This window comes from Zea mays, chromosome 1 (genome assembly GCF_902167145.1).
Source record: "Zea mays cultivar B73 chromosome 1, Zm-B73-REFERENCE-NAM-5.0, whole genome shotgun sequence".
NCBI lineage: Eukaryota > Viridiplantae > Streptophyta > Magnoliopsida > Poales > Poaceae > Zea > Zea mays.
The window spans coordinates 68856150-68927389 of NC_050096.1; the positions used below are offsets into that span (position 1 = coordinate 68856150).

Below are 71240 nucleotides of genomic sequence, written 5' to 3' on the forward strand. Positions count from 1 at the left end.
GATAGCAGCAAGATTGCTGCCATTCGGGAGTGGCCTACACCGACGACGGTCACACAAATTCGGAGCTTTCTTGGACTTGCCGGTTTCTACCGCAGATTTGTTCGTGATTTTAGCTCCATTGCAGCGCCTCTACATGAGCTTACAAAGAAAGATGTGCCATTTGCTTGGAGTGATTCACAGGAGGAAGCGTTCAGCACTTTGAAAGATAAGTTAACCCAAGCTCCCCTATTGCAATTGCCTGATTTTAATAAGGTGTTTGAGCTTGAATGCGATGCTAGCGGTATTGGGCTAGGTGCTGTTTTGTTACAAGAAGGAAAACCAGTTGTTTATTTTAGTGAAAAATTAAGCGGTGCTAGTCTGAAATATTCTACTTATGATAAGGAGTCGGATTATAAAACTAATTTGTCAGCCGAAGATTAAAAGACGAGACGAATCTAGTCCAGTTGGTTGGGTCTATATTTCATACTTCTATTTAAAAGTCAAACGCTTGATGTGACCCGGGCTAAACTTTAGCAGGAGCAACCAAACACCCCCTTAATTTGCTAATTCCGCATACACCTAGACGGGACTAGCTTGCATTTGTTTGCCATATATATATTATTTGTTTTTTTTTCTAGTCCGATGATTGCATATACTAATTCTTAAAGAAAGTACAGAGTTGAATGCCTGCGCCCAATATGAAGGGATCCCTATATGAATTAGTAAGCAGAGATAGAGGGAAAGCAGCTTTCTTTCCTTTAAAAAAACGAACTAATTAAGGATCCACTAGATAATAGCAACAGTCCAAGGCTCCAACAAGTAGAAAACTGAATACTGACTGAATGCGAGGCACATGCGTGCGTACTGCGAGGTGTTGTCGCCATATCGAGCGTGTATTCCTCCTCCCTTTGTCTTGGGAACTAGCTCTCCCTACAAAAGTACGTGATAGCTAGGTACATTCCTTTTAGGGGGTGTTTGGTTACCCCAAACTAAACTTTAGCCCCTATCACATCGAATGTTTGAACCTCCGTTCCGGGTATTAAATATAGTCGGATTATAAAACTAATTTGTCAGCCGAAGATTAAAAGACGAGACGAATCTAGTCCAGTTGGTTAGGTCTATATTGCATACTCCTATTTGAAAGTCAAACGCTTGATGTGACCCGGGCTAAACTTTAGCAGGGGCAACCAAACACCCCCTATTAGGTAAAGATGTTTCCTGCTGGGTGTACCCTCGCGTATAATGTTGTATTGCATTTCCACTTACGGTTGTGTCTTGTGAACGAACTGAAACCTATCGTCGATGTTTCCAGCTGTACAAGGCGAAGAGCTACCCTCTCTATGTTTTGTCCAAATCATGTAATCCTTCACAAATCCTCGACATACCAGATGAGATATTATTTGTTCTCTATCATCAAATACAACAACCTTTTTGCAGTCCATACATGGACAATATATATACTTTGTCTTTGTTCTCTAAGCATAGTTCGTAGCGACATTAATAAACCTATGAACCTCGGATATGTATGATCGATCTAGCCTTGATAAGTTATACATCTAGGGTGCCCTCGCCATCATCACCTGTAAAAAAGTAACATAAACACACAAGGAACACAAATTGCACTAGTACAGAGAAGTTCTATAGTGGCGGTTGTAAACCAATTTATAGTGGCGTTTTTCGTAACCGCCAGTGCTAGGGGCCAGTAGAAATCATCATTTTTACAGGCGGGTAACTGAGGACCGCCAGTGAAAATCGATTTTCACTGGCGGTCGGCGTAATAAAACCGCCAGTGAAAATCGATTTTCACTGGCGGTCGACGTAATAAAACCGCCAGTGCAAATCGTTTCCAGGAAACATAAAACATATTTTAAAAATAGTTAAAAAATTTATTTTTATTAGGGGGGCCTCAGCCCACCCCACCCGCCCGTCTCCGTCGAAGTCGCAAGTCGCGGCATTTTTCGCGCAAAATTCGCGCGCTACGCGGTTGTTAGTATTCGAACCGTCGACCTCACCCTCGCGCGTACCCTAGTTTATCTTGTGTCTAGTTTGTAGTTGTTTTCTCCACATATTACAACCATTTGAGTGTAAATTGCTTATTTGAGACCCTAAACGAATTCAAATAAAAAAGTTGTCAACTACAAAGATAAATAACTTTTGAAGTTCTACAACTTTTATTTTGACACTTTTTTCATCCGAGGTAGTTTGCAAAATTTGAATTTTAAATTTGACATACTTAGATTCAATTTTTGAGAACCGAAATGAGTTCAAATAAAAAAGTTGTCAACTACAAAGTTTCATAACTTTTAGAGATCAACAACTTTTATTTTGGTGGTTTTGTCATACGAGGCCGTTTGAAAAACTCGAAAAATTAAGGATAAAAATGATTTCTAGTGGCGGTTCCTTAAGAAAACCGCCACTACAAATCATGGATTTCTACTGGCGGTTTTCTTAAGGAACCGCCAGTAGAAATACGATTTCTAGTGGCGGTTTTCTTAAGGAACCGCCACTAGAAATAACACAGTCGGTGGATAACCGAATCCGCCTGTAAAAATATATTGTCCCCGCAGGCTTTGAGCCTTTTTGTACTAGTGTTGGCAAGAGAAATATGAGCTTAAAAGTTTGCCAAAAACTACAACTGCTTAGGCGAAGGGTTTTTGACTTTCTCACGGTCTCTTTCTATAGAAGCGTTTTCAATACCCACCACAGCTTTTTCAAAAGACATAGCTTAACCAAACATAATCTACTTATAGATCATGCATGCATGCGTGTGTTTGGTACGGCTCCATGTTACCAATAAAGTCATTTTGTTCTTAAGCTTCGTTCATGAAAACTCAATCGATATAGATAAAGTTGTTTATCATAATATAGTTTCTCATAATAAGAAGAAATAAATAATATAACCGTAATGCCGTTCGTTTTTTTCTCTCCATTCAATTCTTTCACAGGGCAAGGGCATGGGCAGCACCGTGCATCCATGTTACTCAAGTACTACAAGTCGCCAGTTTGCTTACTTTTTAGGTCCCTTTTTAATTTCCTATTCGACCGATCTGTGTGATAAACAATTTACCGGTTAATTTTACCACTTTGGCCCTCAAACAAACTGGCTAATAAATTGACTAATTGTTAGCCGGGGGCTAGCAAACTGTTTGCCCATTAGTCAATTGACCTTGTTAATATATAGGTGCTAATAGAACGTATAAAGAGAAAAGACATATATATTAGCAAAGACTCCAAACATACCCTGGCTAATTGTTGCTAGCGAACTATTTACCGGGTAATTGTTAGCCACTGGCAAATAATTAGCCGCGAGGATCAAACATGGTCTTAGTCGTCGTTATTATTCCTTTAATTAATTTTACTAGAGGCACACACACAAATGTGAGGGTCATATCCTAATTTAATTACCATTAACTTCTTATCCATCTTATACAACCTACCACCCTGCCTTAGGTTATCAACCGTAGCTTTGCACCTGTTTAAATTACATATGAGTGGAACATCCTCAGTCCACATCATGTCAGAAACCCTTATATAAAAAAGTTTGGAAATAGTAGATAACACAACCATGAAGGGACGCCTAAACGCAAGATCATCATCAAGCTATTTTGCTGCAATCTTTTTTAATGTGAATAATAAGTGTCTTGGGCTTACAAAACCCATAGAACCTCTTTGATAGCGCCTTAATTTCTATGATCAGCTTCTTCCTTCTTATCAACATGTGGAGGACCAACCCCAACATTGGGTAAACCAAAGACACAATAAAAAAGAGGAATGGTCCATTTGTACACAAGGTTGACATTTCTCTTTGATATCCTAATTTAAAGTCATTCTAATAAGATTTTGTCGCGCGACACTGTCGCTCGTTCTAAAGTGTACATAAATTTGACACTAGATTGAATTGTTTATGTTGAGGTGTTTTTGGTGTCCCTTGGGGTCTGTATTGAGTTTTGAGAGTCAAGCCATGTGTGTTCTAGGTTGAGAATTTTTTGTGCCTCACATTCGTCGGATCCTTCGGTCACAAATAAATGATGTCACTAAATACCTTGATCTCTAGCTTTACTTTGATTTGAGAAATTACTTAGCAGTGTTCTTTTCTCTAACTATTAAAGCATGTCCATCGTGGATTCTTATAAAAAAGAGTCATATATCTATATGTTATTATCATGCATAAATATATAACTGATGAGTGATGCATGGCAACTTTGTCGGCAATTAATGTAGCTGTTAACAGCATTAAGGTGGTGGGTCTCCGGGAATACTTTTGAGTTCGGGGTATACTAGCCAAAAGATACAAAATTAACCGGTAACATACACATAAATACTAAGGACAAGCACCGTGTTAACGCTAACGACAAACACAAATGGAGGATCAAGGCTAGGATTCCATATGTCGTACTATAACTGATAAATGGCAGCGAGCTGTCGTCCAACAACTCTGGTCAGGCTGGAACGTTCCGGTGACCTTGTTCGGTTAGTTCTCAATCCATATGAATTGAGTGAGATTAGATGGATTTAAATCGAAAGCAAGTTAAATCTCTTCTTAATTTTTTCCAATCTCATTCAATCCATGTGTAATGTGAATAATCGAACAAAGCCATAGTAAAATTCATTATGTATTTTCAACATATATACTAATTAAAGTTCATCCTTAGGGACATATATGATCTCATGCATGTTCCCACATCTCTAGCTAGCTAGGTTTATATGTCCTACATGCACATAATTAAGATGTAGTCCGTAATTTTTAACATACGTGTTAGAAAGCTAGTGCACGAGTATATATGGCATCTGGTCCTTCACCTCCTCGGCTCCTCCATGCATGTCCTTGTATATAGCTTGCAAAAGAGAGGAGTTTAGTGTTGCTATCTGATTAATCCATGTAATCAAATATGACACTTTGTGCCCACCATGCACATGTGCCAGCAGGCTAAAGGTAGTTATAGTTATATATATGGAGTATATTGCAGCTCTAGTCGGCACACGCAGCTTCAGTGTACCTAGTACGATGCTATAAATAGCAACAAAATGAGCTCACACACATCAGCCCAGCCCAGCCACACCAGAGTTCACCCACCCTCATTCCGCCGCCGGCCGCTAGGTATCACCGGCGCCATTGTAGGCCGGCCCTGCTTCCTCTAGCTAGGTAGCTAAGCTTTGTACCATGGTCTTCTGTAAGGCTAGCAAAGCAGCCTTCATCCTGGTTCTCGTAATCCTCGTCTCCTCTAACCATATCATGATGTACTCTCGAGGCAAACAACCCCTCCGGGTGATGCATAGGAGGTTTAACCCTGTTGTCACATCATTCCGCTGGGGACACCATGGGGACAGCAATGACGACCCGAGGCGGCACAGTCTCGCCGGACGACGGCACCGGGAGCGGCGGCGTCCTCGGAGAGGACACCCGAGCGACGGATCCTGGACACAGCCCTGGTGCGGGCCATGCAGCCACCAACAGTGGGGTTGGGAGGAAGTTGCTTGGTTTTGTTGGTGTGTAACCTAGCTAGCTAGAAACTTGTCTATCTTCGTTTTTCTTATTCCTTCCACTGCCGGAATCCGGGCCTTTGCCGAGTGCTTTTTATCGGGCACTCGGTAAAGAAGACTTTGTCGAACGCCGCACTCGGCAAAGTCTTACGCTCGGTAAAGAGCTTATTTACCGAGTGCACGACACTCGGCACAGCCAAGCACTCGGCAAAGACTGCTTTGCCGAGCGTCCAACACTCGGCAAAGATGACTCTCGGCAAAGGGCCGTTAGCGGCCGTCTACAGCTGACGGTCGTCAGTCTTTGCCGAGCGTCAAATATCTGGCACTCGGCAAAGAAAGTCTTTGCCGAGTGTCTTCTGTAGACACTCGGCAAAGCATATTTTTATTTTTTTAATTTTGGTTACCAAACTTTTTGTGGTATGTTCCTACACTATGTAGACCTACATGTACCATTTTGGGACAATTATAACAGTGTTTTCTATAGCTAGTAGATTTAGTTTGTTTATTTGAATTTCTTCGAAAAATTCAGATTTGAACTGCAGGTCACTCGAAACTTGGAAAACCGTGCATGCAAAAATGATATCCATGCTACTTAGCACAAGTTACGACCGATTTCAGGAGCGGGCTGGAAACTTCGAGCACCATGCTCACTCAACATGACCGTGAACTTGCCATCCAGGTGTTTAAAAATTGTATAAAACACAAACAGAGTCAGAAAATCATGAAACCTGTCCACGTGTCATGATATCATAGTAGAGGTTGTGATAAAAATTTGAAAAAGTTTCGAAAAAGCTGTAACGCACTATGTGTACAAACCTAAGAGATCCACATTGAAACTCTATGATTTCATGTGTAGTTCTCTCAGGTTTCTACACATAATGTCTCACAAATTTCTCCAAACATTCTAATTTTTTTATCACAGACTCTACATATGATATCATGACACGTGGACAAGTTTCATGATTTTCTAAGTTTGTTTGTGTTTTATAAAATTTTGAAACAGCTGTATGGCAAGTTCACGACCATGTTGAGTGAGCATGGTGCTCGAAGTTTCCGGTCCGCTCCTGAAATCGGTCGTAACTTGTGCTAACTAGCATGGATATCATTTTTGCATGCACGATATTCCAAGTTTCGAGTGACCTGCAGTTCAAATGTGATTTTTTCGAAGAAATTTAAATAAACGAACTAAATCTACTAGCTATAGAAAACAATTTTCTAATTGTCTCGAAATGGTACATGTAGGTCTATATAGTGTAGGAACATACCACAAAAATTTTGGTTGGAAAAATTAAAAAAATAAAAATGTACTTTGCCGAGTGTCAAGAAATAACACTCGGCAAAGAATTGTAAAAGTTTATTTGCCGAGTGCCGCCCAGTGGACACTCGGCAAAGGCTTCTTTGCCGAGTGTCAGCGATCTGGCACTCGGCAAAGAATATTTTAAAATTTTTAAAAAATCTTTGTCGAGTGCCAGATCGCGGGCACTCGGCAAAGTCAGGAAATAAACTACCGGTCGTTCTTCTTTCTCCTTTCTCTTTTCTCACGCTCTCTTCTTTCTCTTTTTTCCCCGCCGCCGCGCCGTCTCCCGCCGCCGCGCCGTCTGCCCCTCCCCATGCCGGCACGCCGCGCCCCCCCCCCACTCAGGCGCCCGCCCGCCTGCTCGCCGCGGCGGCCACTCGCCGCGCCGGGCCCCCTCCCCACGGTCGTGCCCGCCACGCCCGCCGCACCCGCCTCGCCGCACCGTCGCGAGCTGTGTCCTCGCCGCACCGTCGCGAGCACCGTCGTTAGCATTTTTGTTAGGTATGTTAGTTTTGTTGCTAGTTGTTTGTTAGTTTTGTTAGCATTTTTGTTAGGTGTGAATATCGTGAATATGAATGTGATAAATGCGAATTTGATCGGATGTGATGAATGTGAGTTGAATATGCAGGTTTTAGTATCCTCCCCGTGCAGGGGAGGTGCTGTCAAAATTTATACTTAGTTATTTAGTAGTTAGTGGGTAGTATTAGGTGGTTAGTATTTAGTCGGTTGTGGTTATACTTATAGTTATCTATCTAGTTATTAGTGGGTTGTGGTTAAGCAATAACCATCCATAGTGGACATTGAATATTTAATTCGTGTTTCAAATACTTGTGTTAACATACTTGTGATTCTTTTTTACAGAGAAGATACTTGTCTTCCTAGCCGCTGCGGGTCTGCTTGCACCGCGTCGCGTCGCCACTGCACCGACCCGCCACAGCCCCACTAGCCTGACTCCACCGCCACCCTAGGTATAACCTCTATTTCCGCATCATGGTCGTAGATCACGTAACCCAGTTAGGCGTCTCCCATTCGAAAGTGATACGGTGTAGATATGCAGATCTTTGCATATCTACAAATGTATCAGTTTCGAATTGTCCACGTTTTTTGGACAGCCCGCGATTTGAGATAGACTTAACCGAAGCGATCGGAATGGAAGTAGATATTGAAATGGTTGTTGATGAGGAGGATGATGAGGTGCAAAATGAGAATGACTTAGAAATGCTTGAAGGCAATGCCAATGACGAAATTGCGCCTTCAGATGGTGTTGACTATGAAATGGTTGATAGTGATGATGACACTTATGATCCGGCTAACCCAGACACATATGAAGATTATTTTTAATCGATGTAATGCTATATTTCATTTATTTTGCATATGTTTCTAAATACATATTACATGTGCTTAATTGCTTACTCTTAATTGCAGGTTGTTGGACAAAGATGGTGGGCGGTGGGACGAGGACGAGGAGGGGGAGGGGGAGGAGGAGCACCCGTAGGACGGAGGAGGAGGCGCAGCAGGACGACGCCGTACAACAGCAGGTGGAGCAGCAAGTCGCTGTCGATGCGGCGCAGCAGGACGACGACGATGCGGCGCAGTAGGACGGCGACGATGCGGCGCAGCAGGACGACGACGACGACGCCGCTCAGCAGGACGTCTCAGGTTCTGGCTCCTCAGGTTCGAGGAGCATCTACCTGCGAGGTCCCGCGAGTCTCCCTCAGCGACCCATACTTCGTGACAGACGTCCGCTGATACGACCCGATGGAGAGAGGTAGGTAACTTTAGATGTTGTTGCTGCTTTTTCATATTATATGTTCAAATTAACAATAGAAACTAATACTTTATCTTAATCACTTGGAAAGGTCTTGGAAGGTTTTGGAGAGTGCAGGGGGTCACGGCCGCAACCCCAATGGCATCCTCGACCTTCTATGCAGGGAACACTTCCCTGGACTTGTCGAATACGCCGGAGTGACGAGCCCAGCCTACACCTTTGACCACTATGTCGTCGCCCCCGATGCAGTAGATCGGGACGGCAGAGAATTCAACAACAAGGTGGAGCGGGTGAAGCAAGAGTTGTGGGTAAGTCTTCCTCGCACTATATTGTTTAATAAGTCGCATTTGTTGCATATTCTTGAAATAATGTACGGATACATCGTCTTTGTATGTAGGATTTCTTCAGATGCGAGGCTGGATACGAGGCCAGGGCGGATGTGGTGGCTACCACGAGCTGTAAGAAGCTCATCGTGGACATGCACTACGAGGCACGCATCCAGGCCATCGTCACTTACCACGGCTCCGTCCTTGGGGAGAAGGTGAGCAAGAAGGACGCCCGAACCATGTCGTTGACTCCGGACCAGTACTTGCAGGTAAATACAAAACTTTATTATTGGTACTAAATATGCTTAATTTTATCTTCTGATATGTCGTGTACTTGTATTTTTTTAGATGATTCCTCATTGGTGCGCCGCGCATCCTGAGTGTTGTGAGCAGATGGTGCAGAGGTGGTGCTCGGCTGAGTGGGACGAGGCACACAACGCTAGCCGGGAACGGCGTTTGATGATGCAAGGTCCCTCCCACCATCAAGGCAGCCGCAGCCTGGGCAAATACGCGGAAGCATGGGTACGCGCTCTTTTTTATTTAGGTATATAACTTTCGATTAGACATGATTTCTAACCATCTCGTTGGTTATCTCGCAGTCGGCGGCACATGGTGGCGCGCCTTGATCCACGTTCTCGGCATATGCTATGGCCCACAAGGGGAAGGCGACGTCCGACGTCACCTACAACCCAGATGACGGGCCTGAGGCGTACACCAACCCCGCCGTCCACAGCCGCCTCAGTGAGTACACCGCCATGGCCAAGGAGGTCCACGGGCCAGATTACGATCCGAGGACTGAGGACATCGACGGAGATGTCCTCATGAGGGTCGGAGGAGGCAAGAGGCATGGGCGGTACTGGATTGCCGACGGGGCAATCGACTCGTCCTCCACTCCCACTCTATCTCAGGTGCGAGCTAGGAGCACGAGCGCGAGCCCAGCCATACGACCTCGGCAGGACAGCTCACAGCATCGTATCCAGCAACTCCAGGTTATTCCTTATCTATTCATCGTTCATTGATTATTATATATCTTCTCTTTGCATTATCGTAACATTAGGGCGAAATATTACAGACTCAGCTAGATGATGAGAGGAGGCAACGTGAGGAGCTGGAGAAGAGGATGGCGGAGATGTTCGTGTACATGCAGAGCCTTGGCGCTGCACAGGGTCATGCTCCACCACCTCCGTTGTTCCCTGCAGCTGACCCTGCTGAGTTCACTACTCCTGTGAGTATCAAAATTTTAGTACTGCATGATATATATTCATATGTTCTCACACATGCAATCTCTTCTCTGTGCAGGGTCAATCGGCGGCGTCGAACAACCCTCATGCTTCGTCCAGCCCTTCGCCGAACCAGTCCAGATGCCCACCTCGTTGATGACCTGTTTTGTGATGATCCAGACTTATATTTGTGAGTGTTGGTGATGTTAGTTATACTTGGTCTTGTGAGATACTTATTGAGACTTATGTGCTCTAAAACCTGATTTATGTGGTGATATTTGTGATATATATGGTGTTGATGATAAATGTGTTGATTCTGTGATGCGAATGATATATAATGTGATGTGAATGATATATATCTTTTGTTTGTTTGGATGGAACAGCAAAAACAAATAAAAAAGGGACTTCCTGGTCACTTTGTCGAGTGTAACACTCGGCAAAGGGTATCTTTGCCGAGTGTTATGACCTTGGCACTCGGCAAAGAAGGAAACCTGGGAACCGGTAAAGCCTTCTTTGCCGAGTGTTGTGGTCAAGACACTCGGCAAAGAAGCCACCTTTGCCGAGTGCCGCCCAGCGCACTCGGCAAAGGGACTGGCAAAGGGGCCCACTGGAGGACTCTTTGCCGAGAGCCAGTCCACTAGACACTCGGCAAAGAAGCCTCCTTTGCCGAGTGCCTACGAAAGCTCTCGGCACAGGGACTGGCGGTGGGGCCCACTGGAGCCGTCTTTGCTGAGCGCCATGATAGCAGGCACTCGGCAAAATTGGCCTCTTTGCCGAGTGCCGAAGAAGACACTCGACAAAGGATCTGTCACCGTCACTTGGCGCTGTGACGACGACTTTTCTTTGCCGAGTACCAAATGGCACTCGGCAAAGTCTTTGCCGAGTGCCCGACAAAAAGTACTCGGCAAAGAGGTCGTTGCCGATGTACAGTTCGCCGAGCGTTCTTTGCCGAGTGTTACACTCGGCAAAGTGTTTGCCGAGTGTTTTATATGTTTTGCCGAGTGCCTAAGGCACTCGGCAAAGGAGCTGTGTCCGGTAGTGTTCCTTGTTTTTCTTCTCTCCCCCTCTTTTTTCTTGAGCGACAAAAATCCAGTGTGTGTTTTCTTCTGTTCGCACAACGAATTTATTGCCTCATATATTTTACTGATCTCTACAATGGTTTATCCATTCCTTGTGTGTCTGTCAATCAGAATAGCCTACCGTACGTGTCTCCTTGGACCGGCCAGTGACGATCTCTTTATATATACAAGTACTAGTATAGTGCCCATGCGTTGCGACGGTATACAAATATAATGTCCAAACTTGGCGAAGACAATGCCCATGTCATTTGGGCCAGCCCAAGTCCATGCGTCCTACCAGATGTGATGCTGGAGATACTGTGTTTCCGATTCACTGCTAGAAGCAATCAGCATATGCAACAATCTTAAGAGCACTTAAGAGCTTTCTGTGTTGTGACAAACCACCTCTCATGGGACGACAAACATATACCAAAGTTACAAGGCTAGAGTTTTTGATGTTTGTCGTTCATATCTTTTAATTCCCGTGGAAACCCACATACACATACCTAGTAAACATATAAGAGCCATTGTAATGTTGTTCAGTTTATGACCTATGCAATAAACATAAAAGAGCAACCACACCGTTGTTCAAAAGCCAAACAGTACACCGTGAAAACCGTCCATTGAACAATCCAACCACTTGGTCCTTCGTAACAGGATAACATGAACTCAAATGCAAAATCAAATTTTAACGGAGTCTAGTATAGCTTCCTATATTAGCAAAATCATTCAAATTTCAGGCATTCCGCACTGCAAATACATGTAAAACAAGAAAATTGGGAGTCTATTTTTGGGAATTGTCAGTTGAGAAGTGGATTTCTTCGAGCGATTTACAGTATCTCTGTTTGTACATAAGCAACTCTTCTGTTCACGGATACAATCTCTCCAGTTACAAAAAGATCATCAGAACAAAACGTCTTCTGCTACATCATCTAAGAGCTATTGTCAAAAGTGTTGGTAGGAGGAAAAAAGGACCTAATCCTTTGGCCCATCAAGAACATATAAGAAGACAACCCAGAGCCTGCATAGTACTCTAGTAGCTTCTGAAAATTTTACTGCTACTATTACTTTATCATCAAGGTTGCTTTAGCAGTACAATGCCAGGACAAGTACAAAGAAATGAAACATGAAACAAAGTAGAAAAGAAGCCAAACGTGATGGTGAGAACAGAGGATCCTCCAGCTGAACACAAACCAGATCAAAATTTTCGAGAGGATTGCAGCACCCTAAGACCCCATGAGCCCTTGGATCGTGTATTGAAGAGACTTCGCCTAGTATTCCTTAAAAAGTAAAGCTTGTAGAGTCTTCATAACATTATAATTTGGATCCAACTTATGTTGCTAGCCCTGTAATAAAAATGAAAAGAAATGAAGAATCACAAACGGAAAAAGGAATGCCTGCAAAACATATTCTTGCAATTAAAGAGACAATGGTGTGATACACAAATAGACAATTACATAAAGCAGTTTATATAGCCACAGTGGAATCCCAACTGTTTACAAATGGACGCATCATCTTTAGCTGGAAATTAGACAAACAAAAGAACTATATGAGGAGCAACATGTAAAAGCAAGCCTAATTCTGATATACACACATACACAAACATACATACATATACATATACATATAAGGATCATAAATGGCACAAGGGTAATGGAAATAGTAGGGCCATGTCTCAGTTGACATTCGTGAAGCTTCATGATGCCCTTTTGACAAGTTCTTAAATAGAAGTTTAGCTTGCTGCTTATAGAAATCAGCATCCTTCTAATCTCGCCCATCATCCAACCCTTCTGCTAGTGGACATCCATTAGTGACACGAGCTATCATTGTTAGCTTCACCATGGTGTCAAGAAGGCCAGAACCACTATAAAGTACTCCCTCCGTCCAAAATTAAAATTTGTTTTACCTTTTTAGTGTATGTGTCCTATATATGTGTCAAGATTCGTTATCATACATATGAATATAAACATAAAAATCTAGAGCTAAAACAACTACTATTTTGAAACAGAGGGAGTATTGTACAAAAACCTACATAGCTGTAATGAAAAACATAAAATGGGTGCTCAAAAAATAAAAAACAATCCACTTCAATCGTATAACCATGAGCCTATCACAATATAAACCAAGACATCAAATTAGGAATAGAGTGTCATATAAACCCACCTTTAACTTCATTCGAAGGGAATGAATTGGATGGCTAGTGTTGTCTAGTGTTCTCGCAGTGCATCTTTTCATTGATCTCTCTTTATCAAGACGAATGCAACAACTACTCTAACAAGAAAAGAGTCTGATACAAGAGGGTGCAGGGTGATGGGTTGATAAAAATATTATTGATACATTCACAAGCTTTTGCAACGCACCAATTTGGCACAGTACAAATGTTCCCATGAAAGAGTAAACACAAAGACACTCAAAAAATCATGCCTAAATCTGAATAGTAAAAGCACACATGTACACACATTACTAATCATGAACACCCTTTTATTCTTTGGATCAATTATGATATTGTATACTGCCTCTGGTGGTAATCCTCCCTTAAATCTCAAATTGAGGTTGCAAAAGGAACCTTCTAGTACAGTCAGCTGTAAACATTTGATCATGTAAGAATAAGTTACTACATTGTATGAACATTCTTGAAGTAAACACAATCACATCTACTTCTAAAGCAACACGATAGATAGGTAAAATCACACAACCCCATCCTCAAGAACCTAGAAACAATTAGCATTGGTGCCTGACTGGTCGTTAAAGACTTAATCTGCTCAAAGGCTGCTATGATATGCTTTTCACAACTGAAACTAACTACAACCACATCAAGGACATACATTATGCTGTGACCAGAAGTCATTTTTATTGAGCAGCTCTCTCAGCTTCATATATCCGTCCAAGCTCAAGCAAATGGAAGGCAAGCATTGCCATATATGAAATTCTGATCAGGATTCTTTAGCAAAACATCATAAGCAATGAGTACCACAAATCCAGTGAACAAAAGAGCCTGATAAAAGCGGGTGGCAGGGTGCTGGGTTGATAAAAAAAATATTATTGGTACATTCGCAAGCTTTTGCAATGCACCAATTTGGCACAATAAAAATGTTCACAGGAAACGATGAAAAGGAACACAAATAGACATTATTTCTTTAACAAGAGACAATCGTGCAGTTATGGAACAATTGACATATAATACTCTCAGCAATTTGGATCTTACCTTTGATACAAAGATGACATTATTGATATTCCTTGGGAAGAATCAACACAAGTACCTCAAGCGAAAAAGAAATGCCACATCGGCTTCAACTTCCTTCAGTCAAGCTCAAAATTTGAAGCCCATAAATACATAGGAACCCCATTTGGCTTACTTGAACGAATTTTAGGGACAAATCTGGCTTTCCCATATCGAAGCAGATGAGATGGGCTCTCTTGAGAGGCAAGAGATCCCTGGGGAATTGCTTGAGAAGCTGCCCTAGACGACTACATTGTTTGCTGACTTCGCAAGTAGTAGAGGTCTATACCCTTCTAGTCCCCAAAATCAACAAATTATGGTATGTCAAACATTTATGACACTTAAGTAGTAGTAGAGATTACTCATAATATTGAAGGGTGATTTTATATTTCACATTGATATATTTTAATTTATTATTCTATAATACAATAATATTTACCAGGGTACGGCTCGCGAGCCCACTTCGAGCCGAACCGAGCTTCATTCTTGAGCTCGTGCAATGGACGAGCCAAACCGATCTCGATCAGCCATCGAGTCGCACCGAGCGGAGCCGCTCAGCTCGTTTCCAATCCTATATAGCATATCATTGCATAATTACTGAATCAGAGGCTATATGCCTGTGACATGACTTAAGTGTAATGATTTACATCATTACCCTACTACCAATACTTTTGTAACACTACCAATAGGAACATCGCCAACAGTTAATACCTATTTTGTAGCCAAATACATAGCATTCAAATCTAACATTTATGGCTCTTTAGTTAGAGGATGCATGCCATCAAACAAAAGTAAAAAGTAGAAAGTCGGTAAGAGAAATCTAATTGAGAGACATCACAGTAGAATATTGGAGAAAATGAAGTCTAAATCAAGAGGGTATGGGTAGGTTGCATAATACCTGAGTTTCCCAAGAACAATACCAAATTAATTTGCACGTGTTAAACCAATATCATCAGGATATTATTTCATATGTTCCTTTATATTTAAGCATTCCATCCTGTAAAAAATATGATAAAATAAAAGAAAAGTGAACATGAATAACTATTCCAATCTATAACCAACACAGTTTATAATTATCATACATCATTGAGATCATCAGTTAGACAGTTACAAAAAAACTATATATATCTCAGAGGTTCAGAACAATGATGCAAGGTGAAGTCGTCATTGATCCATCACAAAGCAAAGGTGAAAATAATTATCTAAAAGTTGAGAACAAATTACTAAAGAAGCAAAAAGGATCAATACTAAGGATTTCGAAACAATCAACCCACCACAACTACAATCCCAAAAGGTTCATGGCAGCAAAGGGACTGAATATGTTTACCTGATGAATTCCACTTTCATGGGCAAAGGCATTGGCACCAACAATAGCTTCATGTGGTTGTACATGAAGTCCATTGTGCTCTTGTACCTAGAATAATTAGAGCATTTGCGCCAGAAATTTCAGTCATCTGAAAAATTCAAGCGAGATAGAAAAGGAAACAAACAAGGACAATTATTGTACCATTTTGCTTGTCAAAGTAATATGTTGGGAATTTATTCCCGTATATAGACCATCTAAGAGCTCCTGACGACATTTAATTGCCATGACAACCTGAACAGGAGATCAGAAATATTAGGCATGCAAAAACACTCTATCAAATCAATTCAGATTCCTTTCGAAAATCCATCATAAATTACTTCATAAGGTATATCATCATATAATATGGCAAGTACATGAGCTCACCTCTTCCAATGAAGCATTTCCAGCTCTTTCACCAATACCATTAATAGTCACCTCTAACAGTCGCGCTCCTGTATGAGCACCCTAAAGTGTAAGTCAAATTAGTAACCCGGTTAAAGATTAAACCAATGATAATAAAATAGAATCAAATAAGGAGAAGGTATGTACCGCTAATGTGTTGGCAGTTGCAAGGCCAAGGCCATTCTGGCAATGAGTGGAAATGATGGCATTTTCAATTCTAAGAGTGTTTTCCTTTATGTCAGAAATTAACTTCCCAAATTCATAAGGAAGAGTGTATTCGACAGTGTCTGGGATATTAAGAGTGGTTGCCCCAACTTTTATGACTTCCTCCAGTATATGGTACAAGAATTCTCGATTTGACCTGGATGGTAATTGGGAAACTGAAATCTATCAGGCCGCAGCCTTAAGCGCATCAGGGGAAAATAGATCCTTTGTCTGTGAATTAGTACAAAGGTTTAAGGTCATCCTATGATGATCTAACATTTTGCATTTCATTTGCGCAAGTAAACCGGCCAGACGAACCAAGATAAAACTGCAAAGAGACGTACATGTCGGCATCCTCAGGTCTGAACTCGACATCGGCGCGTACTAGGGGGCAGAGCTGGAGAAGGGCAGCTCGTGTTGGCCACCGAGGTGTCCTCCTAGAGAGAGGGAGATGGGACGGGCGACGTCGGCGTTCAGGTCGGCTCCGGAGAGGACGCAGGAGTGACGCAGCGTGCCCCTTCGAGGTCATCGTGCGACGCTGTGGTGAGGGTTGGGGTAGAGGAGCCCGCGAGGCTGGAGGAGACCAGCATAGGATGCCAGAGCCGTGCAGATGGCGGCGTGGGGAGAGAACGTAAGGGGGGTGGGAATCTCGTGAGGAGCGGACGAGGTTTGGAGGCTAGGGTGTCGCGGGGGCGGGGCAGGCGGGGGCATGGCGTGCGGCTGATTGAAGGGTGCAGATGGAGGGGATTGCGGGCTCGGGGGCAAGATGGCGGGGCGCGGTCCCTTGGGGGCGAGGATTGCGGGCTCACGGATGGAAGGGCCACGCGCGGTTTACGGATGGAAGATTCTACCATAGATGGAAGTGGGCGACGCGGTTTCTGGGGCGGACGGAGCGCGGAGGGAGCGTGGGAGGGGCGCGCTGAGATGGCAGGCGGGCGCAGCGCGTGGGGAAGACGACATCGATGGAAAGGAGCGCGGCGGGCGGGCGGGATGCGAAACCGGTAGAACCGTGCATCACTGGCCAATGTGGACACCTACGATAGACACTTAAGTAGTAGTAGAGATATGGGGTACAATAGAGTTGATTGCAATATAATGCAGTTGTAGCTGTTGAAGAAATAGTCATTTTCAGTTTTAATTTAATCCAGAAAATCATACTGATGTATGTGACGATATGTATGTGTATATGTGTATCACTACCCACATAATCAGTAAATAACAATAAAATATTCACAAATACAAAGAACAGATTGTACCCTACGAAGGGACCGATGCTCAAGGCATCAGTGGCTCCATTCACACGAGACATCTCGTGTGTATGTTCGATGTAGTCGTATGCAGTCGATGCAGGCAGATGTACGCAGTGCAGTCACTCGAACGGCGCTGGCGACGAGGAACTTGATCAGCGTTGGTCGGGTGGACGAAGCGAGCAGTCGCGAGTACGCTCCCGAAAAACCTGATCACCCGCACACCCGTGCAAGTGTCGCTATGCGGAATGCGATTTCGAAGGTCTGCTCTTCCACATTCTCTGTGCTCGCAGAAGGTGGGATGAGGATGGTATGTACGCAACGCGTCTGAGAATTGTATGTGTGTTCTCTTGTAACCAGAAGCAGCCTCACCTCCTCCATATATATACACGCGCAGAGGGAGGCCAACGAACAGTAACGGTCGCCATCAGAGCTACCGTTACAGCTAGCCAGAAACCGACGCCATTAGAGCTACCGTTACAGCCAGCCAGAAACTGACGCCATCAGTGACGTTCGTTAATAGCTGACAATCATTACAACTTGTCTGTTACTAGCCATAACACAGGAAACGGCCAGTAACGTACGATAGTAATGGATGGTCATCACTCTAGGCAAAATGTGTAACCGTTAGGAAGGAATATTCAGACCAAGGTTCGATCTACCACGGCCACTGCCCGGTCGGCAGCGCACGCCTGTGGCAGTCCTTCATCATTTTCTCAGCTTCTCAATAGATGCACCAAAGGTCCACCTATTTAAGTTGATTGAATTGTCCCTTGTACTTTCGGCATGGTACTAGACTACTAGTACACCATAGCATTAAAGTGAGCTTTTATCATTGACTATTATTGAATATTAATTTGGGCTAGGCCCTCCTTAATTCAACAATCCCCACCAAATGCTAAGTCACACTAAAATTCTCTCATTATCTCAAACATTTGATATATTGGTGTTTCGATGGAGACTGTTAAGTTGAACATCCACCTAGAATCTAGATTGCACTTGACCACAAATGCACAATAGACTAGGCCTTGAATTTGTAGTTTTGTGTGGAATAAGTTTCATCTAACCTCTTTACCAGTACTAGATTGTCGAGTGCATCCCTTCTGGTTGGAGCATATAAGTCAAACTCCATAGCCTTTCATGGGTATCTAGAGACCACCCAGATCTCATAAACTGTGACTAGCAGTTAACTCATATAGGTATGTTCCTCTAAAGATGTTCTGTAGGATAACATCTTTGCTTCACAAAGCCACTTGGAACATATTAAGGTGTAAACACCAACCTACCTTACAACAAGGAAAGATGTGCATCTAAAATGAACCTTATTAAGGGTCTTTCCTCTCAGTCTACCACTAGCTTGTTTCACCATTCTAATTCACGGGATCTTCGATCACATAGAACATGTTACCACTATGATAAACTTTAGGTGGGTCTCAGGTCCATTTCACTCGATGCAATATCTATCACACTACGTGATAGCCCCTTAGTAAATTGATCTGTCAGATTTTTAGACGTATGGACATAGTCCAATGCTATTACTCCGGAGTTTCTCAATTTCCTGATAGATTTTAAACGCCTCTTTATGTGTCTATATTATCCTTAGAACTGTTTATCTAGATTATCACAGTCTGATTATCACAGTTCATAGAAATAGTCGGCACAGGTTTTTCAACCACTGGTAAATCCATAAGGAGTTCACGAAGCCACTCAGCCTCAACTGAAGTGGTATCTAATGTTGTGAGTTCTGCTTCCATAGTCAACCTCGTTAAGATAGTCTGCTTGCAAGACTTCCATACAACAATGCCACCTCCAAGTGAAAACACATATCCACTTGTGGCATATATCTCATCAACATCATATATCCATTTTGCATCACAATAACCCTCCATAGTGTTGGGTACCCGGTATAATGGATGCCTAAACTCATAGTACCTTTTAGATAGCGCAGAACTCTCTCAAGAGCATGCCAGTGGTCATCTCCCGAATTTGAAACAAACCGGCTAAGTTTGCTCATAGCAAACGAGATGTCAGGCCTCGTAGCGCTAGCTAAGTACATGAGTGAACCAATTATTTGGGAATATCTTAATTGATCCCTAGCTATCCTTCGATTTTTCTTCAATAACTTACTAGGATCATAAGGTGTTGGAGCAGGTTCACATTCGCTATAACCAAAACGACTCAAAACCTTTTCCACATAGTGGGATTGCACAAGTGTGACCCCACCATTGCCTTCTCTCAGTAGCTTAATGTTAAGAATAACATCAGCTTCTCCCAAATCTTTCATTTCAAAATTAAAGTCTTTTGTCTCTTTAATCATTTCAAGACTCGTCCCCAAGATTAGAATGTCATCAACATACAAGCATAAAATTACTCCCTTGCCCCCACCATACCGATAATATACACATTTGTCTGCTTCGTTCACAACAAAGCCAGCAGATGTCAGAGTTCTGTCGAACTTTTCATGTCATTGCTTAGGTGCTTGTTTAGGCCATATAAAGATTTCAATAATTTACACACCATGCCTTCTTGACCATTTGCTACAAACCCAGCTGGCTGCTCCATGTAGATTTCCTCATCTAGCTCTCCATTTAGGAATGTTGTCTTAACATCCATTTGATGGATGAGAATACCATGAGAGGCAACTAGAGAAAGTAGCACACGAATTATGGTCAATCGAGCCACAGGCGAATAAGTATCAAAGAAATCCTCAACTTCTTTCTGTGAAAGCCTTTAATGACAAGCATCGCCTTGTACCTTTCAATAGTACCATCAGGCCTAAGCTTTTTATTGAAAACCCATTTACTCCCAATGGGCTTACACCCATAAGGACGCTCAATGACATCCCAAGTTGCATTAGACATAATAGAATCCATCTCACTCCTTATTGCTTCCTTCCAAAAGTTAGCACCAGGAGAGGAATATGCCTCTTCAATGGTACTTGGGTGTCATCCACAAGATATACAATGTAATCATCACCAAATGACTTTACAATCCTTGGTCTCTTACTCTTTCGAGTTGATACATTGTCATCTTCCACATGATTATGTATATGGAATTCCTCAGTGTGTTCTACATAATATGTTCATGGGGTATCATTGGTTCATCACTAGACGTATTATGTATAGCTTTCATGGAAATTCGTCCTCAAAGAACATAGCATCTCTGGATTCCATAATAGTACCTACCAACATGTCCGGTACTCCAGAGTTTATAATTAAGAACCTATATCCAATGTTGTGAAAAGCATACCCAGGGAAAACACAATCAAGAGTTTTCGGTCCTAGTTTGCGCTTCTTGTTAGTTAGCACATTCACTTTAGCCAAACAACCCAGATGCGCAAATAGGAGATGTTTAATTTCCTCTTTTTCATTCCTCGAATGGTGTGATTTCTTTGTTCTTTGTGGGAACTTTATTCAGGACATGACACGCCGTCAAGATCGCCTCACCCCACCATTCCTTAGATAGTCCCCAAGTCTCTAACATGGCGTTAACCAAATCAATTAGAGTTTGGTTCTTTCTCTCAGCAATCCCATTGGATTGTGGTGAGTATGGTGGTGTCCTCTCATGAATAATACCATGTTCCACACAAAAATCAGAAAAATCAACTGAAAAATATTCTCCACCATGATCAGACCTTAACAGTTTAATTTTCCTCTTGAGTTGATTTTCCACTTCAGCTTTGTAGGTCTTAAAATAATGCAAAGCTTCGTCTTTTGACTTTAAGAGATACACATAAAAAATCTAGTAGAATCATCGATTAAAGTAATAAAATATCGTTTGCCTCCCTTACTCAATATTCCGTTCATCTCACATAAATCGGAATGTATTAAGTCTAGTGGTGCCAAGTTCCTCGCCTCTGCAGCCTTATGAGGCTTGCGAGGTTGCTTAGATTGCACGCACACCTGGCACTTAGAACCTTTGACTAAATCAAATTTCGGGATTAAATTTAAATTTGCTAACCGTGACACACAACCAAAATTTATGTGACAAAGTCATGAATGCCAAATATACGACTCGTTCGAAATCACATTGTTCACAGACTTATTACAAACATCATGCAAAGATAAGTGGAACAAGCCTCCACTGTCATAGCTTTTTCAAACAAATGTGACTCGAATACAAGTTTATAGCCATCTCGACATAGCAACGAGCCACTAACAAGATTCTTTTTTGATGGAGGGGACATGCTGCACATTCTTCAATAGCACTGTCTTTCCTGAAGTAAACTTTAGAATGACTGTACCAACACCAAGAACACACACATGTGATATGTTCCCCATCAGCAAGGCTCCAGCCCCTTTGCACTGATAAGAAGAAAACAAAGAAATATCAGCACACACATGAATGTTAGCACCGGTGTCAGCCCACCACTCAGGGGATTGACACACTGAAAGAACAGTAGGTAAAATATTACCATACCCCGATGTTCCTTCTGCGGTCTTGCTAACAACCATGTTTACTGATTTCTTCTCTTGAGCTGGTTTTTTCTCTTGCTTAAATTTGCGGTCTGGACAAGCGTTTGGTCAGTGTTCAGTACTCCCACAAACAAAGCAACCAGCTCCTTTGTTCCTCTTCTTAAACGAGGTTTCCTGGTTGGGCTTCGTGGCATTCTGTTGCTTGTTCTTCCTTTTATTATTATGTGACGCATTGGAGTTCTTCCTTTGTACCATATTGGCACTAGAAGTCTCAACTCCTTTTCCGCGAGTGTCTTTTGCTCTCGCCCGCTCCTCAACATCAAGAGACCCAATAAGCTCAACCACGCTAAACTCTTGTCTCTTATGTTTTAGAGTGGTAGCAAAATCCGTCCAAGAAGGTGGCAACTTAGCGATAATATCGTGAAAGTGCATTCATCCCTTTTGTGAGTTTTGGTGATTTGGATGACAACACATTTAAAAGACTAACAAGTTTGCTAAGTGTTGAACAGGAAATTCAGTATGATGAACATACTTGAATGGTGTATAATGATCGTGAACAAAGGTTCAACACAAGGTTAAATAACCAGTGAGACAATGCAAATGGATATAATATGATCTCTATATTGGTTTAAATATATGGACAAGACCTGAGAAATCACTACATACATATGATCAGAATAGAGGATGAAGTGATTAAGAGGATTGGTCAAGCCAAAGTGAATAAGATATGAGGAATCGTGAATTGGCTTGACCATATTACTATCAGTCCATATATGCTTATATGAGAATCAAACTAGAGCTTGATTAATCTTAACAGTTATATCTAGAAGACATTCAAGCAAGGTTCACAATATTTAAGAAATGATTCTCTCAATGGATGCTCAAAATGATGTGATTCAAGAATGGCTTGATAGGGTGAAGATGGCAAGGAAAGGGCTTCGAGGAACTAAGCGAAGGTGAAGGACAAGCGACGGCTTGTAGACCGAGGTACCATGGCTAAGGTGAAGAAGAGAGTACTTGCACTAAGTCGATGAACTAATCAACTATGAAGAGTTATAACATGTTGATGCATCAGTAAGGTGACTTGAAGCCATGATTTGAACTCATATATGATGATATGGTACAAGTCACAGGGTTTGAGTTGTGTTTGCTTCAAAAGGTGAGACAAAGATGTTTGTGATCCTTATGAAGCAACGCCATGGAGAAATCACACATGAGACACCAATTACTCAAGGAGTTTACTTAATTATATTTTACTTAAATTGAGTATAGGATTCATCGTACTACCAAGGGGATCCAAAAATAAGGTTGGTGTTTGCCAAAGCTCAAGCCTCTATATTCAAAAGCTATTTTTTGAAAATCAAAAATCTCTTTAAAATTCTATGGTTGACTATGGTTAGGTTTGAGAAACCTAGAGTGTTTTTGTTGAAAAGCAGCTGAGCTTTTCAGCTGAACTAAACTTCAGCTGAGTTGAGCTTCTTCAGCTGCAGTTGAGCTTTTCAGCTGAGCTAAACTTCAGCTGTGTCGAGCTTTCTCAACTCCAGTTGAACTTCAACTTCAACTGGGGTCCAGTCAAGTTCAACCGGGGTCCAGGCAGGTTCAACCGGGGTCCAAGGCAAGTTCAACCGGGGTCCAGAGAGGTTCAACTGGGGTCCAGGAAAAGTTCAACCGGGGTTTAGAGAGGTTCAACCAGGGATGGGCTGTACGCAACGCGTCTAAGAATTGTACGTGTGTTCTCTCGTAACCAGAAGCAGCCTCACCTCCTTTGTATATATAAACGAGCAGAGGGAGGCGAACGGATAGTAACGGTCACCATCAGAGCTATCATTACAGCCAGCCAGAAACGGACGCCATTAGTGACGTCCGTTAATAGCTGACAAGCATTATAACTCGTTCGTTACTATCCATAACATAGGAAACGACCAATAACGTACAACAGTAATGGACGGTCATCACTTTAGGCAAAATGTGCAACCGTTAGGAAGGAATATTCGGACCAAGGTCCGATCTACCACGGCCACGGCCCGGCGGCGCGCGCGTGTGGCAGTCCTTCATCATTTTCTCAACTTCTCACTAGATGCACCAAAGATCCGCCTATTTAAGTTGATTGAATTGTCCCTTGTACTTCCGGTATGGTACTAAAGTACTAGTACACCGTAGCATTAAAGTGGGCCTTTAGCATTGACTATTATTGAATATTAATTTGGGTTAGGCCCTCATTAATTCAACAGTAGCTTCTAGGCCTAACCATCCCACCCCCCAAACTAAGCATAGATGAACTATGTTTAGGTTGCTACAAAAATATTCCAAAAAATAATTCCCTCCGTCCTAAAATACTAACCGTTTTAGCATTTTAATAGATTCATAAAAATATGTCAGATCCACAAGTCATACGAGGCAACTGTCTCGAGCATGATGGATGGAGAACCAATATCCCCCTTGTAAAATGTCTTCTTCCTCCACTTCCAATGCATGCAATCTATACTCAATATCATAATAGAAAATCCCCTTTCCACCTCCTTAGCTAAGATAAGCCTAAGTCATTGACAATGGCATGATAATTGTACTCCGCCCTGAAACATGCAATACCACCTCTACAGAATAGACCAAAAACTCCACTCGTAGGGGAAATACTGCCCCCACGGTAAGAAGAAGCTTAATCGGAGCCCTGATCGAGAAAGGTCACGAAAGATGTACCCCTCCCCCCATGCAACATGAGAGTCCGCCCCCTATAGGCCAGATCTTTACTCGTGCTTTGAGCCCTACTAGCCCTTACACGAGGATCCGCCCCATAGGTCAGCCCATCTCATGTGCACACAACTAGGGAAACTAGTGAGTGACCTTGTTAACCTCAGCCTAAAATTCGCTCCCACCGGGATTCAAACTTAGGACCTGAGGAGTGCTACTCAGACGACCTAACCAACTTAACTAGGGACCCTTTCACACAGAATAGTCCAAGGCACTCTGAGGTGGAACTTTCCTCATTTTGATGTACTCATCGATGGAGTCAGCAATGCTACAGTACGCAAGCATGCTTAGGCCAATTGTGCACTTCTGGTGGGGGAGGAAACACTGCGGTTGAATGCATCGGTTCAAAAAGTGAAGTATGGGAAGTGCTCACCCAATCTCTCTAAGATATGAAGGAAGAGACTTCTCTAGATGCGGTAACTTTGACAAAAGTAGAGCAGTGGGTAGACACACAGGTCGTTGAAATGGTCTTGCATTAACCGGTCGTATGCAACTACATAGTCGCAGTCAATGTATCTCTGATGTTGCCTTGGCCACCTCATCGACCTAGGAGACTCGGATCCAAGCTCTGACGCCTGTTGCATTATATTTTGTTGTAATAACTTGAATAACTCTTTTCAGTCATATTGATGTCCAAGCTGAACGAAAACATCACAACAATGCTTGATTTGATTGAAACGAGTGTAAGAGGATTATAAGGGGTGGTAGAGAAATTTGAAGTGTGGGTTGTGTGAATGAGATCAAACACTCCTCTATTTATAGACCAAGTTCTAGTTTTTTTATTTTTGAAAAAAAATCAAAATAAAGCGAAGCAATTAGAACCTGCCACATGGCAAGAGGCGATCGTTATCGACATGGCCGCAATAGCTGTTCAGTACCAACCAGTCAGTATCGACCGACGCGGTCCCAACACGGTCAATAGTAACCCTGGCGGCCGATCAGTAGCCTCGACAACCACAAGCGAGGCTATTAGTGCTGGCACCATGTCGGGTGATACTGACCATTTGGTTGTGCCACATGGGTGGGCGGGCAGTAGAGCCAAGCGCCGGCACTCGCCTAACATGATCTAAAACAATCGATAAAACTGACAGATTGGTTGCGGTTCATGACTACCTAGACCTGGTCGACCACAAGTAGAAAATGAGTCGAGCCGAGCTTGACTCGGCTCGTCCATTTCACGAGCTAGAGAGTTAGGCTCGGCTCAGCTCGAAGTCGGCTCGCGAGCTACACCCCGATATATATTATTTCATTATATAGTAAATTATTAATATATAAACATAAAATATAAAAATATTATTCACCATTATGAATTATCTTATATTTATCATCAAAGGCTAAGAAATAAGCCGACTATCTATAAATTATCTAATATCTATCATTATTCTACATATTGATTAATTTGGTACAACTAGCTCGCTCGCAGACGCTCCGAACTTGATCTGACTCGTGAGCCTCAAGTTTTTTTTCTAGCCTTAACCACATGCCCGCGAGGATGATTGTTCGAGGTGATTAGCAAACGCAAACGATATCAATTGACATTTTTTATTAGTTTCATTAGGTTTAGAGATAAAATTATATCATGTATGTCACTCGTCTAGTATCTTATTTGTTATCATAAATGTTCTAATCCTTTTTACGTCACCCGAATACAATTTTTTACTCTTTCATGTCATAGTAAGGGACTAAGACATACAACATTTTACATTTAACATTTGGCCACGACATGTAAGAGTGAGATATTGAATTCGAGTAACATACGAGGTACGATGAATAAGGTATTACACAAAATTACAGTGGCATATAGTGAATTGAATTGTTCTATTTTTACTTTTTTTTTGCCTAACATAAAGCCTATTTTATTTAGTACTTTCTCTGATTCAGCTTTAATTTTTATGATTTATTAATTTTATTATATATCTATATATTGTATAGATTAAAAAATAAAATAAATTATAGATTTAGGAAAAATTACATTCGGGTGATTTGGCTGTTGGGTGTTGCGTTCCCTACTTGCTCTTTTCTTCCTCCGCTTCAACCTGTCCCCAGCGCCCCCCGCGCACACACTGTCTTTCTCTGCCTTTCTTTCCCTAGCGCCGCGCCGGCGCCGCCATTCGATCAGGCCGCTTCGCCGGCGACAGCATATTCCAGGTATGCCGTCCCTTCTGCTCCTTCTGCGAGAATTCAAACACCCCGAACTCCCCAAATCTAGTATTTGTATTCGGATCTGACCATTTTTCACTGGGCCCGCCCCTGATTCGCAGGTCGGTTGGTTTTGGCACTTCGGACCGGCGGCCATGGCTTCCGACGGCATCGGCCCCAGAGGTATAACTGTTTCATCTCTTCTTTGTGTTCAAACAGACAGACGTCAAACCGCCGAGAGGAGGTACAAATATAGATTTTGGGCTATGAGCACGCCATTGCGCTTCCAGCGATCTGACATATTGGGAATTCTTGTTTTTTTTTTGGGTACCTTGCAAGGCCGAAATTTGACGCTTTTCTGTTTAATTCTAGTGCCTGTCTGCATCCATTAGGGCATCCTAGCTGCTCCATGCTCGTGATCTCGTCCGTTTGCTTGATTGAATCCATTGTTTTCCAAAGTTCATTGCTACTGCGAAATACGTTTATATGATTACCACAATTTGTGTTTTTGCCTTTTCGGGTTGCACAGAGGGTACTGCCATCATTGTTGTTTTAGCGCCATTTGGAACAAGTGATTCACTGGTACTAGTACAGTATGTGCTTTTCATGTGTGTTTGGTTTGTACCATCAGATGGAATTTTGAGCGCGGTTTACAAATTAGTACTATAGATATACTGTGAGGTGCACACTAGATGGTTCTGCTTTGTTCTACAGTCAGTAACTTTTTCTTCCTTGCTCACAGATGTATGTGTTGTTGGGGTTGCACGCACCCCAATGGGCGGTTTCCTTGGTGCCTTGTCTCCCTTGCCTGCTACGAAACTTGGCTCTATAGTAATTCAAGGTGAGATCCGAATCTTCTCTGCATTTACATCCGAGCTCTGAACATGGTCATGGCTGGGGGCTGTTAGCTGCTCTGGAAAGAGCAAACGTGGATCCAGCCCTCGTGCAGGAGGTCTACTTTGGAAACGTCTTGAGTGCTAATTTGGGGCAAGCTCCTGCAAGGCAAGCTGCTCTGGGTGCCGGGATACCAAACTCTGTTGTTTGCACCACTGTTAACAAAGTCTGTGCATCTGGCATGAAAGGTTTGAATCGAATTTATCTGTCTGTCCTTGTGTACTCTGCTCAGAGTTCACAGAAGTGAGAGATTACCTGACCATGCTCTTGTTTTCCTTTCCTATATGCAGCTACTATGTTTGCAGCACAGTCAATTCAATTGGGTATCAATGATATTGTTGTGGCTGGTGGCATGGAAAGCATGTCCAATGCCCCAAAGTACATTGCTGAAGCTAGGTATGCAATTATTACTTGGTGGATATATTCAATATCGAGCTGCATAAACCAAATGATAGTCTTAAGTTATTTGGTAGATACATGCATGCTTACTTATCTTCATTGCATTTTCTAAATTTGTTTGTAAGAAATGTTGATTCACCAGCAGCGAGGCTATTAACGAAGTGGCCAGTTTTGTTGTGAAAGTATATTCTGTTCATGTTTAAAGTGCATTTCAACTGCTTATAAGCTTGCTAATTACAATTGCAGGAAGGGGTCTCGTTTTGGTCATGACACACTTGTTGATGCCATGCTTAAGGATGGGCTTTGGGATGTATACAATGATTGTGCCATGGGAATGTGTGCCGAGCTTTGTGCTGACAACCATGCCCTCACAAGAGAAGACCAGGTCTCTTAATACAGATAGCAGTAAATGCTGTTTGTTATAATATTCCCATATTTTTCAAGATATAAGTTGTGCTATACAACATGTCAATGCTGGCAATTCTTTTGAGACTGCCCTGGAATCTTCGTGCTTTATCTTGGTCATCATCATAAATGGTCTAGAGACTCTAGACCAGCATCTGCATTCCTTGTCTGATGAACTAGTAACTTGGATCCTTTCTAGCAATGATTTTCTGTTATGTTGTGACATGATTGATAGGGTGGGCTTTTATGCATGCTCTGGGTCTGTGAACTGACCATTCATCTGCTTCCAGAGATGAAAGTAGATGTGCCACACAAAAATGAGCACTCTTTTGTATTCCTGTTAGAGCTATACAAGTATAATCTCTTAAAAGCTGCTCATCAGTACATGACACTAGTACCTTGATGATTTTACTGTATCTGTTTATGTAATTTTTTTCTTAATAAATTTGATATAGTATAATTAAAATTGAGTTGCCTTTTAATTTTCACTTATATGTTGCAATTTATTTTTGTCTATATTGCAATAAATATATTTCCAATTTCTGGTATATTTAATTTTACTTATTCTTGAATAGGATGCATTTGCTATCCAAAGCAACGAGCGTGGAATTGCTGCTCGTGACAGTGGTGCTTTTGCATGGGAGATTATTCCGGTAATTTTCTCCCTCATTGATGATACTAGACATGCTTTTCTTGGTTTTCTGATGGTCAGTGTTGTCACCCAGGTTCAAGTTCCTGTTGGTAGAGGAAAACCCCCAACATTAATTGAGAGAGATGAAAGCCTGGATAAGGTATTTTTTCTGACGTGACAAAATATTTTTAACAAAATAAAGCTTGTAGTTGATCAAAGGCAAAAAGACTGGCAGGCACTTTGATTTATTGTTCTTGCTTCCTCCAAATGCAACGTTCCTTGCATAATGAGCTTTGCTAGCAGTTATTTGTAAGATCAATGCATGACAGTTTTATTTATGTCTTGTGCTATTCCTTTTGTGTCTTAGTTTGACCCAGTAAAACTAAAGAAACTTCGCCCAAGTTTCAAGGAGAATGGTGGTACAGTTACAGCTGGAAATGCTTCTAGTATAAGGTAGCTGCTTGAAATATTTCTGAGGCCTTTTGTCCTACAAAGTCTTTCTGAGACCTTGTTTTTCGGCCATATGTTGTTTAGCTGACAGATATGAAGGACAACCTATTTCATTGTTGACAGTTAAATTATATTATTGTATTATGCATGCATTTTTAACTGATATATTATGCTTGCATTTTGTCAACTTCATTGTTTCTCTATTTGTTTTTAGACTGCTTGGGTATGCTCTACTCCGTTAAATAGATGGTAATTTTTTCTTTAGATTTGGTACCCAATTGGTGTGAATGATTTATCACAATATCACATAAGAAAGTAAAAACATTTTAAATGCCTTATTATGCCCATTCAAACAACAAAAGTTGCCCTACCTTTTAAATTTCTTCATGGTTGCCCTAGACCTTGTTTGTCTCACTTTGTACTGTGTCTATTTTTAGCTGACAAGTACTGTCCGGTGTACTGCCTACTATGGCTTGTGTAGCCTTCTGCAACCAGTCATCTAATTTGTTTTATATGGATCAGTGATGGAGCTGCTGCATTAGTTTTAGTGAGTGGGCAGAAGGCTCAAGAGCTTGGCCTTCAAGTCCTTGCAAGGATCAAAGGTTATGCTGATGCAGCTCAAGTAAGCCACAGAAACAATTGTTAGCTCTCCTAAGAGTAGAATGCGCTTATTCTAATTTACACTGTGATCTAAATATTTTAGGATATAGGAAGTTATTTTTATCTGGAACGATTTTATGTTACTATTTTAGATATCGAAATTTATCAACTATTGGAACTTGTGATCTGGAATATTATTTTGTAATGTGGATGCTGTTTATACAGGCTCCGGAGCTTTTTACAACCACTCCAGCACTTGCAATACCAAAGGCTATCGCAAATGCTGGATTAGAGTCATCCCGTGTTGATTTCTATGAGATTAATGAAGCCTTTTCGGTATGCATTGAGTTTCTTTTACTCACATTTTTTGTAAGCCTTTTGTTATGCATTGAGAGTTTATTTTACTTATTACTTTTTTTGTAATAATGTCTTTTTTACTTGTCAATATAGGCTGTTGCGCTTGCAAATCAAAAACTTCTTGGAATTCCTTCAGTAAGTGTCACCTGTATTAAACTGCCATTCTTTGTGGATTTTAGAAGTTAAACAATCACTTTCAGAAAGTACATATTGTCTCTTTTTTGTTATTTGCTATGCAGCAGCAACGTGTAATTGCATTATAACAGTATTATCTGTACTAACAGCATATGTGTTTGCAGGAAAAGATTAATGTTCATGGAGGAGCTGTATCCTTAGGACATCCTCTCGGGTGCAGTGGTGCTCGCATTTTGGTTACCCTTATTGGTGTAAGTTCTATCTTAAGATGCTTGTTTTACCTTTTGAGTTACAATCCCTTTTGTTTAAAAAAAATGTGCAATGTTTTTCTAGTAAAAAAATAGATGGTCTTTGAGTAAATAATGAATTCTGACATATGTTACCATATCATCATAGGGTTCGTGATGAACAGTAAGCATCTTCACTATTGCTACTAGGTCTACTTCCTCTATCCCAAATTATAAGACGTCTTGGGATGTTGGCATTGTTAGATTTATAGCTTTTACTACGTGTACTGAGACATAATGTTTATCGCAATAAAAACTACAAATCTAGAAAAAGTAAAAACATCTTATAATTTGAAACATAGGGAGTATGTTGGATCAAGCCACCCCATCCCTGCACCAAACACTACCTTAGGCCATGTTCGGTTACAAGTGGTTCGAGGGGGATTGAAGGGGATTAAATCCCCTTCTAGTTAAAATTGAATAGGAGGGGATTTAATCCCCCTCAATCCCCTCCAATCCTCTCGCAACCGAACAAGCCCTTAGTGATTTCCAATGTGCAAATTATCTGCAAATAGAATCTTGTATAAAGCTGCAAATGTAGAGTTTCACATTGATATCGGCTCATCCCTTGTTTCACTTGTTGCTGGTGATCAATAGTTTCTTTTTCTCTTCATTTTCTTTAAGCAAAACGTTGGGCACAATATAGTGCCATCATGTTGGGACATCAAAATATATTGTGCTTGACCCTCCTAATCATTGTTTCTTGTTAACAGGTTCTCAGGGCGAAGAGTGGCAAGATCGGAGTTGCTGGTGTCTGCAACGGTGGAGGCGGAGCATCAGCTCTTGTTCTGGAGCTCGCATAAGAAATCTAGACCTTGTAAGACTCAAAACACCGAATATATCTCAACTCAAATTGATTCTTTTACTAGCTGGCAGTAGGAGCTAACCAGTATAAGGTGCTATTATCAAACTGTAATATGGTCGCATATTCAGCTAGGCCTAATTAAGTTGTATTTTTTCCTTTTACAACTGTTGTGCAATTTGACTAACTGCTGCACCTTGATATTGCAGGTAGTTAGCAAAAGCTCCCTGAGGTGATCTTGTAGTCTTATTTTCCGTTGTAGTAGTCCCATAGAACATTTCTTAATTTAATTTGGCAATAAAGCAAAAGCTCCCTGAGGAGATATTGCTTCTGTTGGTTGCATAGTAGAGTATCATGTAATAAGAGCTACAGAAATATTTTTGATATATTTGTGAGGATACTACAGAAATATTTTATATATTTGTGATGTGTCTTGTACATTTATCTAGGTCACATCAACTATCCTGCCGCCCGGGATCTGGAACTCCGACAGCCCGATTTCAAATAGTTTGAAAGAACATCAGCAAACACCCAAGGCAAATACAAAGATCAGAGAAGCTGGAGGGTTAGTTACAGGAGCATCAGGTTACCGAGAATGCAACCATGCACGGCAAAAGGCGCCTACCCCGCATCAAAATTTCTGCCAGAAACAAACAAGAAACGAAAGAATCACACGCACACTATCTACATCCAGAAACGTGATGTTATACTAGATAGTCAGCGGCATTCAGGAAGCCCTCGTACTGGGTACCGTTGAGGGCGCTGTAGACCTCGTCCCAGTTCTCGATCTGCTCCGACAGCGGCTTCGTGTGTATCTTCACGTGCCGGCTCACCAGCTTCCTCCTCGGCACTCCGAGGAAATCCAGGACATCCAAGAGCTTCTGCAGTGCAGCAGCGATGGTAAGCGACACAACCAACGGAAGGGAACAGACAAGGGAAGGGCATCAGCGAGAACGCACTGTTCTGTTGCGGACGACGTCCTCGTAGTAGACGCTCATGTGCCGGGTGTTGTTTAGGTTCTCAAGAGCGTCGCGAGTGTACTCGTCAGCTCGTTTCAGCTGCCATATCAGTGACGTCGTGTTGAGCCTGGGCCTGTATCTTGCCAGTATATGGGCCTGTGGAGCGAGAACGAACGACACGTCAAACACAGAGAGAGATCAGATCAGCTCAGAGACTTGCTGCCATATCCGTTTCTTAGCTAGCATTACTAACCTCACGCTTCGTGTGGACATGGGCCTTGTGCGTTCCGTTTAGTTGCTTAAGTAACCTGTCGTGGTTGTTCGCTACCTGTGATACCAACTGGCGGAGCAGGTTCCTTCTGAAAAGAAATATCGCAGAGACTCCTCTTCGGTTGAAGTAGTCGACTACGTCCGCATGGTTTGCCACGAGGCCCTGAAAACATACACCCCAACCCCGTTCAGAAGAAATGCTCCTTTGTTTCCACTCTCTAGCTACAATGCCTGTTTTGTTTCCAGTCTCTAAACCTATGTTTGGCCAATATTCATGGTTTGGTTAGGCAATCTGTCTACCAGGAAAAAAGTTCGTTCTCGCACAAATTAGATGAAGCCCTGAAACAAACATGCTTGACATGTAGATTATAATCAGTCTACTGGACACACTACAGAATCTATCAAATATTACTCCATATGCATTTGCAGTTCTCATGCATGTTCGAGAGAGAGAAAATTTGTCTAAAATGCAGGATCTGACAGCAAGTCAGAAAACTAAACTAGCTACCGACAGTTCCATAAGGCCTTGTTCGGTTATTCGCATCCCACATGGATTGGAAGAGATTGGAAAATTTTAAGAAGGATTTTGACTTCTTATGGATTTAAACTCATCCAATCTCGTCCAATCCACATGGATTGGCACTAAAACGAGCAAGCCCTAAAGTGGATTCCCAAAAAAAAATAGTTACATGGACTTGAGGAAAGTTTGGCGCAATATGCAATAACATTTAGCATCTACAGTTGAGAACATGTAGGCCGTTTAGGAGACTACACATACTAATAATTGAAACATACTGGAACTAAATGGAAAAATAAATGAAAAAGGATCATCCAAATAAATTATCTATACTGCATGTTTTAGTCCGCACCTGATTTAGCATCCACTTGAAGCCAATAGCTGCAGTGCACTCATTCTTGGAAGCGCTACTGTTCCAGTCCAAATTGTACACTTTATCCAGGGTATCTATTATAGAGGAAATGTTACTCCTCCTTTCTTTTCTAGAGAAAATTTCACCATTGGAGCTAACATTCATGTGGCTGTTAAGAAGTGTTTCAAACCAGCCACTTCCAGATCGCTGCGATGATATAATTGCAAAGGACCGGACAGCATTGCACTTGCATTCCTCCCTAGAAATAAAAAATTATGCATTAGGCATTAAACAAACGAGATTGCTCAATCTTACCACAGTGCAGATCTCACCTGCTGTAAGTTATCGGTTGAGGATAGCGCACAAATTGAGCCTCCGAAAGAGGAGCAATGGACTTATTACATGGTTGTTCCACAACTTCAATCTTGACAACTCTTGACCAGCCATCACTCCCTAGTTGCTTCATGCACATTGAGCAAATAGATATCCCGCATAACATAGTCATAGCGAAGACAACCGTTCTCAACGCGATCGGTGATTTTTTCGGGGGCTTCAAGTCAAATGCATCCTGCAAACAGATCCGACCAGTACAAAACCAATCAGCAGGTTGCACTGCGCATACGCGGTTCAGTGCCAGTATATATACATTGCAGCCCTTTTTTGAGGTAAGATCTGTTATTTTGTAACCTTCTGCTACAGTAAAAAACCTTTCAGCAAACAACACAAACATTAATGTTCAATGTGAGCTGAGAAGCATCCATTTGGCTACATCCTACATCTATATAAGCAGAAATAAAAAGAAATAAACAAATAAAACTTCAAGATCTATCTAGTCCTCAGGGTAGTTAAAATGAGCACGTACTATTCAATTCAGCTACTAGCCTTTTTACCAACATGGAAGACACGGCAAGGGATGAAAAGGCCCTTTTTTGTGAAGTTCAAGTACATTCCCATATATTCTGTCGCCCAGCTGCCTTAATAAATGAAGCTATCCCGACGAGGAGTATGACAGCTTTCCTTCTCATTCTTCAGCAAGGAAGACAAAAAATACTGACCGAAAATGCTGGTAGTACTAATAAAGAGAGAAACAAATGCAAGCCAACACGCATATTACAGCTGACAAAAATGCAGTCATAATCAATATGACACATCTGAGGTGACACAAGCATAATTAAACTGACAAATCAAGTGGATTCCTGTTCTGCAACTAATACTGCACCGAGAAATGGAACAGGAGAACAACAGATTCCTAACTTCTCCAGGAATAGAAAGGAGAAATGGAACAGGAGAACAACAGATTCCTAACTTCTCCAGGAATAGAAAGGACTGGGACAAAAACGAAGGATTGTAAAAAAAACAGAACTTAACAAGCTTCAATTCTGAAACAGAGAACGGAAAACGCTCGGGACTTGGAACTAGCAGACACGTTAAAAGGGGGAAACGGAAACAGGAAACGAATAGAATCAATGCGACTGCATTGATCTGAGTGACACTTCAGATCAGGGTTCCAAAAGGCTTGCCACGGAAAGCGCGACGGCTGAGAGAAGGTCGCAAGGAAGGATTTGGAGTGTGAACCCAGGGAATGAGCCCCACAAAGGCAATTTGCCATGAGATTTGTCGCCGCCCAGGCAGAACGAAACCCGGAAACGTGTCCCAGTCTTGCAGAGGAGTGCAAATGGTGAAGAAATCGAACCTTGTTTCCAAATTGGTAGCACCAATCTTCTGCAGCGGCGGCGGCGGGTTTGTCCTCCGCCTTGGCGCCCCCCATGGCCGCGCCTCACCGTCTCCCCCTCCCGCCTGGTCCTCCGCGGGCGCCGCCTCGAGAGACGGCGGGATTAACCCGGCACCGCCCTTGGCCTCCCCGACGCCGCCTGTCACGGGCGCATTAACTGACCTGCAGCCCAGCCGGCGCGCAGCGCGGAGAGAAGAGAACGGTGGGCCCGTCGGGGCGGCAGCGGGCGCGCGCCGGCACTGGCTGGCAGCCTGGCACCGCAGAGCAGAGCAGCGCAGCGCAGATGGCGGAGGGAGCGGCGGGTGCGGCTTGCGGGGCAGGGGGGGCTCGAGGTGGCCTCTGAGACTGTGGGACTCGGTGGGGCGGTGAGCTGGGCGTCTCGGCTCGCGTGAGGTGTGTCAGTGTGTATGTACCCGCTCCCCGCGTCTCGCCGTCTCGGTGGGTTTTGACCGGGTATCACTATCAGCAAGGAAAAGGGATTTCCCGCTTTTGCAGCGCCGTTTGCCCGTTTCTTATTTCAGTTTCTTTCATTTCATGTGTGGAGAAGCAAAGGAAGTATTCAGGTTGCATTTTTTTGAGTAGTTAGTTGCTTATGCATTGCTATAGTTTTTAAATATCACTAATGAGATGTTCATTCGTTGAAACGGTTTTTATATAAGACATGAGTATACTTTGTTTTTAATGAAACATAAAAATATATGTGCTCTGTTGGATAGGAGGGTATGAACTTAGATCCTACAACTAAAGTTCAAATCCCCAATCATGCATATTTTCTCTTTATTTTTGCATAAACGGGAATGAGAAGGGTGATGCACGACGACTATAGAACCATGAGTTAGGTGTGTGAATATAGGTTTATAGCCAACATCCATATGTCATATCTTATATTTAAATATAATTTTAGTTTTTTTATCATTTAAATACAGGGACATGACCGTGGAAATTGAACATAAAAACAACTCGTGTATGGACTCACGGCTGTGAGTAGAGATGGAAACGACATTGTATTTTCTCATATCTCTCCATCTTCAAGTTTCGTCCTAAAGTGGTCAAAACCTTGTATGGATGCTCTCATATATAGAGAGTCTTTTTTATCGTCAAACAAAGTCTGAAGCTATTGTCAATAATATGCATGAGTACCTAAATCAAGCTTTATAAAGAAGAGGCTAAGCAGAAGGACCTATGCGTCCGGCCATAAGTCCAAAGAATCAATGATTAAACTAGGATAGATTTTAAAGATCTCAACTGAATATGAGATAAGCCGTAAATTGGACTTGTGTACAACTTGGCAATTGACTTGATTCCATCATGAACTTGATAATCGGCTCTATGCTTACCGTGTAACATCTATCCCTCCTTAGAATATAAAAAGAGGGACGGGAAAACTCTGTGATCGTTCCGAACATATAACAACACACACAAGACAAAAAGTATTGTCTGACATTGAGAGTCCAAACATGTATAAATCCTCATGTCTCTCATGCCCTAACCTTTAGCTCTCGATCCCATGACATATCCCGTATAATCACTATATATGCTATCGATCTCGTGAAATACCTACATAATCACTATGCTCTCGATCTCGTGACATACCTGCATAATCACTACAGAACAATCTTGGACAATACCTTTGTCTTGCACATTCCATTTCATCTTAATGTTGATGATGTTATACAAGCATCCAACCTCATCACATGATGGGCAATGATCATCCATAGATGTAGCCAACCATGCTACCTTTGATCATTAACCATATCATGAAGTTCCTCCATCATACTTCATCAAGCCACTTGACCATCAACATGAATAAACAATTGGCTTGATCTTCTTTGAATGATATGGTCCACTTCATGTTACCATTGTGGCCTCATTACTTTATTTATCGCAACTTCATTTGGTCTTTATTGTTTCCTTGGTCGATCGGTGCCAAGTCCTTGCTCAAGCTTCTCTGCCACATGTGGTCCATCGCCTCAAAGTATCTAACTTGTCAATCACTTTTACAATCAGTCCTTCATACCCAAACCATGTCTCTTGATATCCTACACCCAGTGGCGGAGACAGGCATAGGGCCATTAGGGCTTGGGCCCTACTCTTGAGCCGAAAAATTGCTAGGGACCCAAATATGTTCTGAAGGAATGAGAGAATTTGTATAATCCGTTCATGGTCATATGTGTCATTATCTATACATTTGCATGATTTAAGATTTTCTAGCTGATATAAATATTTGTTAGTGTTATATTGGCCCTACACTTACAGAAATCCTGGCTCCGCCACTGCCTGCACCTATCCACAAGACACCATGTGATGTCTCACATACACCTAGTTGAGGTTTACAATAAATCCAAGCATTTCACCATCATGATTTAAGTATCTCAAACTAGTCTACTTGTGGACTAATCACCTGTGTATCTCAACATAGAAAATATATTAGTCCACCTAGGTTGTCACTCGGTTACCAAAATCAAACTAGGGCCTTTCAGTGGTGTTTACTCTACCGGGTACCGGAATGTGGTTAGGCCTCTAAATAGTTAATGATAGTTGGAAGGTGGTGACAACCATGTCCATCCTATGTAGGGATGAAAACGGGTACCTATTCGCATACCAGTTTTTTGGTATTTTTTTCTTTGATAGTGAATAAATATGATATAGAATCTGCTAGACAAATTAATATTCTTGTTTTTAGCATTGAACTTGTAAAGATTTATAAAAAATAAACATCAAATTTATCATATTTTTTAAAATGATAGATATAAAATTTGGGTAGCATTCGGATACGGATACAAACATTTTTTCATCTTTTTGTTGTAAAGAGTAAATAATGTATAAAACAATCTATGTAAAATTTATTCTTATATATAATAGTGTGCTTATAACAGAAGGAAAGATTATGATTAAATTTTATACATATCTATTTTAAAATATTAGATTTGTTTTAAGAGTTCGGGTACCTGTTTTTATCCCTAATCTATGTACTCCATGATGTTAGGTCTATTTGTTAAAGCATAGCGCTCGTGGTGCACCCTGGAATGCTATTGTGTCCTACCTTACTATATCTTGGTTTATCTGTATTGTCATAGTCCCTTGCTAGAGCTGTGCTTGAATAGAAGTAAGCTTGTTGTCCTCCTATTTAGTTATATTTCCACATAAGGTCTTGTTCGGTTATATGGGATATAATCCCACCATGGATTTAATCTGGGTATGGATTGGGTGAATCCATATCTCACACCTAATCCCATGGTGGGATTAAATCCATCAACAAATCCATGTGACTTTCAAAGCTAGTTATTCTTTTGATCCATGAATTCTAATGTAAACTTGTGCAATATCTCATGGATTTGTTCCATACCTAATGGGCTATGGATAGAATCCATGTCTTCCATAGTTTAAAAAATTCCCAAACCTTTGGGTTATATTCCATGATGGGTTTAACCGAATAAAAAAAATTAAGTAGTCATGGATTATTTTGGGGCATGGATTGAGGCATGGATTTAATTCCAATCCATGCTAATCTAGAGCGGGATTGGTGTAAACGAACAAAGCCATTCCATGAGTGGAACTTCCGTGTGTCATGCTACTTTATCGTATATCACTTACCCACACTTTGGCTTAGTTACATAAAACACAAACTCTCTAGCTTTGTTACATAAAAAATTCTAAACTGCCGTATTGTTGAAAGAAACAGGGAAGCTGTATTCTGTAATCTATTTACTGGAGCTTTATAGTTATTCTGATCCCTCTGTTGAAGTCAAGAGCTGCTACAAATCAGATTTCTCTAACTTGAACAGAGTTTATAAAAAAAAACAACACTGCAGCGTCAAGTTAACTTTATTAGTAATCGTTTTAGCTCTGTGTTTTTATATCTATATTCAAATAAATGTTAATAAATATAGGCATGTATATATATACAAAACACATACATCAAATGTTATATGAACCACTAATTTACTAATACGAATTTTATTTTGGCATAGAGGGAGGAACGTTTATTTCAGCCTGCTGTAGTTGGTTCCTTTTGGGGGAAAAATGGTCCCGGCTAACGAACGTCCAGTATATATATATTTTTTTGTTGATGTTGGACTCGGTCCGCCTATTGTCACCAGTGTACTAAAATTTTACAAAGAGCGTGTGATAGGCAAAGAACATGTGTGTGGATGTGCTGTGCTGCCTACCCTTTCAGTTTCAGTGATTCGTCACCCACACGCCAGACGGCATGAGACGTGGTGCACCGTGCACGGTGCACGACGGCGACCGTCGGTCGTCCGGCCGGCCGGCCTCTGGCTGTTGTTCTGTTCGTACAGTACGTCGTCCTCGTCGAGCCGGTGCAGCTTGTTGGGACTTGGGAGCCGAGAGCCTCGGACTCATCGACCTCGATCTCGCGGCGGAACGTGTCGTGTCGTATCGTATGACCCCCGTGTGGCGGTGCACGACGACCCGTCGCCGTCGTCGGTCGGTCGTCCGGTTTCTGGTTCTTGGCTGCATGCAGTCAAGTCTAGAGAAGAAAAAACCACAAAAGATGGAAGCAGATGGCGAGTGTCACGTTACTGGCTGGCCGCCGACCGACTGTTTCTCGTCACGTCAGCGGCCACCCACGGGACGTACTACGGCCGGCCATCGTATCGTATCGCTTCGCCACCAGAGATCACCAAGGGCGTGTTTCGGAGGATGGCCCAGTAGCCCGATTGTGCCCGTGGGCTACAACTAACCTTGTTTGCAAGGTTGGCCCGTTTCGCAGCCTGGCTGAAAACAGCCTGTTTCCTGGGTGGCTCCCAGGAAACGCGGCTAGGGTTCGTTTCCTGGGAGCTCGGCTGCGCGCGGCGCACTGGCGGAATGTGGCGGCGGGCGAGGTGGCTGGCGGGAGCTCGCGCGGGCTCGCGCGGGAATGGTGAGGTTTTCGCGCGCGCGGGAAGGAGCGCTCCGGTGAATCCTCTTGCGGCTATATATGGCGACGGTGCACCCTCCTTTTCCCCTCCTCTCGCTGCTCGTTCTTCTTCCACCCCCTCCCTCCCTCGTGAGAGACCGGCGGCGAGTGGCTGTGCGTCGCGGCTGCGTCCAGCTCCGCCTGGTGCCAGGACTCCGTGGCGTTGGGCATCTGCTTCGTCGCTTCGTCTCTGGTCGATTTGCTTCCTATACTTCTAGGTCTGCTCCGTCTCCGTTGCTACGACCTTGACCCCAAGGTGAAATCAACCCCCAATCGTTCTATTTTCTGGTTCATGCTTCATGAGTTAGGGTTTGGTACAGTGTGTTGTTCATGTTATACCTGCTGCGAGTTTGATTTTCATGTGGTTTGCTTTGGATTTATATTAAATTGGTCGATGATGTTGTCCTTTATGTTCACTTGGAGGTATCATATAGATGATGCAGCCGTGTTCTTTTTCCTTACTGATTCATTTTGCAAACATGCTGAGGCCAAGCAGGGTATGATTAGATTAATTCTTGTATCATTGTTATATGCATGTAGATGGATCCCTCTTTGAGCCGCGAGCTGTTGTGTAAGCAAGCAGCTGCCTTGACAGTAGTGATGGTTTCATTTGTTACAACTAGGCTTAAAAGAAAAAGGTTTGATCCTGAAGTAGAGCCTGACCCTCTAGTCTATGTACTTAGGGAACAAAGTGAACTTCACAGACAGAGGACCCTCAACATGATTTACAACTCCACTGATGTAGAGTGCATTTCCATGCTTAGGATGAAGAGAGCCCCTTTTTTTGCTTTATGCACGACCTTTAGAGAGAGGGGACTGGTAACTGATAGGGAGGGGGTGCCAGTAGAGGAGCAAGTTGCCATGTTCTTGCATGTTGTTGGTCACAACCAAAGGTTCAGAGTTGTGCACCAGGCCTTTAGGAGGTCCATTCAGACAGTACACAAGCACTTTCATCAGGTTTTGTATGCTGTTGGAGAGCTTAGGAAGGAACTTATCAAGGCACCTAGCCCTACCACTCACCCAAAGATCACTGGAAGCTATAGATGGAATCCATATTTAAAGGTATTTGCCTACCTTGGGTTCATTAGTTGTTCATATTCACATGTTCATTTATCTTACATATATGGTTTTTAGGACTGCATTGGTGCCATTGATGGCACCCATGTGCTGGCAAGGGTGCCTAGACACATGCAGCAAGCTTTCAGGGGTAGGAAAACTAACCCGACACAAAATGTGATGGTTGCTGTGGACTTTGACCTCAAGTTCACATACGTTCTAGCTGGCTGGGAGGGGTCTGCCCATGATGCACTTATCCTAGCTGATGCCATTGAGAGGGATGATGAGTTCACTGTCCCACAAGGTAATTGCACTACCAAGTTCACATTGTAGGTAAATTCTACAATGTCACACAAGCTCACAGTAGATTTCACATTGTAGGTAAATTCTACTTGGTAGATGCGGGGTATGTATGCCGCACTGGCTTTCTACCCCCCTTCAGGGGGTTAGGTACCATTTGAGTGAGTTTGGGAGCAGAAATCGACCTACCAATGCAAGAGAACTGTTCAACCTGAGACACTCATCACTTAGAGTAACTGTGGAGAGGGCTATAGGTGCATTGAAGAACAGGTTTCGTATCTTGGACAACAAGCCCTTTCACAAGTATAAGACACAAGTCAAGCTTGTGTTGGCATGCTCGATCCTGCATAACTGGATTTTAGGCTTTGGCATTGATGAAGTAGTGCCTGATGAGGAGGGTTTCACTGGCACACAACAAGATCCACTAGATGACAATGGTAGCCAGAGCCAAGAATCCAGTGCCATGGCTGCAAAGAGGGATGCCATTTGCAATGTTATGTGGGAAGGGAGGGGAAGCTCTAGGATATGATGGTTTGTTTACCCTGCTATGGAACTCATGTTTGTTTGATGATAATGTAATAATATGATGGACATGGCTGAGACCAATTTTTTTATTCCCATTTGACTCTTCTTGTTGTGCTGATATTATTATACTCATTTGTACATGCAAACCAGTGGTAAGATGCCTTCAGTCCCAGCTGGTGATCAGGGTGGGTTTGTCCCAGCTACTGATGTGATGACTGAGATGATAAGGGTTGGTGCTAGTGCAGCAGCTAACGCTGATGATGCTACTGCATCTTGTGCCGGTGCTGCTCCAGCAGCAGCTGGTCTTGTTGCTGCTGTTCCCGGGGGTCCTAGGGCAATGAGGTGGAACAACAACACCTCTGGATTTATTCTTAGGAGGATGGCTCAACTTCTTAGTGATGGTAGCAGGCCTGACAAGGTCTTCAAGGACAAGGATGTCAACTCTGTGGCCAAAGCCCTTAAGGAGTACAGTGGGGAGGCAGTGAGCCCAACTCAGGTGTATAACCACTTGAGGGAATGGAGGCAAAAATGGTCTAGGGTGTCTAAGCTCAAAGACCTTAGTGGGGCTTTATGGGATAGTGACTCCAATGCTATCTTGCTTGATCAGGAGCACTACCTTGGCCACTGCAAGGTAGCACTATGATTTGTTTCCTATGTCTCCTTGCTTTTTTTACTTGTCTAAAACACTATCTTTTCAATTACTTGATCAGGACCATCCAAAAGATGCAGAGTTCCTAAACTGCCCTATTAGGTTCTACACTGAGATGGAGGCCATTTTTGGCCATGCTATGGCCACTGGCAAATTTGCACTTGGTTCTGGTGAAGCCTTAGGACAGAACCAGGTTGATAGTGTTGCTGCCAAGGTTGAGGGACCTGCCTTCACCTATATCTCTGAAGAGAGAGCACAAACTGATGTTGGAGAGGGTAGCAAGGCCACCGAGATCCCCTCCATAGCTGTGGGTAGGAAGAGGAAGAGAGGGAACTTCAGTGAGGATGAGATGCTTATGTTGACCAATATGTCTGATGCAGTGAACAATGTGGCTAATGCCCTTAGAGAGACTGGACCTGCCCATGTGGATGGTAACCTCTACCTAGCTGTGATGGAGATGCCTGGCTATTCTGAGGAGGCACTGATTGTTGCCTACACCTTCCTCCTGGACAACAAGGCTCAAGGCAGGGGCTTTGTTCACATGACTGAGGCACATAGAAACATTTGGCTTAGGACCTTCCTAGCCAAGAACTACTACATGTAGGTGAATTACATGTTGGTGTGCACCACCACCCACTCTCTCTTCCTGCCCACTCTCTCTTTTGACTACAACTAGGAATAATTTGTTGTAGACATTTTGGTGTGCAGTCTGGTTTACTCCCACCAGTCCTTTTGTCTAATTTACCTAGGAGGGTGGCTAACAATAGGTAACATTTGGGTGGACACCATTTGAACCCTAAGCTATTGGGCTCAAACTTATTGTAAGACACTATTTGTATTCTTACTATGATTGAAGTTTTTACTATGATTGAAGTTTTTACTGTAAGGCTCAAACATTTCATACTATGATTGAAGTTTTTACTTGGCCAATGATGCTATATACACTAATCTGAGGAGCATTTGCATTGGATGTGTTGTAGTGCAGCTGAGGCCCGTGTTTACTTGTGCTTTCCTTTATGCCTATGATGACATAATTGCCATGGAACCATGTTGTCATTATTGCCCGTGTTAATGTGGATGATCTTTAAATTGTGAGGTACTGGGCATATGCTCAAAATTATGTTGTTTCCACCATGTTGTGATTATTGCCATGGAACCATGGGGCACATCCATGCCCAATGCAACTGTTATCCACCATAGATGACTTGATGGCTGGGTTGGATGAATATCATGGTTTCATGGCTGCCCAGCTATGTTCCTTATGCTCCAAGTTAAAAGATCACATGAAAATGGCAATTATATCTGAGGAAAATCATTGCTATTGTCAATCTTGCCTGGCTTCTTTGATGGATATGTTGCAGATGGATGTCCAACTACCTGTTGCAGATGGATATGTTATTCTGAGGAAGATCACATGAAAATAGAGATGGCTTCTTTGATAGTAACTTGTAGCCAGCAATGACAATAATTGATGAAGTTAAGTTAAATTTGTCTGAGGCTAACTCAGTTGATGCTTGTATTGTTCAATTGACATATGTTGTTCTAATCCTCTATTTTCTGTCAGCAATGTCCATCTCTTTTTTATGTTAGCAATGTCCATCTCTATTTCCTGTCTATGGGCCAGGCCGACCACAGCCAATTGCCAAACATATTCCCAGTTTGGCAGTTGGGCAGTTGGCCTCTTAGCCCAGCTGTCTGTAAGGGTCACAAACATGTTCTCGCCTGGGCCGAGCTCATTTTGTACAGCAACACAAACAAAGGGATTTGCACCAACTGGGCCATGCCAACCTAGGGCTGGGCCAGTAGGGCAGGCCGAGCCAGCTTGGTGCAGGGTCGCAAACACGCCCCAAGTGCGCCATGGACTGGGATGCACATGTGCCCCCGGTTCTCTATGTGGTCGCGGCACTCAACTTCGCTCGCACATCAGCTACTAGTAGCCATCCCCCGGCCCATCCTCCTACATGCTTAGAGATGGCAATGGACACCCGCTATCCGAAACCCGGTGAGTTTTTGCTCTATTAGGATATAGGTTTGGATCAATTTTTGTACCCACGGATTTGTTAATGGGTTAAAATAGAAACTCAACGGGTCGGTATGTGGGTATGGGTTTGTTCTTCCATTACCCATACCCGCAAATCCATGGGTTTTTAAAACCCGCCTTAAAATCAACATTCATTATAAATATGTCTCATAATATTATTAATTGAATATGTTCTAATTGAAATAAACTTTATGTAACAAATTTTAAGCTAAAATTAGTTATCACTTGTTCCTTTTATGCTAGCTTATTAATGTATTGATTGTCATTTACATGATGAAATATTTTTTGTGTTGATGTTAGTGGGTACGGGAAACCCGTTGGGTACCCGAAACCCGCATGGGTATGGGTTTGGGCAAAAATTTATACCCGTCATGGATATGGGTTTTTTAGCGGGCGTATTTTTCTTCGCGGGTATAGGTTTGGGCAAGTAATACCCAGCGGGTTTTTACCCATTGCCATCTCTATACAGGCTACAGCAGGATCAGATCGAGCAAGTGGACAAAATTTTCTTCTAGTATACTGTAATTCATTACATGCATGAAAACGTCCAGCACAAGTTAATTAACCATATACGATTCCGTCTTAGGTCTTGTTCGGTTATTTCCATTATATATAGATTGGATGGTATTAGAAAAAATTTAGAAGAATTTTGACTTGCTTAGAATTTAAACTCACTCAATCCTACTCAATCCACATGGATTGAGAGCTAACCGAACAAGTTCTTATTGTTTCGCCAAATCCTGCATTATATATTACGCGTTCGTAACAGTTTGCCTGCCATGGCTATGGAAATGTTCATATCAAATACCGTCTCAAATCGTTTGATGGTGGGTTAATGAGATTGATCACGAGATCAAAAGTCGAAGGTTATGAAACAAGAGACACGAGGGTTAGCCAGTTAGGTTCGGACTCTCGATGTGAGATAATAATACTTTTTTGTTCTATTCTAACTTGATCTTAAGCGATTCCCTATCCATCTTTTTTTCCTAATGAGTCGATGATAGTTAGTTATCAAATTGTATATATATATATATATATAGGTTTAACTCTAGATTTCCAAAAGAATTTCTTATTAATCTGAGATTCTTTCTGAGAGTCTCTTCACTACAGGCTCACTTTTGGGTTCATAGCCAAGTCAACACACCCTTCTTTATGACACTCGGTCTAGTGTTCTCAAGGCACATATTATTTACAATAGCCCCCTCCGGTCACGTTTGATTGAGTCCTTGATGCGGGCAAATAGTACTATTCTTGAGGCATTGAAAGGTGTCCCTTATAAGGATTTAAATCCTTGAGTAAATTTGGGATACTCTTCTAAACTTGAATCATCGTGTCAAATAAATTTGTCTTCGATTGAGTCCCTAGTCCACTCTAGTAGCTCATAGACTCGGCTCGATACTTAGGACTCGATCCATTATTGCTCCAACACTCCAAACTTTATAATCCCACATCACTTTAGCTTCATGAGGCTCCACATCTATAAAAGGAAACCCCCTGCAGGCCATCAACCTTTATACTCCACCTTCAAGCGCTCCTCTACGGTCACTCCATCTTTATCCCATCTTTTTCGTCCTAGGGTTTGCTCCATCACCATTAACCTTCGATCAGCTCCTATTTCTCCACATCCTTGACTCCTCTCAACCGCATGAGTTCCAATCTTCCTCGCTTGAAAGCAAGGAGTTGCATGCCCTTCGTACTAGAGGATTGTTGCATGAAAAGAAAGTAATCCAATGGCTAGTCATATATATTATAATATATTGCTTATTTTCTTTGGAAGCCATATATATTATAATATATTGCTTCCATATGTCTATACGAGATGTTTCAATTGATGGCAATACTACTTTATTTTTATACTCTATGCGACAATGTTTCCGCTTTTTACGGAGCCATTGGCAATTTTGCCATTATCATTTGTGGGCTTCGCCAGTATGCCATCGGACCCACAAATCATAGACACAGACGGTCCCACCAGTCATAGACACGGGATGGCATAATAACAGACAACCAAAATTGAGAGTGGCAAAATAACAAATTTCTCCTTTTTACGTGTGATTTTGACCTGTTTTCGATTTATTCCGTTCGTTCTTGTTCATTTTCATCATCCCACTAGTCCCATTGTTATCCCGATTCCAAATTAAAATGTGAAAATGAAAACGAGAGATGGCTTATCCCGACCAATTCCATTCATTTTTTCATCCCTATCTATGGCGCCTCCCCGACAAAGGGGACTTCCCGATGCCAGACAAAGAGGAAATTATGGTCTTCACACCATTATTGGAGCACATATTCAGTTTCCCTGCCTCCAAATTCTTTTGTGACCTTCTTCGGTTCTATCAAATCGAGTTGGTTCATGTTTGAACCCTAACTCGATCCTACACATCATCATCTTCACCCATCGGTGCGAAGCTTATCTAGGTACCCCTTTTCTTCCCTTTGTTCAAATATCTCTTCTTCTTGCGCCTGCGGCTAGACAACTACCAGCCCACGGTGATTGGCGGAGTTGGGGTACAACTTTGGTCTCACCATCAATATATCGACTATCCTCTAAAGATGTCTTACAAGTTTGGCATATGCCACACATGCCTAAATTCCCATGTTAGCGTCTTGAGCCCCAATATGAATGGATGGAAGACCCGCTACCCAAGTATTTGGATGTCATCTTAGCCATCATGGATCGAATTTCAGAGCCAAAGGTTCAAAGCCTCACTAATGTCCATGTGCCTGGCAATTAGATTCAATTCGAGTTCTGTTGATGTTTAGTCCTGCCTGCGCACTATGTGGTAGCCCACGTAGTGCTTTTGGGAGGATGGCGACGTCGATCACTTCTTGATGGTACGTGCGGATGCACGTTGGAACACATGGTTTATATAGGTTTGTGCCGCGTGAATGCGTAATACCCTATATCTTGTGAGGTGTTGGGTGTTTGATTGCTCCGAGTTTGTGGATTACAGGTGATTGTGGAGGTGACTGAAAGAATTCCTATCGACCTAATAGTAGGCGAGAGAGTGTTTTTGGTAGGGGTATACCTCTGCAGCCTTATATAGATGACTGGAGAGATATCCCTTTACAAATCATGAAGCTTATCTAACTCTGTCTAAGTCTACCTTCTGTTGTGTGAGCGCTCTTGATCTTCTGGAGTCCGGTTGCTTCCTTCCGAGTTACCTCCCGAACATCTTGCTATTTGGTTGTGCGTGGGACACGTCCTCAGAACATCAGCAATCCTTCCGCGATAGGTGCGTACAGATAGCATTCTTGTGTTACATTCTTTGTGATTGCTTCATGCTCCAAGCATCATCTTCTTCGGTAAGATTTGTTCTGCCTGGATGTAGCCCAACAGTACGTCCTGCTGGACGACTTATCGGGGGCTATCTGGTAGCCCATGGAACATATCTATGTTACAAGGACCCATGGGATATCTATCTCCCACAAGTTCCTCATCTATGCGCAATGGAAAACTTCACTTAGAAGTATGGTGGAAACGAAGATCGCTCTAGGTCCAAAGTTGAGCCCATCAACATGTTAGAGGCCAAAGCTCAACTCTAATGGCTCTTCACTTCTATCAGCAGCTAGCCTAAGGGATGCTTGATGGAGGCCCATTCCTTGCTCGAGCCCCACCATGAAGTATCTTTGATAATTCTCGTGTTTATATTCTTCTTGAAATCATCAGTCTTGTATAGAGCATCTTTATACCCATTTAGATGTTGGGATACAATTATCCTCCATAGTTCCCTGCCTAGATGACCAAGAATGACAATGAGGTGGGCTCAAGCTGTTTCCAGAATAGTCAGTTGGCCGAGCCCTTGAGCCCCAAGTCGATACGACAACCTGAGCCCTCATCCAGAGACCAAAAAAGACATAGGTGGCTCGGTTTGATTACTCCGATGATGAAGGCAATGACTCTACACCTACTCCTGCTTTGAGTCCCCGTCGATCCAAGCGAGGATGTACGACCATCTAGATTGGCACACCCCTAATACACAAGGGAACATAATAAATCGAACGACAACGGTCGTAGATGACCATCTAGGCGGCTCTACCACCAGCTCCAACTCTAAAGACGACTCGACTGCTAGTGCTGAGACACAAAACATGGGTTGAACCCCCATGGTGAATCCCCTTCCAACCAAGGGCTTCCAATGCACCATAGGGGGACGTAGCCCCCCTGATCTAAAGAACAAGAGCCGAGTCCCCACACTAAAACCCCTATCCAACCAAGGGGTCGTGAGGCACCACTAGGGGACTTTGGCCTCTCCTCCTCCGAAACGAACTGCATTCAAGTGGGCTCATCACCTCATTTCTCACTAGGGTTTAGGGTGTTTGGTTTGAGGAATAAGCTAGTCCTCTATTATCTTCTCACTCACTTTTTTGTTTGGTTTATGGAATGAAATGAGTTGATTTATCATCACCCTATTCCTCATAGTTAATTAGTACTAACATGAGGAATGGGGTTATTCCACCAAATTTGAGGAATGTACTCATAATACACCATCTCATTTTGGACGGAGTGATTCCTCAAATCAAACACTCTTTGTTTATAAATATACCTTATTAGAGAATTGCTACGAAATAGCATGTAATATATCTAAATAGTTTTATATATCATTGCCGCTCTTTGTCTTTTCTATGCATCTAGATAGTAATTTTGGTAAATACATAATAAACGTGCATCTAGAATTATAAAAAATAATCTATAAATTGAAACGGGGAGATAGTAGTAAATTAGTAAGAGGAAGAGCAATATATATGCTGCATGGTACATTATGCACGTTTCCCACTACTACTGTGTCTCCTGTATATATGGCCGGTAACTGGAACAATTGGATCTATACCATTAAAAGATCCAAACTTTAGATATATACCATGGACCCCACATGTCATTGACTCATGTGGACCCACATGTAAGTGAGATAGTAATGGTATGGATCCAAAGTGGTGATCTTTTAATGGTATGGATCCAAATTTCTCCCGGTAACTAGCTTGGATCTATCTCCTGACGCTCGAACAGGGTGTTTAGTTTGAGAATATAATAAAGCTTATGAGTAGCATAGTATGTGTGGTGGCGCTTCCAAGGACAGGGCCGGACAGCATAAAACATAGCTGGAGTGAACGCCACGCTAGCTCGCTGGCTCCTCTCGGCGTGCTGTAATAATCATCAAGGTGCATATGGTAGATCGCCCCGATAAGATCGGCCGGATGTCTCCGATGACAATGTTCGGTTATCTTAACTTCCGCGAGAACGTGCATCTCAGACTTAGGCCCTGTTTGGGAGAGCTTCACTTTAAGAATTTCAATTTCGTTCGAACTTCTTCAACCCAAATAGGTCCAGCTCCACGAGCTTTAGTTTTAAAAAAAATTGAAACTAGAGGCCCGTTTCATAAAATTCATGAAGCTCCTTAGAGGGTGCTTCAAAAACACTGTTTTTATATCCCCTCATGAAGCTGTACAAAAATTACCCACTATGCCACTGGTTACGCAACATACAACTTTCGTTCTCTCTGGCGACAACCCACTAATCATCAAGGGTAATAAAGGAAACCCACACAAATCAATTGTATTATAGAAGTTGGAGTCCATATACAAACCAAACGCTCCTGGAACTCACCTTAACAATTTGTTAGAGCTGTTTTATAGTGAAACTGGAAAACCAAAGCTGAAGTTTTTGAAGTGAAGCTCTCCCAAACAGGGCCTTAAGGCCAACTCCAGTATTTCACTTAAAGTTTATCCATAAATATTATTTATCCATAAATATTATTTTGCACTTCAGTGTGCGCGTCTCTATTTTTATATATTGCATTGTTTGTAGAGTGAAGTTTAAATATAGGTATGAATATGTGTAAACTGCTGGAGATAGTCTAAAGCCCTGTTTGGTTCCTTTAGTCACTAACTAAATTTTAGTGACTAAATTTTAGTCGCTAAAGTATCCCGTTTGTTTTCAGTGACTAAACCGGACTAAAGAGCATTAATTTCTGTGAATAATGATTGTTTTACCCCTATTAATTAATAGATGTTTGCTATAAGAAGGAAGTGGAGAGGGCAAATAAGGTAAAAATACTACTTTAGTCCCTTTTAGTCACCCCTTTGGTGACTAAAGGACTAAAGTTTAGTCACCCCACTTTAGTTATCATGTTTGCTTCTTTAGGGACTAAAAGTGACTAAACTTTAGTAACACCAAACCAAACGGAGCCTAAGATTGACTTAACAAAGAGACGCGCACACTGAAGTGCATGAGGGAAGAGGAGAGAGAAAACAAGCTATAAACTTATAGATGGCTTAATTTTTATAAAAATACTTTGCCGAGTGTCTCTTTTTAGGCACTCGATAAACTATTCTTTGTCGAGTGTTGGTTCTAGGATATTCAGCAAAATATATTTGTTTTTTTACCTAAACATTTTGTGGTGTGTTCCTATAGTATATAGACTTACAAACCGAAACTTTCGAACACCATGCTCACGAAACATGACCGGGAACTTGCGATCCAGTTGTTTTAAAATTGTATAAAACACAAACAAAGTTAGAAAATCATGAAATTTGCCGACATGTCATGATATCATATGTAGAGACTCTAATAAAAATTTGACAGTGTTTCGTGAAAGTTGTCACACACTATGTGCAGAAACTTAGCCGTGCTTCACATGAAATCGTAAAACTTCAATGGAGACCGGCTAGGTTTCTACACATAGTGTGTGAGGCGATCGCAAAGGCGTTCTACGACATGTTTGACGTGGCACATAAACCACTTCACATCAATACAAAGTTTTCTCAACTGGATATCGTTGGACGTATAATGACGTTCAAGTTGCAGTACAACCTGAGTCGAGAAGCATTCGATGGTTTGTTGACAGTTATTGGTAGCCTACTTCTGGAGGATCACGTTCTGCCAAAGAGCATGTACGAGGAACATAAACTCCTCCATGCACTCAAGATGATGTATGAGCAGATACATGCTTGTCTGAAGGGTTGTGTCTTATTTAGAAAAGAATACACAGAGGCAAAGTATTGTTCGAAGTGTAAACCGTCTAGGTTCATGGAGGTAGAATCCGATGATGGACAAAAGAGGTAGCTCGACATCCCCGTGACAATCCTACATCACCTTCCATTCATATCGAGGATCCAGTGTTTATACATGACCGAGAAATCTGTAAAACAGATGAGATGGCACAGAAATGGCAAACGATACAATCTAGACTAGATGGTACATGCATTCGATGGTGAAGCATGGACCCACTTTGATGCCATTCACCATAAGAAAGACGAAGAGGCTTGTAATGTATGTGTTGCGCTGGCCACAGATGTGTTCAATCCCTATGAAATGACTGTTGCCCCATGCACATGTTGGTCTGTGTCGGGGACCATAATTAGGGGTACCCTCAAGGCTCCTAATTCTCAGCTGGTAACCCCCATCAGCACAAAGCTGCAAAGGCCTGATGGGTGCGACTAAGTCAGGGATCGGTCCATTTGAGGGACTCGATCACGCCTCGCCCGAGCCCAGCCTCGGGCAAGGGCAGCCGACCCCGGAGGATCTCCGTCTCGCCCGAGGCCCCCCTCCAGCGACGAACATACTTCCGGCTCGCCCGAGGCCCAGTCTTCGCCAAGAAGCAACCCTGGCCAAGTCGCCACGCCAACCGACCAAATCGCAGGGGCATTTAATGCAAAGGTGGCCTGACACCTTTATCCTGACGCACGTCAACCAGTCGACAGAGCCGAAGTGACCGCAGTCACTTCGCCGCTCCACTGCCCGGCCCGACAGAAGGACAGCGCCGCCTGCGCCGCTCCGACTGCTGCGCCACTCGACAGAGTGAGGCTGACAGGCAGTCAGGCCCGACCTCAGGCACCATAGGAAACTTCGCTTCGCTCGACCCAGGGCCCGGACTCGGGCTCAGCCCCGGAAGACGGCGAACACCGCTCCGCCCGACCCAGGGCTCGGACTCGGGCTCAGCCCCGGAAGACGGCGAACTCCGCTCCGCCCGACCCAGGGCTCGGACTCGGGCTCAGCCCCGGAAGACGGCGAACTCCGATCCGCCCGACCCAGGGCTCGGACTCGGGCTCAGCCCCTGAAGACGACGAACTCCGATCCGCCCGACCCCAGGGCTCGGACTCGGGCTCAGCCCCGGAAGACGACGAACTCCGCTTCGCCCGACCCCAGGGCTCGGACTCAGCCTTGGCCTCAGCCGACGGTCTCCGCCTCGCCCGACCCAGGGGCTCGGACTCGACCTCGGCCACGGAAGACAGACTCGACCTCGACCTCGGAGGAGCCTCCACATCGCCCAACCTAGGGCGCGGACCGACCACGTCAACGGGAGGTGCCATCATTACCCTACCCCAAGCTGACTCAAGCTACGGGGGACAAGACCGGCGTCCCATCTGGCTCGCTCCGCCAGATAGGCAATGATGGCGCCCCGCACACTCTGTGACGACGGCGGCTCTCAGCCCCCTTACGGAAGCAAGAGGACGTCAGCAAGGACTCGACAGCTCCGACAGCTGTCCTTCCGCCAGGCTCCAGCGCTCCTCCGACGGCCACGACACCACACAAACCGGGTGCCAAAACCTCTCCGGCCGCCACGATGGCGTGTACTTAGGGCGCTAGCTCTCCTCCGCTAGACACGTAGCACTCTGCTACACCCCCATTGTACACCTGGATCCTCTCCTTACACCTATAAAAGGAAGGACCAGGGCCCTCTTACAGAAGGTTGGCCGCACGGGAGGACAGGGCGACGCGTAGAGTCCCTCGCTCTCTCCCACGCGGATGCTTGTAACCCCCTACTGCAAGTGCACCCGACCTGGGCGCAGGACAACACGAAGGCCGTGGGTTTCCCCTTTTTTGCCGGTCTCCCTCCTTTGGTTCCCCCCTTCGTGCTCCGTCTCGCGCCGACCCATCTGGGCTGGGGCACGCGGCGACATTTCACTCGTTGGCCCAGGGACCCCCCCGGTCTCGAAACGCCGACAGTTGGCGCGCCAGGTAGGGGCCTGCTGCGTGTTGACGAACAGCTTCCCGTCAAGCTCCAGATGAGCAGTCTTCAGCAACCTTTCCAGCCCGGGACGGTGCTCCGTTTCGGGCGTCTTGAGTTCATGTCCCTCGACGGCAGCTACGACATGATACTCCTTCCCCCGCCGTGCGACAACGACAATGGCGGTCGACAGCCCGCCCGCCGGCGGCGGAATCGACGACGTCTTCCCCGCGTGGTGGAAGAACAACATTCGAGCTCACCCCGTCCTCTCCCCCGCCGACGGAAGAGGAGGCGGGGCAACCAAGGCCAAGCAGGAGGCAGCGCCTCATCGGCTGTCGAGCGAGTCGACGGCGCCGGCGCCCCAACGGGGGGCGCGTCGGGCATCGACCTCGCATCTGAGACGAAGACGAGCGCCGTCTCTCCGCAACGCGCCAATCCCAAGCAAACGGACGACGCCAGCACGCTCGCGAAAGGCTTGCTGGGCGTCACCCTCGTACCTAAGACGACGGTGCAGTCAGTCCCTGACGTGACTTCGTCACCGCCCGTCGACCAAGAGGTACCCACCGATTCCCATCTCACGCCTTTCGGATTCAGCCTCGACCCACCAAGCGGTTTCGCTTTGGCGGACGCTCTCGTAGAGGCGAGTCCAAACCCTCTGGGGTTTCGTATGCGGTCACCCTGGGACCGGCTGACGGATGTCTCGACCTACGGGCCCTCTGGGTCCGAGGAAGACGACGTGCCCGACTTCTGTTGGGATTTCTCCGGACTTGGTAACCCCAGTGCCATGCAGGACTTCATGACCGCGTGCGACTACTGCCTTTCCGACTGTTCCGACGGTAGCCGCAGCCTCGGCGACGAGGACTGTGGCCCAAGTCGCGAATGTTTCCACGTCGATCTAGGGGTCCCTCCGAAGGCAACCATCTTGGTATGCCGGAGAACGGTGATCTCCCTAGGCCTGTGCCTCGTGTTGACATCCTACGGGAGCTAGCAGTGGTCCCCGTTCCGGCGGGGGGTCATGACCCACAACTCGAGCAAATCCGCGGGGTGCCGGCCAGGCCCGACGAGGGAGCAGGAGCACTTGAGCCGATCCGCCGGGACCTCGGGCAGGAATGGGCGGGCCAACCTCCGGTCGGAGAAATGCGTCATCTACCCTAGGGCTTCCAGCACCGCATCGCCGACGATGTCAGGATGAGGCCGCCGCCCGCTTCCAGTGGAGTCGGCCAGAACATGGCTGCAGCGGCAATGCTCCTCCGCGCGATGCCGGAGCCATCAACCACCGAGGGGCGGTGAAAGGGAATTAGGCTTACACCTAGTTCCTATATAATTTTGGTGGTTGAATTGTCCAAAACAAACATTTGAACTAACTAGTTTGCCCAAGTGTATAGATTATACAGGTGTAAAAGGTTCACACTCAGCCAATAAAAAGACCAAGTTTTGGATTCAACAAAAGAGCAAAGAGGGAACCGAAGGCACTCTGGTCTGGGAGCACCGGACTGTCCGGTGTACATCGGACAGTGTCCGGTGCGCCACCGGACAGTGTCCGGTGCACCAGAGGACTCTAACGCCAACTCGCCACCTTCGGGAATTTCCAGAGGCGACTCCGCTATAATTCACCGGACTGTCCGGTGTACACCGGACAGTGTCCGGTGCGCCATGGGAGGTCGGCCTCAGGAACTCGCCAGCTTCGGGAAAAGCCAACGGCTCGTCCGCTATAATTCACCGGACTGTCCGGTGTGCACCGGACTGTCCGGTGCATCTCCGAAGCAACGGTCGTCTCCGCGCCAACGGCTCTCTGCCGCGCATTTAATGCGCGCTCTGCGCGCGCAGATGGCAGGCGCGCCCACTCCGGCACACCGGACAAGGAACAGTAGATGTCCGGTGTGCACCGGACACCCAGGCGGGCCCACAAGTCAGAAGCTTCAACGGTCGAATCCAACGGCAGTGATGACGTGGCAGGGGGCACCGGACTGTCCGGTGTGCACCGGACTGTCCGGTGCGCCATCGAACAGACAGCCCAGCCAACGGTCAAGTTTGGTGGTTGGGGCTATAAATACCCCAACCACCCCACCATTCATTGCATCCAAGTTTTCCACTTCCCAACTACTACAAGAGCTCTAGCATTCAATTCTAGACACACCAAAGAGATCAAATCCTCTCCAATCTCCACACAACGCCATAGTGACTAGAGAGAGTGATTTGCTTGTGTTCTTTCGAGCTCTTGCGCTTGGATTACTTTCTTCTTTCTTGATCCATTCTTTGCAATCAAACTCACTTGTAATTGAGGCAAGAGACACCAATCTTGTGGTGGTCCTTGTGGGAACTTTGTGTTCCAAGTGATTGAGAAAAGAAAGCTCACTCGATCCGTGGATCGTTTGAGAGAGGGAAGGGTTGAAAGAGACCCGGCCTTTGTGGCCTCCTCAACGGGGAGTAGGTTTGCAAGAACCGAACCTCGGTAAAACAAATCTCCGTGTCTCACTTGCTTATTCGCTTGGGATTTGTTTTGCGCCCTCTCTCGCGGACTTGTTTCTTTATTACTAACGCTAACCCCCGCTTGTAGTTGTGTTTATATTTGAAAATTTCAGTTTCGCCCTATTCACCCCCCCTCTAGGCGACTTTCAATTGGTATCAAAGCCCGGTGCTTCATTAGAGCCTAACCGCTCGAAGTGATGTCGGGAGATCACGCCAAGAAGGAGATGGAGACCGGCGAAAAGCCCACTACAAGCCAAGGGAGCACTTCATCGGAAGAGTCCCGCACCAAAAGGAAGGAGAAGAAGAAGATCTCCTCCAACAAAGGGAAGGAGAAGAAATCTTCTTCTCACCACAAAGAGAAGAAAGAAAAATCTTCTTCCCACAAGCCGCACCGGAGTAAGAACAAGGAAAAGAGGATGAGGAAAGTGGTCTACTACGAGACCGACACTTCATCAACATCGACCTTCGACTCCGATGCGCCCTCCGTAACTTCTAAACGCCAAGAGCGTAAGAAGTTTAGTAAGATCCCCTTGCACTACTCTCGTACGTCTAAACATTTACTTTCCGTCCCATTAGGCAAGCCACCAACTTTTGATGGTGAAGATTATGCTAGGTGGAGTGATTTAATGCGATTTCATCTAACCTCACTCCACAAAAGTATATGGGATGTTGTTGAGTTTGGTGCACAGGTACCATCTATAGGGGACAAAGATTATGATGAGGATGAGGTGGCCCAAGTCGAACACTTCAACTCTCAAGCAACAACGATACTCCTCGCTTCTCTAAGTAGAGAGGAGTATAACAAAGTGCAAGGGTTGAAAAGCGCAAAAGAAGTTTGGGATGTACTCAAAACCGCGCACGAGGGAGACGAGCTTACCAAGATTACCAAGCGGGAAACGATCGAGGGGGAGCTCGGTCGGTTCCGGCTTCACAAAGGGGAGGAGCCACAACACATGTACAACCGGCTCAAGACCCTAGTGAACCAAGTACGCAACCTCGGGAGCGTAAAATGGGACGACCACGAAATGGTTAAGGTTATTCTAAGATCCCTTATTTTCCTTAACCCAACTCAAGTTCAATTAATTCGTGGTAATCGTAGATATACTAAAATGACCCCCGAGGAAGTTATCGGGCATTTTGTTAGTTTTGAGTGCATGGTCGAAGGCTCAAGGAAGATCAACGAGCTCGACGAACCCTCCACATCCGGAGCTCAACCCGTCGCATTCAAGGCGACGGAGGAAAAGAAGGAGGAGGCTACACCAACTCGACAACCAATCGACGCCTCCAAGCTTGACAATGAGGAGATGGCGCTCGTCATCAAGAGCTTTCGCCAAATCCTCAAGCAAAGGAGGGGGAAAGACTACAAATCCCGCTCCAAGAAGGTTTGCTACAAGTGTGGTAAGCCCGGTCATTTTATTGCTAAATGTCCTATATCTAGTGACAGTGACCGAGGCGACGACAAGAAGGGGAGAAGAAAGGAGAAGAAAAGGTACTACAAGAAGAAGGGCGGCGATGCCCATGTTTGTCGGGAATGGGATTCCGATGAAAGCTCAAGCGACTCCTCCTCCGACGAGGACGCCGCCAACATCGCCGTCACCAAGGGACTTCTCTTCCCCAACGTCGGCCACAAGTGCCTCATGGCAAAGGACGGCAAAAGGAAGAAGGTAAAATCAAGATCCTCCACTAAATATGAAACCTCTAGTGATGAAAATGCTAGTGATGAGGAGGATAACTTGCGTACCCTTTTTGCAAATCTTAATATGGAACAAAAGGAAAAATTAAATGAATTAATTAGTGCTATTCATGAAAAGGATGACCTTTTGGATTCCCAAGAGGATTGTCTAATTAAGGAAAACAAGAAACATGTTAAGGTTAAAAAGGCTTATGCTCTAGAAGTAGAAAAATGTGAAAAATTATCTAGTGAGCTAAGCACTTGCCGAGAGACAATAGACAACCTTAGAAATGAAAATGCTAATTCATTAGCTAAGGTTGATTCTCATGTTTGTATTGTTTCAACTTCCAATCCTAGAGATGATAATGATGATTTGCGTGCTAGGATTGATGAGTTAAATACTTCCATTACTAGCCTTAGAATTGAAAATGAAAAATTGCTTGCTAAGGCTAAAGATCTTGATGTTTGCAATGCTACTATCTCTGACCTTAGAACTAAGAATGACATGTTACATGCTAAGGTTGTGGAATTAAAATCTTGCAAACCCTCTACATCTATTGTTGAGCATGTGTCTATTTGTACTAGATGTAGAGATATTGATGTTAATGCTATTCATGATCATATGGCTTTAATTAAACAACAAAATGATCATATAGCAAAACTAGATGCTAAAATTGCCGAGCACAACTTAGAAAATGAGAAATTTAAATTTGCTCGTAGCATGCTTTATAATGGGAGACGCCCGGGCATCAAGGATGGCATTGGCTTCCAAAGGGGAGACAATGTCAAACTTAGTGTCCCTCCTAAAAAATTGTCCAACTTTGTTAAGGGCAAGGCTCCCATGCCTCAGGATAACGAGGGTTACATTTTATACCCTGCCGGTTATCCCGAGAGCAAAATAAGGAAAATTCATTCTAGGAAGTCTCACTCTGGCCCTAATCATGCTTTTATGTATAAGGGTGAGACATCTAGCTCTAGGCAACCAACCCATGCTAAGTTGCCTAGAAAGAAAACTCCTAGTGCATCAAATGATCATAACATTTCATTTAAAACTTTTGATGCATCTTATGTTTTAACTAACAAATCTGGCAAGGTAGTTGCCAAATATGTTGGGGGCAAGCACAAGGGCTCCAAGACTTGTGTTTGGGTACCCAAAGTTCTTGTGTCTAATGCCAAAGGACCCAAAACCATTTGGGTACCTAAAGTCAAGAACTAAAATTGTTTTGTAGGTTTATGCATCCGGGGGCTCAAGTTGGATACTCGACAGCGGGTGCACAAACCATATGACAGGGGAGAAAAGGATGTTCTCCTCCTACGAGAAAAACCAAGATCCCCAACGAGCTATCACATTCGGGGATGGAAATCAAGGTTTGGTCAAAGGTCTTGGTAAAATTGCTATATCACCCGACCATTCCATTTCCAATGTTTTTCTTGTTGATTCCTTAGATTACAATTTGCTTTCCGTATCTCAATTATGTCAAATGGGTTACAACTGTCTATTCACTGATGTAGGTGTCACTGTCTTTAGAAGAAGTGATGATTCAATAGCATTTAAGGGAGTGTTAGAGGGTCAGCTATACTTGGTAGATTTTGATAGAGCTGAACTCGACACTTGCTTAATTGCTAAGACTAACATGGGTTGGCTCTGGCATCGCCGACTAGCCCATGTTGGGATGAAGAATCTTCATAAGCTTCTAAAGGGAGAACACATTTTAGGACTAACCAATGTTCATTTTGAGAAAGACAGGATCTGTAGTGCATGCCAAGCAGGAAAGCAAGTTGGCACTCATCATCCGCATAAGAACATAATGACGACCGACAGGCCACTGGAGCTCCTACACATGGATCTATTCGGCCCGATCGCTTACATAAGCATCGGCGGGAGTAAGTACTGTCTAGTTATTGTGGATGATTATTCTCGCTTCACTTGGGTATTCTTTTTACAGGAAAAATCTCAAACCCAAGAGACCTTAAAAGGATTCTTGAGACGGGCTCAAAATGAGTTCGGCTTAAGGATTAAGAAAATAAGAAGCGACAACGGAACGGAGTTCAAGAACTCTCAAATTGAAGGCTTTCTTGAGGAGGAAGGCATCAAGCATGAGTTCTCTTCTCCCTACACTCCACAACAAAATGGTGTAGTGGAGAGGAAGAATAGAACTCTTTTGGACATGGCAAGGACCATGCTTGATGAGTACAAAACTTCGGATCGGTTTTGGGCCGAGGCGGTCAACACCGCTTGCTACGCCATCAACCGGTTATATCTACACCGAATCCTCAAGAAGACATCATATGAACTCCTAACCGGTAAAAAGCCCAACATCTCATATTTTAGAGTCTTTGGTAGCAAATGCTTCATTCTTGTTAAAAGAGGTAGAAAATCTAAATTTGCTCCTAAGACTGTAGAAGGCTTTTTACTTGGTTATGACTCAAACACAAGGGCATATAGGGTCTTTAACAAGTCCACTGGACTAGTTGAAGTCTCATGTGACGTTGTGTTTGATGAGACTAACGGCTCTCAAGTAGAGCAAGTTGATCTTGATGAGATAGGTGATGAAGAGGCTCCGTGCATCACACTAAGGAACATGTCCATTGGGGATGTGTGTCCTAAGGAATCCAAAGAGTCTCCAAATGCACAAGATCAACCATCCTCCTCCACGCAAGCATCTCCACCGACTCAAAATGAGGATGAAGCTCAAGTTGATGAAGTAGAAGATCAAGCAAATGAGCCACCTCAAGATGATGGCATTGATCAAGGGGGAGACGCAAATGAGGAAGACAAGGAGGATGAGGAACAAAGGCCGCCACACCCAAGAGTCCACCAAGCAATCCAACGAGATCACCCCGTCGACACCATCCTCGGCGATATTTATAAGGGGGTAACCACTAGATCTCGTGTTGCACATTTTTGTGAACATTACTCGTTTGTTTCCTCTATTGAGCCACACAGGGTAGAGGAAGCACTCCAAGATTCGGATTGGGTGGTGGCGATGCAAGAGGAGCTCAACAACTTCACTAGAAATGAGGTATGGCATTTAGTTCCACGTCCTAACCAAAATGTTGTAGGAACCAAATGGGTCTTCCGCAACAAGCAAGATGAACATGGTGTGGTGACAAGGAACAAAGCTCGACTTGTGGCCAAGGGATACTCCCAAGTCGAAGGTTTGGATTTCGGTGAAACCTATGCACCCGTAGCTAGGCTTGAATCAATTCGCATTTTATTGGCCTATGCTACTTACCATGGCTTTAAGCTTTATCAAATGGACGTGAAAAGTGCCTTCCTCAATGGACCAATCAAGGAAGAGGTCTATGTTGAGCAACCTCCCGGCTTTGAAGACAGTGAGTATCCTAATCATGTCTATAAGCTCTCTAAGGCGCTTTATGGGCTCAAGCAAGCCCCAAGAGCATGGTATGAATGCCTTAGAGATTTTCTTATTGCAAATGGATTCAAAGTCGGAAAGGCCGATCCTACGCTCTTTTCTAAAACACTTGAGAATGACTTGTTTGTATGCCAAATTTATGTTGATGATATTATATTTGGGTCTACTAACGAATCTACATGTGAAGAGTTTAGTAGGATTATGACACAGAAATTCGAGATGTCTATGATGGGGGAGTTGAAGTACTTCTTAGGTTTTCAAGTGAAGCAACTCCAAGAGGGCACCTTCATCAGCCAAACGAAGTACACTCAAGACATTCTAACCAAGTTTGGAATGAAGGATGCCAAGCCCATCAAGACACCCATGGGAACTAATGGGCATCTCGACCTCGACACGGGAGGTAAGTCCGTGGATCAAAAGGTATACCGGTCGATGATAGGCTCATTACTTTATCTTTGTGCATCTCGACCGGATATTATGCTTTCCGTATGCATGTGTGCAAGATTCCAAGCCGACCCTAAGGAAGCTCACCTTACGGCCGTAAAACGAATCTTGAGATATTTGGCTTATACTCCTAAGTTTGGGCTTTGGTATCCTAGGGGATCCACATTTGATTTGATTGGATATTCGGATGCCGATTGGGCGGGGTGTAAAATCAATAGGAAGAGCACATCGGGGACTTGCCAGTTCTTGGGAAGATCCTTGGTGTCTTGGGCTTCAAAGAAGCAAAATTCAGTCGCTCTTTCTACCGCCGAAGCCGAGTATATTGCTGCAGGCCATTGTTGCGCGCAATTGCTTTGGATGAGGCAAACCCTGCGGGACTACGGTTACAAATTAACCAAAAGTTCCCTTGCTATGTGATAATGAGAGTGCAATCAAAATGGCCGACAATCCTGTCGAGCATAGCCGCACTAAGCACATAGCCATTCGGTATCACTTTTTAAGGGATCACCAACAAAAGGGAGATATCGAGATTTCTTATATTAATACTAAAGATCAATTAGCCGATATCTTTACCAAGCCTCTTGATGAACAATCTTTTAACAAACTTAGGCATGAGCTCAATATTCTTGATTCTAGGAACTTCTTTTGTTAAATTGCACACATTGCTCATTTGTATACCTTTGATCATGTCTCTTCTATATGCTATGACTAATGTGTTTTCAAGTCTATTTCAAATCAAGTCATAGGTATATTGAAAGAGAATTGGAGTCTTCGGCGAAGACAAAGGCTTCCACTACGTAACTCATACTTCGCCATCACTTCAAGCATGAGCATCAAGCAAAAGGACCGGATTTCGTCTTTGGGGGAGAAATGAGCCCAAGGCATAAGGACCGGACTTCACCTTTGGTATAATCTCCACTCGTTTATTTATGACCAAAGGGGAAGATAGCACTTCGAGGGCTCTAATAATTCCGTTTTTGGCGATTCATGCCAAAAAGGGGGAGAAAGTATGAGCCCAAAGCAAAAGGACCGCACCACCACCAATTTCAAAACTTCGTGTTTCCAAAGTATTTTATCAATTGGTATCCTATTGTGTTCAAAAGGGGGAGAAAATAGTATTTCAAAATAATTTATCAAAACCCTCTTGAACACTAAGAGGTGGATCTCATTTAGGGGGAGTTTTGTTAAGTCAAAGGAAAAGCATTTGAAACAGGGGGAGAAAAATTCAAATCTTGAAAATGCTCTGCAAAATCTTATTCATTTACCTTTGACTATTTGCAAAAGAACTTTGAAAAAGATTTACAAAATAGTTTGCAAAAACAAAACTCGTGGTACAAACGTGGTCCAAAATACTAAATAAGAAAGAAACATTCCATGCATATCTTGTAAGTAGTTATATTGGCTTAATTCCAAGCAACCTTTACACTTACATTATGCAAACTAGTTCAACTATGCACTTCTATATTTGCTTTGGTTTGTGTTGGCATCAATCACCAAAAAGGGGGAGATTGAAAGGGAATTAGGCTTACACCTAGTTCCTATATAATTTTGGTGGTTGAATTGTCCAAAACAAACATTTGAACTAACTAGTTTGCCCAAGTGTATAGATTATACAGGTGTAAAAGGTTCACACTCAGCCAATAAAAAGACCAAGTTTTGGATTCAACAAAAGAGCAAAGAGGGAACCGAAGGCACTCTGGTCTGGGAGCACCGGACTGTCCGGTGTACACCGGACAGTGTCCGGTGCGCCACCGGACAGTGTCCGGTGCACCAGAGGACTCTAACGCCAACTCGCCACCTTCGGGAATTTCCAGAGGCGACTCCGCTATAATTCACCGGACTGTCCGGTGTACACCGGACAGTGTCCGGTGCGCCATGGGAGGTCGGCCTCAGGAACTCGCCAGCTTCGGGAAAAGCCAACGGCTCGTCCGCTATAATTCACCGGACTGTCCGGTGTGCACCGGACTGTCCGGTGCATCTCCGAAGCAACGGTCGTCTCCGCGCCAACGGCTCTCTGCCGCGCATTTAATGCGCGCTCTGCGCGCGCAGATGGCAGGCGCGCCCACTCCGGCACACCGGACAAGGAACAGTAGATGTCCGGTGTGCACCGGACACCCAGGCGGGCCCACAAGTCAGAAGCTTCAACGGTCGAATCCAACGGCAGTGATGACGTGGCAGGGGGCACCGGACTGTCCGGTGTGCACCGGACTGTCCGGTGCGCCATCGAACAGACAGCCCAGCCAACGGTCAAGTTTGGTGGTTGGGGCTATAAATACCCCAACCACCCCACCATTCATTGCATCCAAGTTTTCCACTTCCCAACTACTACAAGAGCTCTAGCATTCAATTCTAGACACACCAAAGAGATCAAATCCTCTCCAATCTCCACACAACGCCATAGTGACTAGAGAGAGTGATTTGCTTGTGTTCTTTCGAGCTCTTGCGCTTGGATTGCTTTCTTCTTTCTTGATCCATTCTTTGCAATCAAACTCACTTGTAATTGAGGCAAGAGACACCAATCTTGTGGTGGTCCTTGTGGGAACTTTGTGTTCCAAGTGATTGAGAAAAGAAAGCTCACTCGATCCGTGGATCGTTTGAGAGAGGGAAGGGTTGAAAGAGACCCGGCCTTTGTGGCCTCCTCAACGGGGAGTAGGTTTGCAAGAACCGAACCTCGGTAAAACAAATCTCCATGTCTCACTTGCTTATTCGCTTGGGATTTGTTTTGCGCCCTCTCTCGCGGACTTGTTTCTTTATTACTAACGCTAACCCCCGCTTGTAGTTGTGTTTATATTTGAAAATTTCAGTTTCGCCCTATTCACCCCCCCTCTAGGCGACTTTCAGGCGGCGAATCCATGGAGAGCTCAAGAATCTCCTGGAGGACGCCGCGGTCCGACGGGCGAAAGCTCCGCCTCCCGAAGGCAGGGGTACCCCTCGGAACATCGCGCCGCGACTTCCCGATTCATGCGGGAAGCCTCGGTCCACACCGGGCGCACGCGCAACACATCGCCTGCGGCCCCGGGTCGCCTCGGCAACGAGCACCATCACCGCGACCGTCGGGCCCACCTCGACGAGAGGGTGCGCCCAGGCTACCACCCCAGGCGTGGGGGCGCTATGACAGCGGGGAGGATCGGAGTCCATCGCCCGAACCACCCGGTCCGCAGGCTTTCAGCCGCGCCATACGACGGGCGCCGTTCCTGACCCGATTCCGACCCCCGACTACTATCACAAAGTACTCAGGGGAGACGAGACCGGAACTGTGGCTCGCGGACTACCGGCTGGCCTGCCAACTGGGTGGAACGGACGATGACAACCTCATCATCCGCAACCTCCCCCTGTTCCTCTCCGACACCGCTCACGCCTGGCTGGAGCACCTGCCCCCGGGGCAGATCTCCAACTGGGACGACCTGGTCCAAGCCTTCGCCGGCAATTTCTAGGGCACGTATGTGCGCCCTGGGAACTCCTGGGACCTCCGAAGCTGCCGACAGCAGCCAGGAGAGTCTCTCCGGGACTACATCCGGCGATTCTCGAAGCAGCGCACCGAGCTGCCCAACATCACCGACTCGGATGTCATCGGCGCATTCCTCGCCGGCACCACCTGCCGCGACCTGGTGAGCAAGCTGGGTCGCAAGACCCCCACCAGGGCAAGCGAGCTGATGGACATCGCCACCAAGTTCGCCTCTGGCCAGGAGGCGGTTGAGGCTATCTTCCGGAAGGACAAGCAGCCCCAGGGCCGCCCACCGGAAGATGCCCCCGAGGCGTCAACTCAGCGCGGCGCCAAGAAGAAGGGCAAGAAGAAGTCGCAAGCAAAACGCGACGCCGCCGACGCAGACCTTGTCGCCGCCGCCGAGTACAAGAACCCTCGGAAACCCCCCGGAGGTGCCAACCTCTTCGACAAGATGCTCAAGGAGCCGTGCCCCTACCATCAGGGGCCCGTCAAGCACACCCTTGAGGAGTGCGCTATGCTTCGGCGCCACTTCCACAGGGTCGGGCCACCCGCGGAGGGTGGTAGGGCTCGCGACGACGACGAGAAGGAAGATCACCAGGCAGGAGAGTTCCCCGAGGTCCGCGACTGCTTCATGATCTACGGTGGGCAAGCGGCGAACGCCTCGGCTCGGCACCGCAAGCAAGAGCGTCGGGAGGTCTGTTCGGTGAAGGTGGCGGCTCCAGTCTACCTAGACTGGTCCGACAAGTCCATCACCTTCGACCGAGCCGACCACCCCGACCACGTGCTGAGCCCGGGGAAATACCCGCTCGTTGTCGACCCCATCATCGGCGACGTCAGGCTCACCAAGGTCCTCATGGACGGAGGCAGCAGCCTCAACATCATCTACGTCGAGACCCTCGGGCTCCTGCGAGTTGATCTGACCTCGGTCCGGGCAGGCGCTGCGCCTTTCCACGGGATCATTCCCGGGAAGCGCGTCCAGCCCCTCGGACAACTCGACCTTCCCGTCTGCTTCGGAACGCCCTCCAACTTCCGAAGGGAGACCCTCACGTTCGAGGTGGTCGGGTTCCGAGGAACCTACCACGCAGTACTGGGGAGGCCATGCTATGCAAAGTTCATGGTCGTCCCCAACTACACCTACCTCAAGCTCAAGATGTCGGGCCCCAACGGGGTCATCACCGTCGGCCCCACGTACCGACACGCGTTCGAATGCAACGTCGAGTGCGTGGAGTACGCCGAGGCCCTCGCCGAATCCGAGGCCCTCATCGCCGACCTGGAGAGCCTCTCTAAGGAGGTGCCAGACGTGAAGCGTCACGTCGGCAACTTCGAGCCAGCGGAGACGGTTAAGTCCGTCCCCCTCGACCCCAGCGGCGACGCCTCCAAGCAGATCCGGATCGGCTCCGAGCTCGGTCCCAAATAGGAAGCAGTGCTCGTCGAATTTCTCCGCGCGGATGCCGACGTCTTTGTGTGGAGTCCCTCGAACATGCCCGGCATACCGAGGGATGTCGCCGAGCACTCGCTGGATATCCGAGCTGGAGCCCGACCCGTGAAGCAGCCTCTGCGCCGATTCGACGAAGAAAAGCGCAGAGCCATCGGCGAGGAGATCCACAAGCTAATGGCGGCAGGGTTCATCAAAGAGGTATTCCATCCCGAATGGCTTGCCAACCCTGTGCTTGTGAGAAAGAAAGGAGGGAAATGGTGGATGTGTGTAGACTACACTAGTCTAAACAAAGCATGTCCGAAGGTTCCTTACCCTCTGCCTCGCATCGATCAAATCGTGGATTCCACTGCTGGGTGTGAAACCCTGTCTTTCCTCGATGCCTACTCAGGGTATCACCAAATCAGGATGAAAGAGTTCGACCAGCTCGCGACTTCTTTCATCACACCCTTCGGCATGTACTGCTATGTCACCATGCCGTTCGGCTTGAGGAATGCGGGTGCGACGTACCAGCGGTGCATGAACCATGTGTTCGGTGAACACATTGGCCGGACGGTCGAGGCCTACGTCGATGACATCGTAGTCAAGACGAGGAAAGCCTCCGACCTCCTTTCCGACCTTGAAGTGACATTCCGATGTCTCAAGGCGAAAGGCGTGAAGCTCAATCCCGAAAAGTGTGTCTTCGGGGTACCCCGAGGCATGCTCTTGGGGTTCATCGTCTCCGAGCGGGGCATCGAAGCCAACCCGGAGAAGATCGCAGCCATCACCAGCATGGGGCCCATCAAGGACTTGAAGGGCGTACAGAGGGTCATGGGATGTCTTGCGGCTCTGAGCCGCTTCATCTCACACCTCGGCGGAAGAGGCCTGCCTCTGTACCGCCTCTTAAGGAAGGCCGAGTGCTTCACTTGGACCCTGAGGCCGAGGAAGCCCTCGGGAACCTGAAGGCGCTCCTCACAAATGCGCCCATCTTGGTGCCTGATAGTCGCCTAGAGGGGGGGGGGTGAATAGGGCGAAACTGAAATTTACAAATATAAACACAACTACAAGCCGGGTTAGCGTTAGAAATATAAACGAGTCCGCGAGAGAGGGCGCAAAACAAATCACAAGCAAATGAAGAGTGTGACACGCGGATTTGTTTTACCGAGGTTCGGTTCTCGCAAACCTACTCCCCGTTGAGGAGGCCACAAAGGCCGGGTCTCTTTCAACCCTTCCTTCTCTCAAACGGTCCCTCGGACCGAGTGAGCTTCTCTTCTCAAATCAAAGCCGGGAACAAAACTTCCCCACAAGGGCCACCACACAATTGGTGCCTCTTGCCTTGATTACAATTGAGTGTTGATCACAAGAGCAAGTGAGAAAGAAAAGAAGCAATCCAAGCGCAAGATCTCAAAAGAACACGACAAATCTCTCTCGCTAATCACTAAAGCCTTTTGTGGAATTGGAGAGGATTTGATCTCTTTGGTGTGTCTAGAATTGAATGCCTAGCTCTTGTAAGTGGTTGAGAAGTGGAAAACTTGGATGCAATGAATGGTGGGGTGGTTGGGGTATTTATAGCCCCAACCACCAAAAGTGGTCGTTGGGAGGTTGTCTGTTCGATGGCGCACCGGACAGTCCGGTGCACACCGGACATGTCCGGTGCCCCCGCCACGTCATCACTGCCGTTGGATTCTGACCGTTGGAGCTTCTGATTTGTGGGCCCGCCTGGATGTCCGGTGCACACCGGACATGCACTGTTCCTTGTCCGGTGCGCCAGTATGGGCGCGCCTGACTTCTGCGTGCGCTGCGCGCGCATTAATTGCGTCGCAGGTAGCCGTTGGCGCCGAATAGCCGTTGCTCCGGAGTTGCACCGGACAGTCTGGTGCACACCGGACATGTCCGGTGAATTATAGCGGACTAGCCGTTGGAGATTCCCGAAGCTGACGAGTTCCTGAGGCCGCTCTTCCTTGGCGCACCGGACACTGTCCGGTGTACACCGGACAGTCCGGTGAATTATAGCGGAGTTGCCTCTGGAAATTCCCGAATGTGGCGAGTTTGCATTGGAGTCCTCTGGTGCACCGGACATGTCCGGTGGTGCACCGGACACTGTCCGGTGGCACACCGGACAGTCCGGTGCGCCAGACCAGAGGTGCCTTCGGTTGGCCCTTTGCTCTTTTGTTGAACCCAACTTTTGGTCTTTTTATTGGCTAAGTGTGAACCTTTAGCACCTGTATAACTTATACACTAGAGCAAACTAGTTAGTCCAATTATTTGTGTTGGGCAATTCAACCACCAAAATCAATTAGGGACTAGGTGTGAGCCTAATTCCCTTTCAATCTCCCCCTTTTTGGTGATTGATGCCAACACAAACCAAAGCAAATATAGAAGTGCATAATTGAACTAGTTTGCATAATGTAGGTGCAAAGATTGCTTGGAATTGAGCCAATATAACTACTTACAAGATATGCATGGATTGTTTCTTACTTATAACATTTTGGACCACGCTTGCACCACAGTTTTGTTTTTGCAAACTCTTTTGTAAATCCTTTTCAAAGTTCTTTTGCAAATAGTCAAAGGCAAATGAATAAGATTTTGAGAAGCATTTTCAAGATTTGAAATTTTCTCCCCCTGTTTCAAATGCTTTTCCTTTAACTAAACAAAACTCCCCCTAAATGAGGTCCTCCTCTTAGTGTTCAAGAAGGTTTTGATATATCATTTTGGAAATACTACTTTCTCCCCCATTTGAACACAATAGGATATCAATTGATAATATTCTTTGGAAAACACGAATTTTTGAAATGGGTGGTGGTGCGGTCCTTTTGCTTTGGGCTCTTACTCTCTCCCCCTTTGGCATGAATCGCCAAAAACGGAATCATTAGAGCCCTTTGAGTGCTATCTTCCCCTTTGGTCATAAGCAAATGAGTTAAGATTATACCAAAGATGAAGTCCTTTTGCTCTCTCCCCCAAAGATGGAGAGTGACTTGGAGCGAGGGCGAAGGATGAGTTACGGAGTGGAAGCCTTTGTCTTCGCCGAAGACTCCAATTCCCTTTCAATATACCTATGACTTGGTTTGAAATAGACTTGAAAACACATTAGTCATAGCATATAAAAGAGATATGATCAAAGGTATATAGATGAGCTATGTGTGCAATCTAGCAAAAGAAATTGCGGGAATCAAGAATATTGAGCTCATGCCTAAGTTTGGTAAAAGTTTGTTCATCAAGAGGCTTGGTAAAGATATCGGCTAATTGATCTTTAGTGTTAATGTAAGAAATCTCGATATCTCCCTTTTGTTGGTGATCCCTAAGAAAATGATACCGAATGGCTATGTGTTTAGTGCGGCTGTGCTCGACGGGATTATCCGCCATCTTGATTGCACTCTCATTATCACATAGCAAAGGGACTTTGGTTAATTTGTAACCGTAGTCCCGCAGGGTTTGCCTCATCCAAAGCAATTGCGCGCAACAATGACCTGCGGCAATGTACTCGGCTTCGGCGGTGGAAAGAGCGACTGAATTTTGCTTCTTTGAAGCCCAAGACACCAAGGATCTTCCCAAGCACTGGCAAGTCCCCGATGTGCTCTTCCTATTGATTTTACACCCCGCCCAATCGGCATCCGAATAACCAATCAAATCAAAAGTGGATCCCCTAGGGTACCAAAGCCCAAACTTAGGAGTATAAGCCAAATATCTCAAGATTCGTTTTACGGCCGTAAGGTGAGCTTCCTTAGGGTCGGCTTGGAATCTTGCACACATGCATACGGAAAGCATAATATCCGGTCGAGATGCACATAAATAGAGTAATGAACCAATTATCGACCGGTATACCTTTTGATCCACGGACTTACCTCCCGTGTCGAGGTCGAGATGCCCATTAGTTCCCATGGGTGTCTTGATGGGCTTGGCATCCTTCATTCCAAACTTGCTTAGAATATCTTGAGTGTACTTGGTTTGGCTTAGGAAGGTGCCCTCTTGGAGTTGTTTCACTTGAAATCCTAGAAAATACTTCAACTCCCCCATCATAGACATCTCGAATTTCTGTGTCATGATCCTACTAAATTCTTCACATGTAGACTCGTTAGTAGACCCAAATATAATATCATCAACATAAATTTGGCATACAAACAAGTCATTTTCAAGAGTTTTAGTGAATAGAGTAGGATCAGCTTTTCCGACTTTGAAGCCATTAGCAATAAGGAAATCTCTAAGGCATTCATACCATGCTCTTGGGGCTTGCTTGAGCCCATAAAGCGCCTTAGAGAGCTTATAGACATGGTTAGGGTACTCACTGTCTTCAAAGCCGGGAGGTTGCTCAACATAGACCTCTTCCTTGATTGGTCCATTGAGGA

General features: G+C 44.6%; 5 protein-coding genes across 5 annotated transcripts; 3 read left to right on the top strand and 2 right to left on the bottom strand.

Annotated features, from left to right (window-relative positions):
- Positions 1 to 12567: 12567 nt before the first annotated feature.
- On the bottom strand, positions 12568 to 17084 carry LOC103635930 (2-isopropylmalate synthase A). The gene is made up of 6 exons (XM_008658304.3): positions 16645 to 17084; positions 16244 to 16457; positions 16079 to 16159; positions 15857 to 15946; positions 15677 to 15763; positions 12568 to 15346 (listed from the first exon to the last, which is right to left on the bottom strand). The coding sequence occupies exons 1-6, from the start codon at positions 16827 to 16829 to the stop codon at positions 15302 to 15304; spliced, it is 702 nt and encodes a 233-aa protein (XP_008656526.1). The 5' UTR covers positions 16830 to 17084; the 3' UTR covers positions 12568 to 15301.
- Positions 17085 to 26704: 9620 nt separating this feature from the next.
- LOC100282283 (acetyl-CoA acetyltransferase, cytosolic 1) lies at positions 26705 to 32236 on the top strand. The gene is made up of 15 exons (NM_001397584.1): positions 26705 to 26858; positions 26972 to 27032; positions 27592 to 27690; positions 27758 to 27931; positions 28034 to 28139; positions 28389 to 28527; positions 29123 to 29200; positions 29273 to 29338; positions 29546 to 29631; positions 30151 to 30250; positions 30454 to 30564; positions 30679 to 30720; positions 30885 to 30971; positions 31721 to 31824; positions 32019 to 32236. The coding sequence occupies exons 2-14, from the start codon at positions 27005 to 27007 to the stop codon at positions 31808 to 31810; spliced, it is 1206 nt and encodes a 401-aa protein (NP_001384513.1). The 5' UTR covers positions 26705 to 26858; positions 26972 to 27004; the 3' UTR covers positions 31811 to 31824; positions 32019 to 32236.
- LOC100278656 (P-loop containing nucleoside triphosphate hydrolase superfamily protein) lies at positions 32202 to 36048 on the bottom strand. Its single transcript, NM_001151859.3, has 6 exons — positions 35601 to 36048; positions 34240 to 34475; positions 33908 to 34166; positions 33022 to 33201; positions 32769 to 32924; positions 32202 to 32690 (listed from the first exon to the last, which is right to left on the bottom strand). The coding sequence occupies exons 1-6, from the start codon at positions 35673 to 35675 to the stop codon at positions 32514 to 32516; spliced, it is 1083 nt and encodes a 360-aa protein (NP_001145331.1). The 5' UTR covers positions 35676 to 36048; the 3' UTR covers positions 32202 to 32513.
- A 4937-nt stretch (positions 36049 to 40985) lies between these two features.
- LOC103644704 (protein ALP1-like) lies at positions 40986 to 42018 on the top strand. The gene is made up of 2 exons (XM_020547140.2): positions 40986 to 41619; positions 41692 to 42018. The coding sequence occupies exons 1-2, from the start codon at positions 41098 to 41100 to the stop codon at positions 41944 to 41946; spliced, it is 777 nt and encodes a 258-aa protein (XP_020402729.1). The 5' UTR covers positions 40986 to 41097; the 3' UTR covers positions 41947 to 42018.
- A 545-nt stretch (positions 42019 to 42563) lies between these two features.
- On the top strand, positions 42564 to 44650 carry LOC103635970 (uncharacterized). Its single transcript, XM_008658336.2, has 2 exons — positions 42564 to 43069; positions 43149 to 44650. Exons 1-2 carry the CDS (start codon positions 42578 to 42580, stop codon positions 43689 to 43691), a joined length of 1035 nt encoding a protein of 344 aa, XP_008656558.2. The 5' UTR covers positions 42564 to 42577; the 3' UTR covers positions 43692 to 44650.
- Positions 44651 to 71240: the final 26590 nt, after the last annotated feature.

Bases quoted from the DNA above. Each gene is read 5' to 3' on its own strand.
- LOC103635970 (XM_008658336.2), top strand. From the start codon at position 42,578: ATGCAAACCAGTGGTAAGATGCCTTCAGTCCCAGCTGGTGATCAGGGT. The intron at 43,070-43,148 runs GTAGCACTATGA...TTACTTGATCAG, and splicing joins ACTACCTTGGCCACTGCAAG to GACCATCCAAAAGATGCAGA.
- LOC103644704 (XM_020547140.2), top strand. From the start codon at position 41,098: ATGGATCCCTCTTTGAGCCGCGAGCTGTTGTGTAAGCAAGCAGCTGCC. The intron at 41,620-41,691 runs GTATTTGCCTAC...TATGGTTTTTAG, and splicing joins GATGGAATCCATATTTAAAG to GACTGCATTGGTGCCATTGA.
- LOC100282283 (NM_001397584.1), top strand. From the start codon at position 27,005: ATGGCTTCCGACGGCATCGGCCCCAGAG. The intron at 27,691-27,757 runs GTGAGATCCGAA...GGGGGCTGTTAG, and splicing joins TGGCTCTATAGTAATTCAAG to CTGCTCTGGAAAGAGCAAAC. The intron at 30,251-30,453 runs GTAAGCCACAGA...CTGTTTATACAG, and splicing joins GTTATGCTGATGCAGCTCAA to GCTCCGGAGCTTTTTACAAC.
- LOC100278656 (NM_001151859.3), bottom strand. From the start codon at position 35,675: ATGGGGGGCGCCAAGGCGGAGGACAAACCCGCCGCCGCCGCTGCAGAA. The intron at 34,167-34,239 runs GTGAGATCTGCA...TTTTATTTCTAG, and splicing joins CAACCGATAACTTACAGCAG to GGAGGAATGCAAGTGCAATG. The intron at 32,691-32,768 runs GTGCGTTCTCGC...GCTGCACTGCAG, and splicing joins ACGTCGTCCGCAACAGAACA to AAGCTCTTGGATGTCCTGGA.
- LOC103635930 (XM_008658304.3), bottom strand. From the start codon at position 16,829: ATGACCTCGAAGGGGCACGCTGCGTCACTCCTGCGTCCTCTCCGGAGC. The intron at 16,458-16,644 runs GTACGTCTCTTT...ATTACCATCCAG, and splicing joins AGACCTGAGGATGCCGACAT to GTCAAATCGAGAATTCTTGT. The intron at 15,947-16,078 runs GTGAGCTCATGT...TCTCCTGTTCAG, and splicing joins GAAATGCTTCATTGGAAGAG to GTTGTCATGGCAATTAAATG.